The sequence below is a fragment of the Chiloscyllium plagiosum genome, unplaced genomic scaffold (assembly GCF_037043375.1).
Source record: "Chiloscyllium plagiosum isolate Xiang-an unplaced genomic scaffold, Cpla_swu_hap1 HiC_scaffold_39, whole genome shotgun sequence".
Lineage (NCBI taxonomy): Eukaryota > Metazoa > Chordata > Chondrichthyes > Orectolobiformes > Hemiscylliidae > Chiloscyllium > Chiloscyllium plagiosum.
In genome coordinates, this window is record NW_028270177.1 from 69,396,155 (window position 1) to 69,468,243 (window position 72,089).

The following is a 72,089-nucleotide window of genomic DNA, read 5'->3' on the forward strand; positions in this document are numbered from 1 at the left end:
ATAAAAAGAAGGCCTGATCAAATCCTCCCTGTTGGAATCTGAAGTGCTCTTTATCCAGTAAGTGTTTCTCCTGTAAGAGAACTATATCAACCCTTTCATTTTTGAGGTTTGATAGTATTTTCTACCTTTTGATTGGTGAATTATTCCCCTTGACGTTCCAGGTGCACCAGCTAATCGAAGGACTAACCATGATCGTCCTGGCAAGACCGAGACCCCCGGGAGGAAGAACCCCACCCAAAACACCCCGAGCTCAGATCGTAGAAAATTCACACAAGTAAAAATTCTTTAACATCAAAACGACAATATAGTTAAAATCTATTTCTAAATAAGAAATATATAAAACACATTTAAAAGGATATTTTACACCTTGTTCCCGGGGGCATCACTACCTGTCAATAAACTCACCATATCCTCTCCCAACCAGCGCACTAACCCACGACCCGGGCACCACATAATAGAGTAAATAAATTCACGTGTAACATAAAACCAAAGTTAAAAGTGAGTTCCCCACCCCCAACCCCCACCAACACTTTAATACGTTTAGTAAATATAATACAAATTATAAACATAAAAAACTATGAAGTTACAATCCCGGCAAGTAATAAATAACTAAGTATAATTATAGAAGGATAAAAAAAAATCCCGCTCTAAAAAGATATGAGGAAGGACTCAGCAAACCCCTCCCCCACACACGAATCAACCAAGCGACCCAGCCTGTAAAAAATAAGAAAATCACGTAGTGGATAACAAATAAGCCCCCCTCCCTACTCCCTGGAGGGGGATGAAACAATAAGGGGGATGAAAAGTTAAAGAAAACTTAAACCCGGATGGGGGTGGGGGTGGTAAATAGCATAATTAGCCATACAGTTTAATTCTTACAGTCTATTTAAGAAAGTCCAGAAATTCTTTACACTTTAGATTAGATTAGATTACTTACAGTGTGGAAACAGGCCCTTCGGCCCAACAAGTCCACACCGACCCGCTGAAGCGTAACCCACCCATACCCCTACATTTACCCCTTACCTAACACTACGGGCAATTTAGCACGGCCAATTCACCTGACCTGCACATCTTTGGACTGTGGGAGGAAACCGGAGCACCCGGAGGAAACCCACGCAGACACGGGGAGAACGTGCAAACTCCACACAGTCAGTCGCCTGAGGCAGGAATTGAACCCGGGTCTCTGGCGCTGTGAGGCAGCAGTGCTAACCACTGTGCCACCGTGCCGCCCACAAAAGTCTGATGCTCTACCGACTGAGCTACCCGGGCTCGTCTCCGGTGATCCAAAGTTATAAACGGATACTTCACAGCTGTAGCGCAGTGTTGCTGTGTAACACAAGGAATATTGGATGTTTAAGTCTCTCAGACGCTTCTTCACCTCATCAAATGTCTTTCTTTTGTGGACCACAGCTGGAGAAAAATCCTGAAATAGCACAATCCTAGAGGCCTTGTACACCATGGCCTGGGGATCCTTCCCCACTATTCTAGAGAATTCCAGGAGCATCTGCTTATCTCTATAGCACTGGAGCCAGAACAGGGCCGGGTGTTGGTGTTGGTCCAACCCGGGCCTGCGTATAGCAAACCGGTGAGCCTAATTAATCCACGTCTGGCCTGGTCCAGACTCTGGCTTTAATATTTCAGGGACTCACTGCTCCAATAAAAAAAACTGCCAGCTGGTCTTCCTCTTCCCGTTCAGGAAGGCCCAGCAACAGGATATATTTTCGATGACCCCGATTGTCGAACTCGTCGATGTGCTCCTCCAAGGTCCAAACACACTGTTCCAGAGCCCGGACCCGGCTCACGGCCGATTCAGCCGCAGTCTCCGAGGTCTCGGCCTTTAGCTCCGCCCCTCCAACACGATGTTCGAGCTTTTCAATTTCTCGATCGTACTGTGAACGACTCCCACCTGCTCCTGGATTCGTCGATAAAGGCGACGATTCTCTCTTGCAGCTTGTTACCAGCCTCTGCCAGTAAGTCCCCCGAGGCGGCCGCGGACGTCTGGCCGCTGCTGGAGAGTGTGGGGGAGGGGTCCCCGCCTGTTGCGAGCTGCGGACATTTTTTTTCCTTTCGTCATTTTAAGCACAGCAACAAACTGTTCAAGCTTGTTGCAAAATGACTAAATATGCTGGGTAAAAGTTATTTTAAATGGTTTAGAGGATGTGGTGGAGGCGGGTACCCAAGTTTGCCTGAGTCTTGGTCAGAATACTACACTTGCTGCGTCGCCGCCATTTTGAATCTCAGTTCATGACTTTGAATGAACAACATTATTGTACAGTGTTCTAGACCAGGCCCGACCCCATAAAACATTTATAAGCACGTAGCCTAGATCGTAATGTTGCAATTTGCTGAAGTTAAGTGTATAGTAGATATTTCCAGAGTGAATTAGCTGGTCCGACTGCCACCTTTTTAACAAACAGAATTTATTTACAAAAGTAAGGAATGAAACACAACGAACAGAAAATCCAATATCTGAATAATTCATCCTATCCGGACCTGACAGGTTACCACAACTTAATGATGTTGTTCCAAATTACTTGCTACGATCGCAATAAACAAAACCCTGAGCAGGAAGAGTAAAACTTACACACAATGAACTTCCAGGTTATGAAATTAGAGGGCTGAAGGAGAGAGAGGTCGTCCAGTTTCAACAATGACCCTGATTCAACTAACCCACGACTGAATTGACCTGTGCAGCTGGAGAGATGGCCAGGCCCCCTTGATTATGCCAGTTGTTTTTAGAGACTTGAAAGCATTCTTCCCGATGCATTATCTGTTAGGTAAAAACCAAAGGACCCCAATGAAGCATTCAAACTTAAGACATGTTTGAACCTTGGGTCGTTTAGAAAATCTCTGAAAACAATTCAAGGACAACAAAACTTTTTAAGGGACCAGCTTTGTGACAACTCTCTTGATATAAAACTGAATCATCAATATCCAAAGATAGCTTCAGTTTTCTAACCACCCAAAAAATAGTGGTTAGTACACTAAAATACGCATGCATGTTCATTTACTATAAACATGCAAAATGCACAACATCAGGACTCAGTGTGTGGTACTTCCATCACTGAGTGTCTTGATCTGTCATTCATGTCTGGAAAATGCATTGGCAATCATGTTTTCAAGACCTGCCACGTGCACAATTTTCAAATTGAATGGCTGTAACTACAGGCTCCAGATAAACACTCACATTTTTGTCCATAGGTTTCTCCAAAAATTTCAATGGGTTATGGTCAGTGTACATGGTTACCTCAGATGTGTTGTTGGTAATATAAACACCGAAATGTTGTAGTGCCAACACAAAGCTCACAATCTCTTTCTCAACTGTTGCATAATGAACGTTCAACTTCTTGGAGAAATATCCAATAGGCCTTTCTGTCTTCTTGCAACCTTGCTGCAGTAGGCCAGCACCGAGACGCAGATCACTCACATTTAAAGCCACCTTGAGTGGTTTTGTATAATCAGGTGTGTCTGATAATGGGCCAATGGTTAACACATATTTCATGTTGTCAAATGCCTTCTAACTGTCCTCTGTACATTGAAGTTTCTTGCCTTTCTTTAACAAGTGAAGCAGTAATGTTGCGAAAATGAGGCACAAACCTTCGATAAAATCCACACAATTCCAGGAAGCATAATGCTGCTCATTTTGTCAACGGTATGGGAAATTCTCCAATTACCTTCACTTTTACATCCCGTCTCACCGTTTACCTATGTCTAATAGCATGGCCCAGGAAGGTGACTTTTGCTCTGGCTAATTCACTTTTCGCTAGGTTTACCACCAAGCCTGCCTTCTGAAGTCGATAGAGAAAGTCTGATAAATGCTGTAAGTGTTCTTTCCAAGAATGACTAAATACCACTAGGTCATCAAAACACCACACGTTGGATATCTGGCAACTTATTGGTTAGTCCCTGAAACGTGGCCGGCACATGTTTCACACCAAATGTAAGCTGCTTGTCCCAAAATTTCAACACAGTCTTCCAAACGTGGAACTGGGTATATATCAATCTTTTTAACTGCATTGACTTTATGATAATCCACACATAACCGTTGGGTGCCATTTGGTTTTGGTACAATGAGTATGGGTGAGCTCCAATCACTGTAACGCATGTTGATTATGCCATCCCAGAGCATGCATTCAATCTCTTTCTACGCCTGTGCCAACATTAGATGATTATGTCTGGAAGGATGTTGTTTAATCATAACAGCAACTCCTATAGCTTCATTATACACAGTTCGGTTAGTACTTCCAAGTTAATTACTGCATATCTCCCCATGTGATAATAATAACTCTTTCTGGTCATTTCAATTTTTGTCAGGAAGGTAAGTCAATAATATATCTCAATTTTAGACAACTACCTCATTGTTCACTTTAATTTGAGGAATGTCCGATTCAGAAGCCTCTGAACTTGGTTCTTCTTTCTGTGACACAAACATTAAAAGTTTCTCCTCTTGCTTTCTTCCCTATCAAAATATCTTTTGAGCGTATTCACATGACAAACGCTGTAAGAGTTTTTTTTCTGTCCGGAGTTCTTATCAAGTAATTAACCTCACTCAATATCCTTTGTATTTCATAAGGTCCACTTGCTTTTCAAGATGCACCTATCGCTGGAAGTAACAGTAATGCCCTATCCCCGTTAGTAAAAATGCAATTGTTTGATTTCCTGCCAGCTTTCTGTTTTATTACATGCTGCAATACTTTTGAGTGCTGTCTAGCCAATTCCCCAGCGCTATTAATCATTCCTTAAAGTGTGACCTTTAAATGCTGATTTACTATTTTCTCCTTAATCGGTTTTAATGGTACTCCCACTTAATGCCCAAAGACTAATACAAATTGATAGAATTTGCTCTGTTAATTTGGTGCACCCCTGATCACAAAAAGCACAAATGGAATTCCCTTACGCTAATCATCTGGATAATCCTGAGCATAAGTCCTCAACATGGTCTTTAATATTTAATGTCACCTTACTAGCGCTCCCTGCAATTTTGCATGGTACGAAGTAGATTTGAATTGCTTCATTCCAAAGACATTATAGTGAATAATTTGGATGTGAAGTTTGAACCTTGATCTCACTACATCTCTATTGGTAATCCTTATCTATTTTTTAAAACAGAGTAATTCCTCTGCAATTCTTTTAGCTGTGATATTGCATCTTGGGATAGATTCTGGAAATCTAGTCGATGCATCCAGTATTATTGTAAAATGCTGTTGCCCATTTGTTTGGTTTGAGGTGGGGCAGCTGGCCAATCAATTAAAACTTTGCAAAAGGCTCCTCAAATGCAGTGATTGTTCAGAAAAGTGCAGGTTTTATTATCACTTGTGTTTTTCCAATTGCCTGACATGTATGACACGTCCGCCAAAATTCAACTGCTTCCTTTTGCAGTCCAGGCCAATAAAAATGTCCCTGTATTTAAGCCTGTGTTTTCCTGCCTCCTAAATGCGTCCTAACTGGTAGCTCATGCACTATTCGCATCACCTCCTTTCTGTATCCCATGGGCAATACGATTTCATGAACTTCTGCCCAACTATCATCTCTTTGAATATGTGATAGTCTCCATTCCCTCCTGAGGACATCATTTTAAGGGTAATAACACTCAGGGATGCATTCAAAATTCCGAACGCATATGCTTTTTGATATAATTGCTTTAACCTTTTATCTTTCTGCTGTAACTCAATTACTTTAGCTGAGCTACAAATGTTTGAACTCCTCCAAATTAATTGTCTCTCGAAGAGCATCGGAGGTTTGCTCTCTTTTTACAGCTCTTATCCATCCATCAAAATTACTTTTTTTTCATCCTTTCAAACTCAATATGGGTTTTACCAGGACCCCTCCGTCGATTCCTGAAACGTTGTTTGCAGGATTCTGGCACAAGGTCATATGCACTTTCCTTACCTCCTCATACTCCCCAGATCTCTCGTCTGATAGTGTTGTGAATACCTCATGAGCTCTACCGATAATGTTTGGTTTGGATCAACAATACTCACATGGCCATTGGCCACTACAATCGTTTAGCCATTTTTTCAAATTAAATGAGAAAGATTTCCTTATCCTATTCAGCACTTTGGACAAGGCGTGAATATACTTAAAATGTTTCTCACCAACTCCAGCTCGTCTATTAATTTCCGCAGCTTGAATTTATGTGCATTTTGTAAAACACCCCAAGGTCTATTCTTCCACCTCCAAAACATCCTTGGTGACTGGAAGAGCCATTGCTATTCAAGTTCTGTTTCCCCACCAAATCAACACACGAAATAAAACACAATAATACATGCCACTCACCGCCAAAATCCCACAAAGGGCCCCCAATCTGTTATGGAGCCGTCCCGACCCCTCAAAACATTTTAAAGGAGGTGTCCATAACCATAACCTCGCTATCTGTTGAAGGTTATTATAGAGTGGATATTCTCAGAGTGAATTAACTGGTCTGAATGCCGAGTTGGGAACAAACAGGCTTTATTTAACAAATTATAGAATGAAACACAAGGAAATGAAAATAGAAAACCTGAATATGTTATCTTATCCAAACCTGACACGTTATCCTGTCTTAAGGATGCTGTTCCAAAAAACAATCCCAGTAAACGAATAGCTTTGCACAAAGAATAAAACTGACAAAAAGGCTAACCGATTATAAAGTCAGAAGGGCAGAAGGAGTTGGAGAGCATCCAGTGACAACGGTGACCCTGACTCAACAAACCCCAGAACTGCTCCGATCTGTCCAGCTAGAGAGCTGGCCATGTCCTCTTGATTATACATGTTTCTGTTTAAAAACTTGAAGTCTTCTGGCTGAGGCAGTATCTGTTATGTATAAACAAAAGGACCCTAATGAATCTATCAAACCTCTGGCGCGTTGGAACCTTGAGTTGTTTGGGTCCTCTTTAAGGAAAAAAGAATAAAAACAATGTAACCTTGTAAAAGGAGCAACTTTGTGACTACATGCCACGTTTGGTTTTGGACTGCAATCACAAAATTTAAGTCCTACTGATTTGCATTGAGTGACTCGCATTGAGTGTTGAAAATACCAAACTGTCTCATTAGTGAAGGCAGAGGAATGCCCAGGCAGATCCACACTTCCTGTGTATTGGATTGCAAATAAGCCCGTTCTGAATTTGTTAGTTGGTACCTGTTCTAGTCGAGGAGATATTAGCACAATAACAACATTTAGATTGTGTTTTCTGTGGGTGGTCGTGGTGGGACGTTCAGGCGGATATAGCATTGCAAATGGACAACACTGCTGAATCATCTAGCCTGCTGTAAGAAAACATCCATCATTCTCCCTTACAAAGAACTTCAGGACAACAATCGGTAATGGGAGATATGACCAATAGCCAGCGATGTCAACATTCAATTCAATCCAGTTGTTATTGTGAACTGAAGGCACCATACTGAAAGGAGTTAACTGGATCTGTTTGTTTATTGACTGTGATTGATGTCAGTCCCCATGGATCCTAATTGTGTCATTGGACGGTTTCCCTCTTCTATTAGTTAGGGGCTTCTTGCATTGAATGATCCCATTATAGCTTCAGATGCCTCACCTCCAACACTAACAAATATCAAACAACTGCAGAGACAGGAAGACGAGAGATCAGAATTTGAGGATAGACGGCAAGTTCCAGCAATGTATCAGAATCTGAGAACAGCAGACTGGAATGTTCCACCAATGGACCAGAATCTGAGAACAGTAGAGTGGAATGCGCTAACAACGGACAGGAGTTTATCCTGGGCTAATTTCTATCTTACCTGGTTTGGGCACGTGTTATCATTTCGGATATACGGTGTACTGCTGATTATTCAGTTGGGCTACTATCCCATTCTCGCTCTTGTTGGTGTTCCTGGTAAGTTTCGCCATCTCTATCTATATATTAATCCCATAAGCCATGGTGAACTCATTTTATTTCTGTTATCTATATTTGGCAAGAATGGAAACTATTGTCGTCAGTTTCACATGCAAATCCATTCATTACCGCAAATTTCAGGACTGGCTGCATCCCTGCCCTCACAAACATTTGAGAACAAGACTGATCACAATCCCGAAGTGCCAATTTGCCCTGAATTGATTTATATCTTGATATTCTCTCCATCACCAAACCTACCCACTACCAGCTCCATCATATCCCCAGTCCCTAGCTTGACATTAGTGTGGTTGCTAAATAAACCATTATTATGCCGCAGTAAAACTGAGACTCCATATTTCCAGCTCTCTCTTAATCACTCTTTCTGTTACAAATGTTTCCACCACAACCTTGTTATTGTCTCTAAAGTAAATCCATGATAGGGACAGTGTGTCAGAGAAGTAATGTTGCTAGACATGTAATTCAGTGGCCCAAGTTACTACACTAAAGAAACTGCTTAACTCCTACCTCAGAGGATGTCAGAAATGAAATTCAAATGACAGGAATTAAAAATAAAAGTGAATTTCACCAATATCAACCATAACACCACCAGCACCATGTCGCTAAGTTAATCTATTCTATTGTTTTCCTTTGGTAAAGAAATCTAACATTATTATCTAGTCGGGCTTAAGACTTAATTCAGACTCACAGCAATCTGTTTGGCTCCATACTGCATGAAAGAATGACCTCACAGGAAAGGGTATTTAGTGAGGTCAACAAATGCTGCCCCTGTCAGCGATGCCGACATCCCATCTAATAACAAAATTAAAGGTTAAATACAACAAATAATGATGCAAGAGATCAGAATGAAATAGAAAGTGAACGTGCCAGAGAAACTGAGCAGATTTGTCAGCCTCGGATAGAGAGGAAAACAGAATTGGCATTTCGAGTCCACTGACCATACATCAGAACTGAACATGACTGGGGAATAGTGTAATTGCTGCTGTTTGCAGGGATGTCTGTTGTGAAGAGGAGAAGGACTGAGTTGAACAGATAGAGAAAGAGAGAGATAAAAAACAAACAAACAAGGGGATAGTTTCTTATCAACTGAGATGGAAGTAAAAATAAAGATTAATCTTGTTTATTTTTCTCCTGACCCCATATTAACGAAAATCATGCCATCTAAGATGTACATCAAAGCCCAGGTTTAAAGTGAGTAATGTCCCTTTGTCACTTCCCTGAGTATGCTCATCTTCTTTTATCCATTAATAGAATGATGGGACAACATTTAATTTCCTTTCCTCATTGAACTTGAGAAGGCATTGGAAGCTGCCTTCCTGACCACTTCAGTCGGTGGGCTGTAAGTAGTCAGTGCTTACTTCTGTCCGGTTTAATTACTTTGAGACATTATGGTCTTTGATACAACTGAGCGGCTGGCCTGGCCATTTCAAATGGCACCTGAGACTTAAAAAAACATTGCAATGGATCTAGAGTTACCTATAAACCTGGTGAAGATGATAGATTACCTTCCTTGGAGGACATTGCGGTACCAGGTAGGGTTTTTTTTCTGACAATTGACAATGGTTTCATTGGACACTTAATTCCGAATATTTTGAGGAATTCAAATTCCACCATTTGCTGTGGTGGAATTCAAATTTAGGCTGTCGGTCATTACCTGGGTCCCTGGATTAATATTCCAGAGATAATACAGCTAGACCATCAGTCCTCAGCATCTTCAACCATCTCCAATGATAATAGTGGTGTTGCTGTTGGCGCGGCTGTGCTTGAAGCATCGCGGTTTGCAAAGCAAAGAAATTATTTGGCAAAACATACCATCCTTCTTATTTTGTATTTATGAGGAGGCGAGATGATGGGAAGTGCTCTTGATGAAAAGGACCTGAATGTCCTTGGTCATGAGTCACTAACCGAATTCATACGGAGCAGTAAGTAGTCAGCACAGTAAATGTGTGCTGTCCTTCATTGCAAACTGATTAGAGCATGTGAACGTTGAGACCTTCCTGCAGTTGTAGAGTGATGTTGAGAAAGTACTTGGGGCGCTGTGAACGATTTTCTCTCCTTTATAAGGAATGATCTCCTTTCACAATGAGACAATGTAAAGGAGTTTCACCAGCCTAATCCCTGCAGGGATGGTACCATGAGGAGGGTGTGAAGAAAATGAGTATTTAATCTGTAATGCTACAAAAGAATAAAAAGTGATTCCGATAAAACTTGAACGTTACGGACCAAAACAAAACATTGATGGCATGACATATAACGCGTTTTCCTGCAATGGATGTTTTCATATTTAGGCAAATACATGAATATGAAATGTTGAGAAGGATATGGGCCAAGTGTAAGGAAATGGGTTTCGCATGGATGGACATATTGGTCGGTATAGACCAGTTCGGATCAATGGCCTGTCTCCGTGCTGAAGTATTCTATGAATCTATGATAGGTTACTTATCTCTGTGGAACCACTATTTGGTTGCGAGAGTGCTCCAGATTCTGAATAAACTCCCACCATCTCAATGTACAGTTAGGGTTAAACCCTGCACTGAACATCACATTGCTCTCAAACCTGCCAGTCGCCACACTCTGACAGAATTGGCCATTCCCAAAAGTGTTTGATCTTCATGCAGAACACTAGCCTATCTTCTTGGAGATGGAACATGCCTCCTTGAGACTTGGTACATACCATCAGCTGTGCCTCGTTACCATCTTCAAAGCACGTTAATGTAACACTTGTGTACCATTAGCAATGGAGCCATTAGGGACAACATGCAGTAGTCTGTCTGTGCAGTCTCCGCTTCATTGAATTTTCGTGTTGCAGTATTAATATCCTCCTCCTATTGCAGTCTAACAGTTTGGAGGGGCTGAATGTTTTCTTCTGTTCATGTGTCAGTGTTTCGAGGGTCTGAATGTCCTCCTTCTGGTCCCAGGGAAGAGGGTCATTATTGAGCAACCCATTGTCCAGCTTACCAGCGTGTTGTGCTGACTGGACTCCATATCGTGCTGTGTAATAATAGACAAACAGGAGGATGGAAGAACACGGCAAACTAGGCAGCATCAGAAGGTAGAGAAGTCAACATTTCAGGTATAACCGATCTTCAGGACTGTGGGTGGAGGTCGGGGGAGCTGCAGATAAAGAGGGATGGGAGAGGTTGGGCTGGGGAGAGCAACGGGATGATGAGGTATGGATTGTTGGACACAAGTAGTGAATGCAAACTGCTTGGTCGATGGGAGGGATGAATCCGATTGGTATCTGGAAGGCAGGGACTTTAGGCGGAATAGAAGAGTGGTGAGGGGCTGGAAAGGGAGCAGGGGCATGGCTGGGAAGTTTAATAAAAATTGGAGAACTCAATGTTGAGTCCTCCAGGCAGTAGGCTGCCCAGGCAGAAGATAAGATGTTGGCCCTCCAATTTGCGGTCTGACTCACGGTGGCAACAGAGGAAGTCAAGGATTGTCATGTTGGAAAGGGATTGAGAAGGGGAACTGAAATGGATGGTGACTGGGATGTCAGGTCGGCCCCTTTGTGCCCAGCTGTTACTCAGAGAAATTTACCTTAGTTTACGTTTGGTCTCCCTAATGTAGAGAAGACCACATTGGGATTACCTGATACAGTAAACTAGGTTGGAGGAAAGGCAGATGAAACTCCGTTTCACCCGGAAGGACTGTTTGGGGCGCTGGATGGATGTTAAGGAGGTGGTGTGCAAGCGGGTAAAGCAACGTTTCCTATTGTAGCGGCAGTGCCAGTTGGGATTGGAGGATTTGGTAAAGAGTGTGGCACGAACCAAAGATTAGTGAAGGGAATGGTCCTTGTGGAAGATGTGGCAAGTGGTGAGATCCAGCCCAGGTTATTGTATCTGGTGCTCCCGATGTAGTCTTCTCCACATCGGGGAGGCCAAATGTAAACTAAGGGAATATTTTGCTGAGCATCTCAGTTGGGCCTGTAAGGGCTGCCATGACCTACCTGTCACTGCCTATTTCAATTCCCCCTCCCACGCCCTTTCCAAAATGGCCATCCTTAACTTCCTCCATTGCAACCATGTAACAAACCACAAATTGGACGAACAATAATTCATCTTTCGCCTGGGCAGCCTACAGCCCGGGAGACTCAACACTGATCTCCCCAGTCTCAAATTACCGCCTTTCTAATCCCCCAAATAGATTTCCAGCCCCTCCTCCTCCCTCCCATTCCTTGATCAGCCCTTCTCCCAACTCCGAACTAGGTTAATTCCTCCTATCGACCAACCAGGTCATACCCTCTACCTGTGTTCACCTATCCTCACCTTACCACCCTGCCTCCTCCTCCTCCCTCACCCCGCCTATTTAAATGTGCACCACCTTACCCCTCACCCACAGTCCGGAAGAAGGCTTTTACCAAAGACGTTGACTTCTAACCTCCTGAAGCTCTCGCTCCTGTTTTGTTGTTCCGGCTTCCTGCCTGTCTACTTTGAATTCTATCCTTTGAAGATTTTTAAAAATATCTCTTCTTGTGTACGAAGCAACAGAGAGTGAACGGGCTGTTTCGATGGGCTGAATGGCTTTCTCACATTCCAGTGAAACTAGCTGAACGACCTCATTTTTCTTTACTGTGGAAATGTGCAGTGTCCAGCAATGCGATCACACGAATGTTACCTGCACGTTAACAGCATGAACTTGACTATTGTATAGGTTTTGATGCTTTAGGTGATCTTCACTGAACATCTTCACATCTGGTCGAATGACGGAAGGTAAGACATCCATGAATCAGCTGAAAATGTTCATGCGGATGAAGCGATCCTGTTGATCGCCCACAGAGACATCCAGCCACAGAGAGGATTGATGTCCAACAGCCACATTGTTTCTGAATGATCCAAATTGTGGAGAGATTACTACAGATTCCCATTAAGTATGAACCTTGCTCAAACCCTTTGATACATTGCTCAGTCAAATCTTTCAGTAATGTCAGGGCCAGTCACTCTGACGCTGTGTTAATATCTTTTTTTCATATCAATAGGCCAAGGTATATGTGTGGGAGTGTTTCCTTCTCTGAGAGGATAGTGTCTGTTGGGGTCTCTCTATCCCAGACAGCTGCATCACTGAAATGTTTGGGAGGGGGTGAGGAGCGTGTCAATGGATTTTGGGAGAGTCGAGTCCTACAAAGAATTTGCATGAAAGAGAAATGTCCGCAGACAGCAGATCATCACTGACCTGACTGAAGGGAAGGGCACGCTTGAGGAGCTAAATAGCCTCCTGTTATTCCAGTATATCCCAGAGTCCAGTCAGTTTGTGGTGTTACATTTCCTGTGTTCCTGCCCTTAAGTAGCTGAATAGATTGATCGTGTTGCTGCATAACAGGATACTGATGCCGTATGATCTATTCTGGGTCCAGTGTTATAAGCTCGAGGGGCTGATTGGCCTCCTCCTGCAACGGTATGTCAGGCTTCAGGGGCTGAAAAGCCTTATTTTGTCCTGGTGCAACTGAAATCCATATAGACTAAATCTACTACCCGAGGAGAAAGTGAGCATTGCAAATTCTGGAGATCAGAGTCGACAAGCGTGGCTCTGCAAAAGCATGGCAGGTCATGCAACATCCGAGGAACAGGACAATCGCTGTTTTGGACATTCGTAATAAAGGGCTTATGCCTGAAATATCGATTTTCTTGTTCCTGCCTGACCTGCTGTGCTTTTCCAGCTCCACACTTTTTCACGTCTAGCGCCTAGTCAACCTTCCTGGTCATGTCATCAAATAACTTGAGAAATTTGTCAAGCATGATCTCCCACGCACAAAGCCATGCTCAATATTTCTAATCAAATCTTGTATTTTGAAATTAATGTACATCTTATCATTCAGAATTTTCTCAAGTGACTTACCTACCACTTACTGGTCCACAGTTCGAAGGCTTTTGCTCCCAGTCCTTCTTAAGTACGGTCACAATATTTGCTAACCTCCAGTCTTCGTGGATCTCAACTGTGGTTAATGATGATCAAACTTATCAGCCAGGTCCCCCATAAATACTTCTCTAGCCTCCGACACTGTTCTTGGACATATCTGGTAAGGAACGTGAGATTTATCCAAACTCAAGCATTCTAGTACGTCCAGTACCTCCTTTACTGTGATAAGGACTGTCCCGAAGAAATCACCACGAACTTGGTCAAATTCCTAAGTATTCACTTCTTTCTCCATGTTAAACACAGAAGAGAAATATTCGTTGAGGACATCTCCAATCTCTTATGGTTCCACACATACATGTCCACTTTGGTCTTTCAGGGATCCTATTTTCTTACTATTTATTGTTTTTCCTATAATATACTTAAGATACCTTTTTGTATTCATTATAATCTTCTCAGCCAAGGTTCTTTCATGCCCCCCCCCCCGCCTTTTCCCTTACTGATTTCCTTCTTCAGTAAATTCCTGTATCGATTATATACCTCCAGGGATTCATTTGATCCCAGCTGCCTGTAACGGAGCTGCCTTTTATTCCGGTCAAAGCCTAAATACCTCTTGTCATTCAGGGTTCCCCATTCCTGCCAATTTTCGTTTCATCCCCACAGTAACAAGTACACCTTGAACTCTAGTATCTCATGTTCAAAGGCCCCCCACCTGCCAGCGGTCCCTTTGCAGGCAAACAAATTATTCCGACAAAGATCTCCCAACTCCTATGTAATTCCATCTAAATTCATCTTGTCCCAGTTTAGAACTTGAAGCTATGGACCAGTTTTGTCGCTGTACCAAACTGCGTGCAAATTACTAAGACTAATGTCATTGGTTCCAAAGTGCTCCCCCACTATCACCTTCATCACCTGTTCTATCATATTTCCTACGAGGAGGTGGAATTTTGTTCCTTCACGAATAGGCCCCTCTATATACTGTGTCTCACTCCAAACTTTGGAGTGAGACACAATCCAAACTGTGTCTCACTCCAAAGGGAGGGAGGTTGATGTTCGAATACCGGGCTATTGCAAAAAGAAAAAAAAAAGACGTAGGAGCAATATTATGCCGCTCACTGAGTCTGCTTTCCTGTTCAATTCGGTTATATTTATTCTGGTAATGCCCCATTCTACTTTCATGCATTTTCCCCATAACTAACCCTTGTTTAAAAATCAGTCCGACTCAGCCCCTCAAGATATTTAATGATCTAGCCTCAACAGCCCTCAGGAATTTCTCCAATTGTTTCTCTCACTGTTGGGAGACTTGGTGGTTTTTAATCTCGTGCATTATTTCTGGTACTCTTTGTGAATTCTGACGACATTAGATGTTATCGTGTCCTATCACACTTCTCTGTGGCCAGAGGCAACACAAAGAAAATGTCAAAGCCTGTAATCTTCTCCCTCATCTTCCACATCAGCCTAAGATGCAGCTTATTCGGATCTGGGGATTTGCCCAATGTTTACCATGATTAAACTTCCAAATATTCCTTGGCTATTTTATCAATTCGTTCAAGGGTCACACAGTCATTCTCCTTGAATCCAGGAACGGCTTCTTCAAACTGAAGACCGATATGAAGGCCGTGTTTAACATATTCTGTGGGTGCGTACACAGGCTGCCCCAATTGGTCTCTAATACTACCCCTTCTTTCTGTTGTTATCCTCTTCTTCTTAATAAACTGATAAAACGTCTTTGGATTCATGTTAATCTTACCCACTAATGTTTTATGCCGATCCCCCTTCTGCTCTTCTACTGACTTTTTAAGTTTAGCCCTACACTTACTATATTATTTTAGTGCATCAATTGACATGCTCACTTTGTACCTGCTTTAAGTCTCTCTTTCGTTTAGAATTCTGTTCTGAATGTTTGTTCTTATCCGAGGTTCTCTGGGCTTGTTTTCCAAATTTCCATCTTCTGTGTAACATGTCGGACGGAGACTCTCATTAATTCCATTTTGATCAAGTTATCTCCCATGCCCCCGCCACACGCTGTTCTGCTACAGTTTCACCCAGAAACCACTGCACTTTGGCCAGCTCCTGTCATTTTTTTTTTCATAGATTGGGTCTCCCCAATCCATTAAACTTTTATTTTCCAGATGGTGTTTTTTTTTATCTTTTCCTTTACAAAAATAAATATATGATGTCACGGTCACTGGCCGTATAATGCTCTTCCAATTCTGCTTACGATATCCTGACTGGCTTCGTTCCCCACAGTGAGGCCCAGCATCGACCCACCCGTTGTTGTATCTGCTACATGTTGATATAAGAAGCTCTCTGGAATAAATGTCAAGGCATTTGTCCCCTCTTGAAAAGTTATCACTGCCCAAATGAATGTTTGGAAATTAAATGCCAATATGTAACAATCCTATTACTGTTTTTACACATCTCATTAAATTGGTTATATATTTGCTCCTGTATTTTCTTTTATCCCAGGGTCTATAATATAGCCCCAGCAAAGCCTCTGCAATGGTTTTGATCCTGAGCTCTATCCACAAAGCCTCATTAGATAATTCCAAGATATTGTCCCTCCTGACTGTTTAACTGACTCCATAACTAATAATGCAATACCACCTCCTCTTTTACCCCTCTCGTGTCCTGCCTATAGGTCTTGTACCATAGCATATTGAGTTGTCAGCCCTGACCTCCCTCAAATATATCTCTTTAATGGCAAAAATGTCACATTTCCACATATCACCTTGTTCCCTTATCACACCTGTCTATCCGATAATATCCTCAGCATAAAGGTAAAGCACATTCACCCTGGAGTATAGCACCTGGAATCCTCTGTACATCGGAGTTCTTCAATCAATCAGTGTTCGGTAAGAAGTTGCCCAATTCATGAACCAAAACTGTAATTCTGGGATTGAATTCGTATTTGTTGAAATGCAACTTAGTTTTTAATAAATGCATAAATCAAATGCAATTTTCCAGAACGGAGCCGTTTGCTCCACATACAATGAGTTTCTGCTAATCCCTGCAAAGTGTACAGGTGGGATAGCCGTCAGTATTAGGGAATATGAGGATGGCAGATGCTGGATATCAGAGTCGAAACGTGTGGCACTGAAAACGAACAGTCCGTCAGGCAACATCTGAGGAGCAGGAGAGTCAAAGATTTGCGCTTCACCCCTTCATCACGAGCGCATTCGTGCCTTCCCATATTTTTCATGCCATGGGGCAGGTATCAGATCTTGTGATGGGAAAGCATTTTGGTGATAGTGACCATAACTGCCTCACATTCTACATAGGTATGGAGAAGGAGAGGATTAGGCAAAATGGGAGTATATTTAATTGGGGAAGATGAAACTATGATGCGATTAGACATGAGTTAGGAAGCATGGATTGGGAGCAATTGTTCCATGGTAAAGGCACTATAGACATGTGGAGACTGTTTAAGGAACAGTTGTTGCAAGTGATGAATAAATATGTCCCTCTGAGACAGGCAAGAAGTGGTAAGAGAAAGGAACCTTGGATGACGAGAGCGGTGGAGCTTCTTGTCAAAAGGAAAAAGGTAGCTTACATAAGGTGGAGCAAGCTAGGGTCAAACTCAGCTCTAGAGTATTACAGGCAGGCGAGGAAGGAGCTCACAAATGGTCTGAGGAGAGCCAGGAGGGGGCACAAGAAAGTCTTGGCAGAACGGATTAGGAAGAACACAAAGGCATTTTATACTTACGTGAGGAATAAGAGAATGGTCAAAGAAAGTGTAGGGCCGTTCAGGGATAGCGTTGGGAATTTGTGTGTGAAGTCTGAGGAGGTAGAGGAAGCCCTAAATAAGTATTTTGCTTCTGTCTTTACGAAAGAAACGAATTTTGTAGCGAATGAAACCTTTGAAGAGCAGGTGTGCATGCTGGAATGGTTAGAGATCGAGGAAGCTGATAGCTGATGTGCTGAAAATGTTGGCAAACATTAAGATTGACAAGTCGCCAGGCCCGGACCAGCTTTGGGAAACGAGAAATCCAATTGCTTCGCCACTTGCAAAGATCTTTGCATCATCACTCTCCACAGGAGTCATACCTGAGGACTGGAGAGAGGCAAATGTAATTCCTCTCTTCAAGAAAGGAAATAGGGAAATCCCCGGCAATTACAGACCAGTATGTCTCACGTCTATCGTCTTCAAGGTGTAAGAAAGGATTCTGAGGGATAGGATTTACGATCATCTCGAAGAGCATGGCTTGATTAAATGCAGTCAACACGGCTTTGTGAGGGGCTGGTCATGCCTCACAAACCTTACCGAGTTCTTTGAGGATGTGATCAGAAAAGTTGATGCGAGTCGAGCAGCGGATGTGGTGTATATGGACTTCAGCAAGGCATTTGATAAGGTTCCCCATGGTAGACTCATTCAGAAGATCAGGAGGAATGGGACATAGGGAACTTAGTTGTCTGGGTACAGAATTGGCTGGCCAACAGAAGACAGTGAATGGTATTAGAAGAAAAATATTCTGCCTGGAAGTCTGTGGTGAGTGGTGTTCCACAGGGCTCTGTCCTTGGGCCTCTACTGCTTGTAAATTTTATTCATAACTTGGATGAGGGGATTGAAGGATGGGTCAGCAAGTTTTCAGACCACACAAAGTTTGGAGGTGTGACAGAATAGAGGGCTGTTGTAGGCTGCAGCAGGACATTGACAAGATTAAGGATAGGTTCTTGGCAGCGTGGAGGAACAGAGCGATCTTGTTGTGCAGGCACATCGACCCTTACAGTGGCCACCCAAGTGGTCAGGGTTGTTAAGAAAGCATATGGTGTTTTGGTTTTCTTTAACAGGGGGGTTGAGTTTAAGAGTTGTGAGATCTTGTTGCAGCTCTATAAAACTTTGCTTAGACTGCACTTGGAATACTGCGTCCAGTTCAGGTCTCCCTATTTTCAGAAAGATGTGGTTGCTTTGGAAAAGGTTCAGTAGAGGTTTACCAGGATGCTGCCTGGACTAGAGGGCTTATCTTATGAAGAGAGGTTGACTGAGCTTGGACCTTTTTCATTGAAGAAAAGGAACAGGAGAGGGGACCTAATTGAGGTACACAAGATAATGAGAGGCATATATCGAGCCGATAGCCAGAAACTATTTCCCAGGGCAGAAATGACTAACACGAGGGGTCATAGTTAAGCTGGTTGGAGGAAAGTATAGAGGGGATGTCAGAGGTGGGTTCCTTACACAGAGAGTTGTGAGAGCGTGGAATGCGTTGCCAGTAGCAGTTGTGGAAGCAAGGTAATTGGGGACATTTAGGAGACTACTGGACATGCATATTGCCACAGAAATTTGAGGGTGCATACATGAGGATCAGTGGTCGGCACAACATCGTGGGCTGAAGGGCCTGGTGTGTGCTGTACTGTTCTATGTTGTATGTTCTATGGTTTGCAGGATATTGCGAAACATACATGCTCAGTGAAGCAGCACGATATATAGCCCTGAAATGGAAAGCAGTCAATCAGTTGGTTCGACAGTGGTAGACAATTTCAGGTGAAGTACAGACTGATTGAAGTACAAACATGAGGAGAGGTAAATCCCCTGTGCCAGAGGGGAAACATCTGAGGTTGCTACAGGAAGAGGAGAAAGATATTTCTGACCCTTTGGCGATGATCTTTGCGTCTTCACTCTCCATTGGAGTAGTGCCAAATGATTGAGGGTGACAAATGTTACTCACTTGTTCAGGCAAGGGAATAAGGATAATCGTGAGAATTACAGTCCAGTCAGTTTTACATCAGTATTGCGCAAAGTAGTGGAGAAGATTCTGAGAGATAGACTTTATGATTACTTGGAAAATCATAGTTTGTATGATTTGTAGTTTGTATAGAAATAGTCAGCATAGCTTTGTGAGGGGCAAGTCATGCCTCACAAACCTTATGGGATCTTTGAGAATGGGATCAAGCACATTGAAGAAGGTAAAGCAGTGGATGCGGTGTGTGTGGATTTTAACAAAGCATTTGATCACGTTCCCCGTCGTACGTACATTCAGAAAGTAAGGAGGCATAGGATACAGGGAAACCGATCTGTCTGGATACAGAATTGGCTGGCCCATAGAGACACATAGTGGTGGTAATGGGAAGTGTGAGAAGTGGGCGGCACGGTGGCACAGTGGTTAGCACTGCTGCCTCATAATGCCAGAGACCCAGGTTAAATTTCCGCCTCAGGCGACTGACTGTGTGGAGTTTCCACGTTCTCCCCGTGTCTGCGTGGATTTTCACTTGGTGCTCCGGTTTCCTCCAACAGTCCAAATATGTGCAGGTTAGATGAATTGGCTATGATAAATTGCCTGTTGTGTTAGATGGAGGGGAATGGGTCTGGATGGGTTGCAGGTCCGTGTGGACTTGGGCTGAAGGTCCTGTTTCCTCACTGTAAGCAATTTAATCTATTCACTCTGGAGCTCGGTGAAAAGTGGTGTTCTGTTGAGCTCGGTTCTGGGAACTCTGTTGTTTGTGTTTTCTATAAATGATTTGGATGAGGGACTGCAACGGTGGGTTATTACATTTGTCGTTGGAAAGGAAATGCTGGTGGAAATTGTGGATAGTGTGGGGGCTGTAGTAGTTTGCACTGGAATATTGACAGGATGAAGAACTGGGCTGATAAGTGAAAGTTGGATTTAAACCTGGAAAAGTGTGAAGCGATTTATTCTGGATGATTGACTTTGAATGCAGAATACAGGATACAAGGTAGGTATGTGCTCGTCAGGTCCCCAACAAATAACCCTCCTCTCCAGGCACCTTCCCTGCCACCAAAGGAATTGCACGATCTGTGCACACACCTCCTCCCCCCCAAAGCCTCAAAGATCCTTCCCCATCCATCAAGGTTTCAACTATACTTCCACACATGTCAGCTACTGTATCTGTTGCTCCAAATGTGGTATTCTCTACGTTGGTGAGATAGGACATCTACTCGCAGAGCACTGCAGAAAACATCTCAGGGACACCCGCACCAACCAGCCCCACTGCCCTGTGGCCGATCGATTCAACTCCCCTCCGACTCTGCTGAGGACATGCAGGTCCAGGGCTTCATCCATCGCCACTCCCTTACTACCACATCTTTAACCCCGGGACCCTCCAATCCCATGGTATCAATGTGGATTTCACCAGTTTCCTCATTTCCCCTCCTCCGGCCTTTTCACAGTTCCAATCTTCCAGCTTAGCACCGCCCTCACGACCTGTCCCATCTTTTTATTCAAAGTGGGAAAGGGTACTTCTTTTATATTCCCTCCAGAGTGGAAGCAGGCCCTTTGGCCCAACAAGTCCATACCAAACCTCCGAAGAGTAACCCATTTCCCTCTGACTAATGCACCTATAACTATGGGCAATTTTGAATGACCAATTCACCTGCTTACACATCTTTGGAAGTTGGGAGAAAACCAGAACACGCGGAGGAAACCCACGCAGATACGTGGGAGAACGTGCAAACTCCACACGGAGAGTCGCCTGGGGCTGGAATCGTAACTGGTCACAGGCACTGTGAGGCAGTAGTGTTAACCACTGAGCCACCGTGCCCACCAGTCCATCTTCCTTCCCACCTATCCACTCCACCCTCCCCTGCGATGTATTACCAATACCCACACCTCCATCCAACTATCGCACTGCCAGTTACCTTTACCGAGCCCCACTCCCTCCCATTTAAATCTCCACACTCAAGGCTCCCTTTCTTATTGCTGATGAAGGGTTTTTGCCCGAAAATTTGCTTTTCCTGCTCCTTGGATACTGCCTGAGCTGCTGTGCTTTTCCAGCTCTACCGTCACGTCTCTAACCTCCAGCATCTGCTGTATTCTCTTTCATCTTGTTCACATCTCCACTCAGTGCCTGTCCAGGTTGCAGATGTATGGAGTCTGGGAGGTAGGCCAGATGTCATCCCCCTAAGTAATTTGTGTGTTATATTTCTGACACTCCATATCCACACATCTGCTCCCTGGGCCAGGGTCTGACTGAAAATGAATTTGTCAAACATGGTTGCTAGCCAGTTATTGATGTCTAATTTGGACAGCACGTGTACTTACATAGAGCCCAGTGATAGCCTGTTGGCTAGTTTCCACATGGCCCAACATGGATTCCAAATGATCTGCTGTGAAATATCGCTTGAATGACTGCCCAGAACCACGTGGTAATGTTCTGGATACATTTAGTGCAGGCCAGTATCTCACTAAGCGCCACAAGCAGCTATGATTTCAGTAACACTCGGCCTGAATTCAGATCCTTCTTAATCTTTTTTCAACGAAGGCTATGATTGCAAGGTGATGAGTTCAGTGATCCGAAAAACAATCAGATATTTGTCATGTTTCATGAATTGCGCAAAAGTGAGATGTGAATTATGATCTTTCAACCGAACAGTAATTGCATCCTCTCTTAAAGCAATTAGTTTGATGTCATATTTATGGAACTAACGCCTATCAACATTTTATGATTCAAAAATAAAGAATGTACATTTTGTTTTATATTGAACAAAGAATATGTTATCTGACATAGACGTGATCACAATTACATGTTCATTGTCGGTATTCAAACAAATACATTGTCGCATCAACGTTTAGAAAGTGGTTGGTGTCTGACCGATTATAGAGTCAGATTGAGAAAATGATTGAACAATCATATAGAAATAGCATTCTTATATATTTAAGTAGCAATCAGTTTAATTTCTCACTTAAGTGTAAGTGTTTCAGCTATTTACCAACAATTGAGAAATGACAATAATTCAACATGCACTGTAAATGTTAACGTAAATGAATGATTTATGATATTACATTGTAGAGAACAATAATTTGAAATCTCGCAATTTTTAAAGAATGAATGGCGTTTAATGCAAAATTTGTTTAGTGAATAAAAACGATGAACGTATTTCCATATGAGTGAAAAGTCAAACATTTTCAAAGTGTTTTGTGCCAAAGCAAAGAATAATTTGTTTTAATAATTGGATTACAAGATTTAAAATATTCATGTGCTGAGTACTAATTATTCTTCATCATCAAGCTGACTTTGCAATACTTGCATTTTAATTGGTTATGTTGCAGCAAATGTGATCAGTTATTTGCCAACATTTGCAACAGGAAATAATCAGATACTAATGTTGACTTGCATCTGTATATGACAGAGTACAAAACTTTAATGGACAGAAGGAAGCTACTGGGGCACTGTGTATGCATCAGCTCCGGAAATGTCTTCCAAACTCCTCCCATTTGCCACCTGGTCTCTGCAGCCCTTTACATTCGTAACTTACAAATATATATCCAGTTTCCTTTTGAATCTTCATTCACAACTCTCCCAGACAGACCATTCTAAATGCTAATAACTCTCTCACTAAAGACGTTTTTCCTTATCTCACTTCTAGCTCTTGTGCTGACAATCTTGAAACTCCGACTCCTAGACGCTGTAATGCCAATGAACAGAGTATTCGTATTTTAACCCGTAATTTTTTCCATAATTTTGAACACTGCAATAGGTTCACAACTTTGTCCGTTCTGCTTAATGAAGAGTAACCCTAATTGTTCACAACCTACCTTTAACTAAATCGTTCGTTCCAGTTGTCATTCCGATTATTTATAAGGTTACTGGTATTCTTGTACAAAGTAATGTGGCGTGTGTTTGTTTGTTTGTGTGTGTGTGTGTGTGTGAGTGAGAGAGAGAGAGAGAGAGAGAGAGATGTTGTTAAAGAGCTCGTACAGGGTGAGGGTTACAATGTTTGGATCATTGGGATATATTCCAGGACAGGTGAGAGCTTTCAAAAATAGACAGGTTGCATCTAAACTGGAGGAGCACCTATAGTGAGGTTTGCAAGTGGAAATTGGATAGATTTAAACTAATAAACCAGGAGGTTGGCAACCAAAGCAGCAGGTCAGAAACTGAGCAGAAGCTAGACGTGAATAAGACATCAGGCATGGCCACTCTTATGACCACGAGGAAGGATGGATCATGTCAATACAAAATGTGAGTTGTAGATTGGAATAAATGATAGGATGAGGCGCCAAATTATCAGGGATTAACAAATAAGGTTGGACAGTGTGGGGAATGCGAGGTAGTGACGTGTGTGAGATCAGGAAGCTAGTGTCCAAAAAACTATTACAAGGGAAAGACAAACCAAGAAAACGTATTTAAAATCTTTGTACCTAAAATAACACATGTAACATGTCCGAGGGCACTCACTATTCCAGAAGGATAGACAAGAAGGAGCAGGAGATGGAATTGATGTATTGGTTAAGGATGATATCAACACTACATTAGGAAATGATATTGCACGAGGGAACGGCATATTCATCAGTCCAGGCGTAAATAAAAAGCAAGAGAAGAAACCTCTTCAGAAGAGTAATGTTTTGCTACTGTCCCCCCTAAGTATTTCTGAGGTCGGAAATAATGACGGCCGGTGACAAGGGCTCAACAGTGGGATGAACATGCATATTGACTCAATTAATCAACTTGGCAAAGGTAGCCTCGAAGAACAATTCATAGACGGTATGAAGGAATGTTTCTGAGAGCAACATTTCATGGATTCAACCAGAGAACGGGTTACTTCAGATTTGATTCTTTGTGACAAGGAAGGATTGATAGATCTTGCAGTTTAGGATCCTCTTGTAAGCAGTAACTGCAACATGCTGTAATTTAAACCTCAGATTGAATGAATGAGGACAGAGTCACATATGACGGTTGTAGTTTTGAGCAATGATAATTATATTGGGCAATGATAATCATATTGGGCAATGATAACGATATTGAGCGAAGGAAGGAGTTGGCTTGTGTAGACTGGCCAGGAAAAAAAAAATGAAGGGCAAGACAGATAAAAAAAAAGGCAAAGACGCAAGGAGATATTAAATAACCTCTCAATTAAAATATATTGGTGAGAGGAAGAGGAATTGCGTAATGGAAAAAGTCATCCATGATTTGACAAGTAAATCAATAAGAGCATGATGGAAAAGTCTCGGGAAAATCATATTACACAGGTTAGTCACACTCTGGAGGACAAGGCAAGGCACAGACTTGGTGGTGTTATCGCTGAATTGTTAAGCGAGAGACCCAGATAATGTTCTGATGACCTGGATTTGAATTCTGCCATGGTACATTATGGAACTTGAGACCAAATGTGGAATTAAGAGACTGATAGTGATCATGAATCGATTGTAAGATAAAACTCATGTGGTTCACTAATGTCCTTTAAGGAAGGAAACTTCCATCCTTACCATAGGTTCATCACTCTCTGGCTGAAGGCGTTTCTACTTATCTCCCGTATAAAATATCTTCCCTTAACTTTAAGACTATGTCATTGGGTCCTTTCCCTCCTAATAATGGAAGCATCTTTCTGACATACACTCTGACCAGGCATTTAGTATTTTGTATGATTCAATTAGAACCCCCCTGATCCTACGCAACTTCAGCGAGTTTAATCCCAGAGACCTCAGACGTTAGGCTTTTCATTTCTGAGGCCATTCCTGTGTCATGGAAATTAAATCGACTTGACTCAATTATTAGCAAGAGCAAGGAAAGGGTTTGTATTAAAAATCCTGCAGGATTTTGACTCATTACACTAAGTCAGATGCCTCAATGCAAGGAGTACTGAAACATTATACAGACGCCGGCCTTATAGCGTTCCTTATCACACTCTCAAGGGCAAAGACTGGGGAAACTCAAGTTGTTATCCTCTCATCCCCTGGTCCTCGATATAACCGTTTTCACAGATTTCGACTATTGCAAGACCAAGTTGAATGTTTTCAGAATCCAAACAGGGATCAGCTAACTGCAAACCTTCATCTAAACATCGTTTACAAAGCTCAGTACAGCATTGATTTAAAGAAAAGCATTCTCTGTCAAATTTCTCAGTAAGTGGATAATTTTCCATTACATTTTCCCATTTTTGTCATTTTATGGCAACAAGGACATCTACAGCAACATTTTAATAAAAGAGCCAGAATAACTATACATCAGAAAATGTTTAGGAAACACCAGGCCTTTCCTCAGACACTATCTACCCGAAACACACCTTTGTGGTGCTTTCAATACTTGCTCTGGTATGCCCCGTACACAGCCCATGTTCACACGTCACATTCGTTAAAGCCATGGTAGGGTTGGGTCCACGCAAAGCCCTTACGAATAGTCCTACCAGGGTGTTTGCTAAAAGTATGAGCTGGAGCAGGCCCATATTCATATGAGGCTTCGAATCACTACTTGCACTTAATTGGTTCCGGTGGTGTCTGATGTCTCCTCAGGCCCAGCTACACGCTCGCAATGGCGGGTGAGTATCCATGTGTCTCTATCTGTGATCCTAACTGCTGTCTTTGTTGTGAGGAGCACTTGAAACGGTCCCAGCTATCTCTTCTCCTTCCAGTTTGTTTTTCCTCCTGAAGTCTTTCACCACTATCCAGTCTTCAAGTTCTAGATCATGCAGCTTCCCTCCTGCTGGTTGGGGTAGTGCTGCTTTAACTTGATTCTGTATTTCAGACAAACGTGCAGAGAGTTTTATACAGTAACATAACATCTCGTCCTCACAGTGGCCTGTTTTCTGTCTTACCTTTCGTCTTGTGCCAATTCCTGTGTTGGGCGGCCTGCCGAACACAATCTCAAACGAGCTCAGATTAGCTCTTCCTCTCCTCCTCGATCTCATATACATTAGCACAATTGGAAGTGCCTTTCTCCATGTCACCTCTAGTTCCTCAACAATTTGTCATTTTTTTCAAGGCAGAATTTTCTTTTTACACTGCCCCACTGCTCGCTGACTGGTCCGCACAGTGTTGTCCCATGTTTGTTCTCAAATAATCACTGATCTGCTGTAAGGCATTATTGACAAATTGTGTCCCATTTTCACAACTAAGCCTTTCAGGAATGTCCCATCTCGGAATTGTCTCAGTTAGCTACGCATTGGCAACTGCACTGGCATCCTGTTTAGACGTGGGGAACGCTTCCACCCATTTGGAAAACATATCAACTATTATCAGGCTATACATTTTCCCTTCACTGAGTTTTTGTTTAATAAAATTCATCTGTAAATGTTCAGAAGGTTTTTGGGGTTGGGGGTGTGCTGCCTGTTTACCATGACGCTTCACGAAGGCCCCTGCGGGGGGAAGAGACGGGATACGGCCTGCACAACGGAACAGGATTGAACTGTCCTGGGGGTGGCGCTTCTGTCAGTCCCAAAGATACTCGCAAACCGATCGCCTCAACCCGGAATCGTAAACAATGACCGATAAACAACGAAACAAAACAAGACACACAAAGACAAAGCACTGTACAGTACAACTAGCAATGCCGCAACTACTCCACAAGGTCCTCACAGAAGCAGTGCTCTGGGCCATAGGCTGTCTTCCTTCTTGCCCCGAGGGATCAGCCTGCAGAGCTCAACGCATTTGCGATATCCACATCAAAGAACCATTTACTGTCCGGTTGAATTTGAGCCAATATTGTATCGGATTTGGGAACATGTGGGGCACGCGGAACAACAGCGTTATTGACAGCCTGCAGGTCTTGAACAAATCTGCATTCCTCCGGTTCACCGGGAATGTTTGTCTTTTTGACGGGAAAAATGGGGGTTCTCACCGGTGAGATTTTAACAGGGAACTATCACTCCAGGCTTTAGGAGGGATTCAAAGTCTGGAGTAATTCCTTCTATGGCTTCAGGTTTTAACAGGTATTGTGCTCTGCAAGGACGATACTCAGACTTCGGGCTTATCCTTATGGGCTCACAGACCGGTATTCGCCCCACATCATGTTTGCACTTTGCCCACAACTCTGTAGGGGCCATTTTTAATCTTGGTTCTGAGATTTCCATCGGAGGAAAACGCCAGGTGATCTCCCTAGGCTTTTCAGGGTTAGTGGGGTTTTCCTGGACTGTCCGATCTGCCTGGGTTAGCCAATTTAGTTTCTTCTTATATGTCCGCATATCTGCATTAAACCAAACACCCAAATCGTCCCTGGAGACCCAATCTTTCATTATTTGTGCCTTTGGCATCCATGCTGCCAAATCCTGCCACATGTCACCAGACGCCTTAGCCAGTGAGGAGCGGAGCCTTCCACATCAAAAAGGTAGGGTCTACTTGCTTTTACAGATACCTTAGATAAGTTCACACTGACTGCACATTTGTGATCACTCCAATAAAAATCGCAAAGTAACAACTCTAACCAATCTCCTGAACAAATCCTTCTCATATGGTTCGTCAGGGCCAGCACGGTATATGTGTGCTGTGCAGTGCAGCATTTCTCCAGCAAGAAAATCGGTGTTAATAGGATTAACATGAATGTTTTCTTCCAGAGTGAATGAACTGCTCACTGTACTTATTGCTCGCTGGCTAAATCGCACTCATAGACATAAATCAGGGGTTGTGGGTCATATTTTACAGCCTGCACTGGTAAATGTTTCCATTGAATTACCTGCAAGCCTGTCTGAGTACTGGTCAAGTTCAACCCCAGTTTCCCTACGAGTCACTAGCTATCAGATTTAAAGGATAAAATTCCAATAACAAGAAGGAGAATTGGCAAGTTTCCCCGTTAGTGGGCTGCCCACCTCCACCTCAGCCTTCCCCTGTCAATCACCCTGCTGTCCAGCTTCCAGGGCCAATTGAGGCTGTCTGTGTGGGCACTGGCTCGCCCAATGGTCCATTGCTCTGCAAACAAATTACCCACCAGGTCTACCTCTGCCCGCGCTTCTTCCGTGAACTCTTTGTCTTCTATGACCTCCACCTCTGCCTCTCTCTCTTCCTGTAGCACATGCCTCCAACGGTTGGGCGACCATTTGCATCATAGTAAGCTGAGCTTTATGTGCTTGCTGTTTCATCTTTAGTTACCGCTTATCCTCCTCTGGGGTAAATAACTTTTCAGCATGTATCGCATGTTGTTCTATAAAATTCAGCTTTCCTGTGTCCCAGGTAATACATGTGTCTTTTACGTTTTTCGCTATTTCTTCCTTTATTCCATTGATAAAACTGTTCCTCAGGTGTGCCTCATGCAGCGTGATTTCCGCTGCCATTATCTTGTCAGGTGGTCTCCGTCCACTATGGGAACTATGGGCTTCAGTGAGGTGCGTAAGTTACTGGGACACGGTCTCACATTCCCATTGTTTACACATTGTTAATTTGGTCAAGTCCATTCACACTAGGAATGCCTTCCTACATGCAGTTGCCAGCGCTGCATCAAAAGCATGAACGTCTTTGTTCTGCTCCGTTTGCGGGTTGGCTACTCTGGTATTGACATTTGCAGCTGGCCAATTATACTTGATTTTGGTGACATCGGCAACTAGATTCCGTCCCAGGAAACGGCTGACGTGGAACTTCGACCAGGCTGATCTGGTAGAGGTCTGCAGGTCTCTGAGAGCAGTCATCAAGGTCAGGAACTGAAACAGACTTAAGACAATGTATAGCTTCGTTAGGTTGTTTGCCGCACGCGTCAGCATGTGTGCTGGTGTTTGTACGTGTATTTGGTCTATCCTTTACGAGAGATTTCCTTTAGCTGATATCAGCCTCAACTTTCCACATGTTATAAGCACTCCATTTCATAAGTTCTATTTTTCCCTTCCTTTTCTCCTTCTCTCTCTCTTCCTATCTCGAGCTCAACATTTCCAGCTGTCTTTTCCTAAAACCTCCTCCCTCCGGAAAACCACATTCCTTGATCCACAATTCTAACTGCTTTACACATTCTGGGCCGTACTTATTTAGCATGTATTGTATTTTTGGTTGACTATTCAGTTCTCTCTCTCTCCCTCTCTCTCTCCCAAGTCTAAAACCACCCTTAAACTTGCTGTCTCCTCAACCCTATAGAGACGGCAATCCCCTTCCCTTGGGGTTTTACTCTAATACCACGCAAGAGTTCACGGAACCCTTTTTTGGCTGTATTTATTCTCTTATAATGAGTCTCTATGTCTGATTACTTAAGCCACGACTCTTACTCCGAGCCTATTCAATTCGAACCCCCAGCCCTGGGGTGATCCACCAATTCCCAGTCTTCGCACGCAAAGTGAACGACCTTCACGGCGCTGGCGCCTACACCTCCTGGGAATCTTCAGAATTTCACCCAGTCATGGGATCCCGGACGAGCCCCTAAGTTTACTGTCGTGGAAATTAAATCGACTTGACTCAATTGTTCGCAACAGCATAGAAAGGGTCATTATTTTAAAAAAAACTCCTGCAGGATTGTGTTTCATTACACTAAGTCAGATGCTTTAGTGTACTGAAACATTATACAGACGCCTGCCTTATAGTGTTCGTTATCCCACTCTCAAGGGCAAATACTGGGATAATTCAAGTTGTTATCCTCTCAGCCCCTGGTCCTAGACATAACAGTTCTTCAGCTTTCCCAGAGTTGACTATTGAAAGGTCGAGTTGAATGTTTACAGAATTGAAACAGAGATAAGCTAACTGCAAACCTTCATCAAAGCATTGTTTACAAATGTCAGTACGGCATTGATTTAAAGAAATAACTTTCTCTATCAAACTTCTCAGTAAATGGATAATTTTCCATTATACTTGTGACCTGCCTCTGAACACGCTCCAGGTGTGGTATATCCTTCTTGAGATGTGGGGCCCAATACATCAAACAATAATCCGAATGTGGTCTGATTAGAACCTTATAGAATCTCAGAAGCACATTCATGCCTTTCTATTCAAGTCCTCTCAAAATAAACGTCATCATGGTATTTACCTTTGTGACCAGTCGGACCACCTGAAATAATGAACTTATGATGGATAATAAAAAATTATCATGGAGTTACAAAAATGAACAATGATTAAAGCAGGCTGGGAAATGGATCCCAGCCTTGACGAAAGTATCTGTGCTAATCCACATGCTGCAGTATCCAGACAGGCTGCAGCTCCCCACAGATGGTTTGCAAACAAACTTGAGAGTTACAGACCCTGAAATACAAACCTGGAGTTGAACTTGAATGGGATAACGGAATGTCGCCCTTGGGCAATCAATGTGCCACCCCTGGTTGGGTCTGTTTGCTCAGGGTAATCCAACCCTCCCAAAAGGGGGTGGAGAATCGGAAGAATGAGAATCACTGCAAAACCCCACTTAGCGCAGTAAATCGAAAATAACCACCAAAAGAGAAGATACCTCCAAGTCCATCGTAAGAAGAAGAAATCAGCACTTGGAGCCCGGCACCGTTCTATAGGGGTGGTATACGATCATACAGAGTTAATTTAAAGCATAAGATAGCTTGCAGTGTATTTCGTTACATTATAGTAAAATTTATGGTTCTATAATTAATTGTGTTGAATAAACAAATATTGTTGTTTAGAAGTCGACTCAAAGTTCTTTTGGTGAATATAAGATTTTAAAACATACTGTCTCGTGGTACAAAACTTTCCTAATCTTGGTTCACCTGCAAGTTTACCTTGAGACAATCTTGGTCTAGAACTCCCAAGTCTCTTTGCACTTCAGACTGAAGAATTTTCCCGCATTTAGAAAATAGTCCATGCCTGTATTCTTCTTACCGAAGTGCAAGACCGCACACTCGCCCCCATTGTACTCCATCTGCAACTTCTTTGCCCACTCTCCGAACGTGTCCTAACCCTTCTGCAGCCTCTCCCCTTCCGCAGTGCTACCTGTCTCCCCACCTACCTTTATATCATCTGAAAAGTTAACCAGAATGCCCTTAGAACAATCCTCTAGATCATTAATTTACGAAGTAAAGAGCCGTGATCCCAACACTGAGCCTTGTGTAACATCACATGTCACTAGCTACCATGCTGACAAGACCACTTTTTATCCTCACTCGCTGTTTTCTGCATTTTTAACCTTTGTTGTTTCTCAATTCCACCCAGACAGATCCTTCACCATCTGTCCATATTTCAGAAGTGATGCGAACTGAGTGAAGGGACTGCAAAACACTTTCGCATTGTCGCTAATTTATAGTTTAGACATGGGCTAAGATATGACATTGCCCATTCCATTGAATTGTGGCGACAACCTATGTATTATGGAAGAATACAAACATGTGAACCTTCTTGAGCGGACACAGACAATTTCAAGCGTTTGTATTCTTCCATAATACAGACAGAATATTTGGTCAAAGACAAAAACTGTCGCCAAATTCCAGTGGAATTGACAATGTAATATTTTTACTTTTTTTGTTTTTATTTGTAGATGAAGAAGACAAGAGTTTATAAACAGATATAATTGGGTCAAATTAACCATAAATATTGGTATATGGAGCACAGAATGGAATATGTATCTGTGTTCAAATATGTTGGCAATTTAATGGAAACGCAGGAGTAATTTCAATGGAGAGATTGGATTGAGGCACAGAGGAATCAGGCACCTGGATCACACAAAAAAATTGCGTAAATCAAAGTTGTAGAGAGGCCAGACAAATGTTGAAACCTTTTTGAAACAGAATTCATTCAGAAGTAGGAAATATATTCTACAGTTTTAACAGGGTACTGGTGAGACCACATTGAAACAGCTATGGCAATAATCATATGCAAAGCAGTCCAGAGAAGATACACACAGTGATTCCTCATGGTGCAGGAACAGTAACATTTTTGTTTCAGAGAGAGTTACCGGATTCTGAACAAGTGACAGTGAAGCTACAATGCTTTCGATTAAAGTCAGAATGCAATGTGATCTTGGAGATTATATTCTTCACCAATTGATGCTCACAAGCTATGGAAATGGTGAGACTATTTTCTGTTTTCAAGAATTAAAGTCTTATGGCACACAAACAGGCCATTCAGCGCAACATGGCTACACCAACCTGAAAACACCAAACTGCATTAATGAGAATTACCTCAAGGTGCATGGCCGACTCTGCTCTGGCATTTTGTGCTCGTTCAGCTGCTGATTAAATGCTGCATTAACTTATGTTATTCGTGACCTGGGCTGTCAGTTGGACTTTTATTTCAATGTATTCACGAAATGGTTTCTGCAAATGCATCACACTACTTCAAAGGCCGTAACAAGCTCATCAGATCAATAAACATGGTTATATTGTTCAATTATTATGAGGAAATCGGATTTTTCAAAAATTCATTTGGGTTTTAATGGAGCTAGTCCAACATTAATTGCCGCTGGGAAGTTCCAGTCCAGTTGGTGTTGGTCCATCCAAGTGGCTGTTGGGAGGAAGTGCCAGCAGTGCGTCTCATGTGCCAGTATGGCTGGGAGTGAGTATTACTGGTGGTGGACGTAGTGTTAAATTAGCCACCATGCTGTGATGAACAGTTGACAGAAAAACGCAGGAAATCTGACTCTTTGTCAAACTGAATGTGTGGCAAGAAATTTATTATTCTGCCGATAAATAACGACCTTAAAACAAGAAGTCAATATATTAATGAAAGAAAGTTGGTTTCTATGTTTTGGGTGTCCTTAAAATAATGTTGTCAAACAGCCGTAATAATGTTGGTGGGCTTATTGAACGAAACTTACACTGAGCATATGAATTATCTTGGATATTTTCAGAGATGTCCGGACTGTCCTGGTTTAGTGAGTGCTGATGCTCCATGGGATGATGCTGATTTGTAATCTCCCCACTAACTGAGCACAGTTCGATGGATCAAACCAACAATTACCATTGGGTGGTGCTTCACAATATATCATGGAATCGTGTCATAAAGAGGAAGCCTTTCAAATCTGGCACCATCAAGTGCTGACACAAGTGCTTTGCAAAGTTTGTACGGTTTCCTTCCTCAACCACCCTCACAGGCAATGCATTTCAGAAGCATATCATCCTCTGGGTTCAAAACAGATTTCATAAATGCTCACTCAATCTCTTGTCTTTTACTTTTAACGTGTATCCCCTTGTACTTAACCGTTTGACTAAGGGGAACAGCTGCTGTCTGTTCACTCTGTCTATACTTCTCATGCTGTTATACACCTCTGTCAGGTTCAACCCACAACCTTCTCTGCCCCAAATTAAAGCAAAAATAAATCTAGCCTATCTTCATGGTTTGAGAACTCTTGTGCTGCTATTCTTTCAAAGTGCAGCATCTCACATATTGCAGTGTTAAGTTTTTTGGTCATTGTTCTGGCCATCTGAACAATCCGGTTACACGCCTCTGTAACCTAACGCTTTCGTCCTCATTTTGAACCACCGAAATAATCATTGCGTCATCCACAACATTGTTTATCATGCTCTAACACCCACCCCCATTCTAGTCTATAGTTTTTCCTCTTTTGGTGAATTTGCAGCATGATGCAGGAGAGGGCTTTTATTAGGGAGCCACAAACACTATTTTGGACATGGAACTGAATTCTGCTTTTATACTCCGGCCGTCTGTATGTATTATTCATATTATACATCATTATACATATTATGCATCATTATACATCATTATTCTTGGACTTGCTTTTGGCACTGTGCACTGCAACATTTCCATTTTATATGGGCCTGCAGCTCATTCTTCATAATATTCGCTGCAATCCCATCAGAGCACAGGGAACCTTTTTTAAAATCTACAGGATGGACGCAGGCTCATTCCTGAAGTTTGTTTGAAAGAACTAAGGTGATGAGGATAAAAATTCAATTAAATTCAGCATTATAAACATGCAGTAGAAGATCAAATCACATTCTCATTTCTACATTGAATTGAAAGCAAATTCAAAGAAAAAAACGCCCACCGTTCTGCATTTGGTTAAGTGACATAAAGTGACATAATGTTGAGATAATGAATTGGAGAAAAAAGAAAATGTCTGCCCTTGATGAAGATACAGAAATGTAGAGTGGATGTACAATATGAACAAGAATCCTGTTCATAAAAGAAGTATGAGAAACATTTTCCTAATACTCAAAGGAAACCAGATCCCAATATTCCTTAACAGTGATGTTTGACTCTCCATCAATCTCAGTTTTCCAACTGCATGGTATTGCCTGCCACAGATGGTCCTTCTAACAGACTACCTCCTCCCCTTCCTCCTCTTTCCTTATCCACCTATTTCCCTTGCATTGCCCCTTCTGCTGTGACATACCCTTCCACTGAATATCTCCCTTCACACTTCTCGCACTGTGTATCACACCAGTTCCCTATCACTCCCACTTTCCCCGACTCTCCCTTTCGCTTTTTGCTCTCATACTAAATGCTGGAAATTGCTGACTTCTGTGCTATTACATGTCATCAGTGAATGGTGCGTTTGAAATGATCACAGTTCAACAGCAACACAAAACAGTGTGTTTGCCACTGTCTGATGCGCCGTGAACAGAATGGCTTTGTTAACTATTGATATAGAGTGGAGTTTCTTCTTGTCCCTCTATCACAACACTTAACCAAACAGCCTCATTACCAACAGGGCAAACATCTTGGAACAGAATTGGAAGTCCATGTATCAATTTTCTTTTGTATATTGTGAAGATATTGTTCAAACAAAAGGTATTCTTGTCTTTTGCTCCTTGTTCTTTTAACTGATCTTCCAATATAATTTGAGGTGAGATCAGAGAGACTTCCCTTTCAATCGAAGCAGAACTTGACTGAGTGTGGAATCCACGACATTGAGTAAAACTGTGATTAATGGGCATTAGAGAACATTCTGCACTGGTAATGGGAAGAACGTGAAAACGATCTCCACAAAATATATTCCAAGTTACATGCCATCCTGACGAGGAACTAACCAGTTGTTAAGACATCTTGGAATGTGCCTACAAGCAGCTCTGTGTGTATGTGCATCACTTGGACACAAGAAATTCATGTAGGCTGCACTATTTCACCTTTTCCAAAGTGATGGTGTTTGACACGTAAAATCTGCCATGCTACGTCCTTCCAAAACCCGTGGATGACTATGCGCTGTACCAATGTATCTTATGTTTCCACAGTTTCATCTAAAGTTTCAGAAATTTAAGACCTTGCTGAATGAGTATGACCCTCGTGACACCTGGAGCATGATATGACATTGAGGTAATGATTGGGATCCTTAATTCAATTGGTTACTTCTCAGGGATTGATCATGTGATTCATGGCCACTGAATTCAACATTTTCATGGTAATTTATGACACTGAAAATGTTCTTAATATATAGGGCTCTATCAAATAAAAAACTTTTAATTTTTCATTCAAGGACCATAACCAAATTCATGAGAGTTAACTGAAATGTCAGCTTCACTGTTCCCTTTCATATCAGAAAAAATATCCACACTCCAAATGAAAAGGGAAGTTGGAAGTGATGGAAAACTTTAACAAGTCCAACAGCATCTGAGTAGAAAGAGAATTAACGTTCTGAGACCAATATGACTTTTCAGAACAGACTCATGTTCGTCTCAATATGTTAACTCTCTTTCACTCTCAAGACACTGAATCATCAGCTGTGTTTCACCAACATTTTCAACTTGTATTTGAGATTTGCAAGTTCCCTCGTATACGCTAGCACAGTGACATATTTGGGTGGGTGGGTGGGTGGCACGGTGGCTCAGTGGTTAGCACGGCTGTCTCGAATGACCTGGGAACAGGCGCTCAATTCCACTCTTGGGTCACGGTCGGTAATAAGCTTTCATATTCTTCCCGTGTCTGCAAGTGTTTCGTCCAGTTGTTTCTGATTCCTCCCAATTGACCATGAAAAATTGTTCATCTGTAACTGCTTGCTTTAACTGTGGGAGATCGAGGAATCGTGTAGGAGGTGTATCTGTGCCCAATATTCTTCAGAGGATTAGTGTCAGCTCGATGGGCCGAATTTTTATTTTAACACTTTAGAATTATACATCATTATTATAACAAAGGAGGTGGTTACTGGGGCAAACATCTCTGTAACAGGACGTAATGAGCTATATTTCTACTGATGTTGTTCTGTATTCTTTCCATGGCCCTGCACATTGTGTTATCCATGTCGTGGTTTTTAATTCTGTGCATCGAAGAGCCAAGAGCGGACATGAGAAGTCGTTGGTAGATTGTGTCAAGGAAAGCCCGAAGGCTTTCGATAACTATATCAGGAATAAAACAATGACTAAGTAAGATCTGGGCCTATCAAGTGTAGTAGTGGAAAGTTGTGCTTGGAGTCAGAGGAGATAGGGAAAGCGCTAAGTGAATTTTCTCATCAGTATTCACACTAGAAAAGAGCTAATATTATCGAGGAGAATCCTGAGATACAGGTCAGTAGATTAGATAGGATAAAGGTTCGCAAGGAAGAGGTTTCAGCAATTCTGGAAAGTGTAAAAATAGATAACTCCCCTGTGCCGGATGGGACTTACCAGAGGATTCTCTGGGAAGCCAGGGAGGTGATTGCAGAGACTTTGGCTTTGATCTTTAGGTTGTCATTGTCTACAGGAATAGTGCAGAAAGCTGGACGATAGCAAATGTTGTTACCTTATTCAAGAAGGGTATTAGAGTCTAATTATAGACCAGTGAGGGTTACTTTGGTTGTGAATAAAATGTTGAAATTTTTAAAGAGATCGGGTTTAAACTCATTTCGAAAGGAATAATTGGATTAGGTATAGTCAACACGGTTTGGTGAAGGGTAGGTCATGCCTCACAAACCTTATTGAATTTTTTGAGAAGGTGAACAAACAGGTGGATGGGGGGAAAACGGTTGATGTAGTATATATGACATTCAGTAAAGCGTTTGTTACGGATCCCCACAGTAGACTATTGCGAGAAAAAAAAATACGGAGGCATGGGATTGAGGGTAATTTAGCGGTTTGGATCAGGAATTGGCTAGCTGAAAGAAGACAGAGGGTGGTAGCTGATGGGAAATGTTCATCCTGGAGTTCAGTTACTAGTGGTGTATCACAAGGATCTGTTTTGGGCCCACTGCTGTTTGTCATTTTTATAAACGATCTGGATGATGGTGTAGAAGGATGGGTTCGTAAATTTGCAGATGACACTAAGGTCGCTGGAGTTGTGGATAGTGCCAAAGGATGTTGTGGATTACAGCAGGACACAGATAATTTGGAGGCTGGGCTGTGAGGTGGCAAATGGAATGCAATGCGGAACAATGTCAGGTGATTCACTTTGGATGGAGCAAGAGGAATGCAGAGTATTCGGCTCTAGGTAAGACTCACGGTAGTGTCAATGAGTAGAGATTCCTCAGTGCCCATGTACATAGATCGCTGAAAGTTGCTACCCAGTTTGATAGTATTGATCAGGGGCATATGGTGTGCTTGCTTTTATTACAAGAGGGATTTTGTTTCAGAACCCTGAGGTAATGCTGCAGTTTTACAAAACCCTGGTGCAACCGCACTTGGCTATTGAATACAGTTCTGGTCATCTCATTCGTGGAAGAATGTGGAATCATTGGAAAGGGTTCAGAGGAGCTTTACTAGGTTGTTGCCTGGTGTGGAGGTAAGATCTTACAAGGAAAGGTTGAGGGACTTGAGGCTGCCTTCGTTTGAGAGAATGTTGAGAGGTGACTTAATTCAGACATTTAATATAATCAGAGATCAGATAGGTTGGATTGCGAGAGCCTGTGTGTTTGAATGATAATTGCTCGCACGAGGATACGTAGCTTTAGCTTGAGTTTTAATGGATATAGGACAGATGTCGGAGGTGGTAGCTTTATGCAGAGAGTAGCAGGGATGTGGAAAGCACAGTCTGCAACAGTAGTAGACTCACCAACTTTAAGGCCATTTGAGTGATCATTGGATAGGCATGTGGATGTAAGATGGAGTAGTGTAGTTTAGATGGGCTTCAGATTGGTTTCATAGGTTGGCGTAACATCCAGGGTCGAACGGTCTGTACTGTACTATAGTGTTCTATGTTCTATATGTGCACAACCCTGTCAAACTGTGCATCCAGTAATTAAAACACTTATGTAGCATGCTATTCTTTCCATCTGAAATTGCCCTGTTCACATTCATCGAATGCATGTAGTGTGGAAACAGGTCCTTGGAAGAGTAACCTGACCAGGTCCATTCTTCTACCCCCCCGATATTGACCCCTCACTTTTGTGCCTAACCTTCACATCTGTGAATACAATGAGAAGATTAGCTTGGTCAATTCACCTAATCTGCATATCTTTGAATTGTGGGATGAAACACATACAGACGTGGGGAGAATATGCAAACTCCACACAGAGATTCGCCTGAGGTTGGAATTGAACCAGGCTCTAGCACTGTGAAAATGTAGTGCTAAACCCCTGACCCACAGAGCCACACCAGCAATCAGCATTATGTTGCCCAAATGTAATAAGTTTCGTTGCTTTTTGTTGAATTTGATTCTGTCTGCCAGAAAGCGTGATGGTGACTGGGGAAATATCGTTGTATTCCCCGCAAATCTCCACAACCACTGCTGACATTGCTTTCTGTCTCCTAACTAATGTTATTTTCATTCTGTCCCTGGCTAATTAATCCAAGGGTTTTAATGAACAATGTGTTTATACATTCCATATTTTTGTGCCCTCTGTCTCTCTTCCCTGAGTGTGGTCATGTTCTTTAATTCATTAATGCGACATTGGCGTAACAGTATATATTTCCCTTTCCGGGTTGCCCATGAAAAGGTGTTGGTAAGCTGCCTTCTTGAACCATAGCAGTCCACATGCTGAAGGCTACGAGTGCTTAGATCTGTCTCGTTTCATTTCTTTGAGACCTTGTAGTGATATAACTGAATGGCTGGCTTCGCCATTTCATGAGGGCAGTTGAGAGTCAATCACATTGCTTTGGGTCTGGTGTCACATGTAGGCCTCACCACGTGAAGATAACAGATTTCCTTCCATGGAGGACACAAGTGTTTGTTTTTATTTAACAATTGACAGTCTTTCATTAGATTGTTAACCCAAATACTCCATTGAATTCAAATTCCACAATCTGATGAGGCGGGATTCAAGTCCAGGTTTGAGTCATTAGCTGGGCCCCTGGATTAATAGTCTGGAGAAAATAACACGAGACCATTGCATTCCCAGCATCTACACTGGCAATGGTAGTGTTGCTGTTATTGTGACTGAGATACAGAAATGTTTTCGGTTACATTGTCAACTACTTCTATGGAGAACAGAACCAGTAGTATTTCAGCTCACGGGAACTGTGCAGAGCTGCATTTTTTTCAGCCAGGAATAGAAACTGTGGAGAGAAAGCCATCTCTTATCTCTGAGTGGGTGTGACGTGTATACAGAGATTTGACTTGGACATGTCAGTGGAAAGTGAGAGGAGGTTCTCTGGATTGTTTTCTTGGGTTTGTGTTATCAGCTACTACAATGACTTAGGGAAATCTGAGAGTCTGGTGTCCCCACTCTGGACAAGGTTTGGAAACTGCATTTTGGAGAGAGTCTGGGTCTGCAGAGACTGCATAGGAAGGAGCAGGACACTACACTATCCTTTCTGAGATTTCCACAAATATTTCCAAATGTTGAACGGTTTGCATTTGCAAAGTGTGAAGCCAGTTAATTTCAACAATGAGGAGGTCATAGAACTGTGAAACCTCTTCCAGCATACCCTGTAGTCTCACACCAGGGAGAGGACTGTACTCAAAATGCCCACCAACTGTTTTGATTCTGGAAATTTCCAGGCAGGAGTGGGTGAAGCATCCATTTTGCCAGATTGCGATCGTCTCTTGTACTCACAAGGTGACACAGGCCATCTCCGTCCGGTGAGGTGAATATGTTGGTTCTGACTCCACAGAGGAAGGAAGAGAAAATCTTCCCGAAATGTTAGGGAACATGGTGACAGGCGAAAATGTGGAACGGCAAGAAGTTAGAGTAATTAAAGAGGAAGTACTGGGAAAAAAAGAAAGTTCATTTTCTTGAATGCTGGTACGTTGCTGGATTAAATGAGTTATGAATTGAGAGGGTAACAGAGTTAGGGCTGGAGAGTTGTGCTTGCCGGGTAGCTCTTTCGGGAGCAGGTACAGAATGGCCTGATTCTGTACAGCTAGTTCCTTAACTCTTTGGATGAGGCCAAAGCTTCTCAAAGTGTTTTGTGTTATGGAAAGGATACTGCAGACTTGGAAGTAGCTACTGCGACCAAAAATATTTAAAACAGGAGAAAGAGGGAAATTAGAATGCCAACTGATGAATAAATCGATCTCAGATGTGTGAGAAAATATTAGATTTTTTTTAGTAATTCATAATAATCAGATCTTTCGAGAATAATGATATGATTTCTGGAGTCGGCCAAGATTTTTATAAAGGGAAATCGTTTTTGGTAAATCACTTGGAGTTTGTGGAGGATGTTGATTGTGACATCGACAAATGAGAACCAATGGGAATTTTCAGGGGGCTTTTGACAGATAAGTGAAGAACGTTAAAGTCCTTTTGTAAGGGGTGAATATACTACATGGATTGAGAATTGGATAATGGGGAGAAGACAGAGAGTAAGATTCTGCTCTAGAGTAAAGGTCATTGCTCATCGGGTAGCCCATGTATCAGTGATAGGAGCACAGCTGCTCATAATGCAAAGAGATGAATTGAATCTGAGCAACAAATTCAGTCATTTTCATTTTGAATTTATTAGAAGATGAGAGATTGGGAACTGCAGTTATCACTTACATAATTCACATGAGCCAGCAAGTAATCAGGACAGTAAATGGTATGTTGTCCTTCATTCCAAAATGATTCAAGTGTTGAAGTAAATTCATGTTCCTGCAGTTGAAGCGTGTTGATTGGATAGTAGTTAGGCCACTGAGTACAGATTCTCTCTCCCTTATAAGGAATTATTTCATTGCGACTGAGATAGTGCAAAATAGTTTCACCAGACATATTGCTGGGATGATGGTACCGTGAGGCAAGTGTGAGGAAAATGAGTGTTTAATCCGTGGCGCTGAGCGCGAATAACAGGCTTTTACATTTAAACTTGAAGATTAGGTACTAACACACATATTGTCAAGAAAAAGACAGTGATCAGGTGAAACATTGCGTTTTTCCATGATATTTGATTCCCAATTGTTCACATACCTGCCCGGAGCTCCCATGTTGGTTGAGAGGCAGCTCCAGGCTTGGAATGAACTCTCACTGTCTCATAATGCAGTTGGTGGATGAATTGTCTCAATATGCAGTTGGTTCACAAATCTGTCAGCAGCCACAATACATTATTCTTGAAAGAGTTAGGCATTCCCACCAGTTTCTAATCTTCTTCGAAACACCAGTCTGCCTTCTCGGAGACAGAAGCTATTTCATTGAGACTTGGCACGAACCATCCATTTTCCCTTCTCACATTGTGTAAAGCAAGTTAAAGTAACACCTGTACCACTCACAATGGATCCAGGAGGAACAACATAGAACAGTTTATCTGTGTAGTTTCTGCTTCACTGCTTGTCATGTTGGGGCATCAATGACATCTTACTATTTCTGTATAATTGACTTGACAGGCTGAGTACCCTCTTCCTGGTCACAAGGAAGAGACTCAAACACCTGACTTGGCAACTCCTGGTTCCTGTTTAACACCTCGATGTGCTGACTACACTCCTTCCCTCCTTTTGTAATAGGCAGGAGGGACTGAATTGGCTGTTCTTGCCAAATAGCTTCAGTGGGTTGAATACATTACTTTGCAACCAGCTTGAGATGCTGAATGAGATGCTCTTATTTAACTGTGGGAAAGAGAAATTGCTAGTTGGACTGTTACAAGAATGTTATCTTCAATTTAGCAACACAGTTTAGATGCTATCCAGGTCTTGCTGCACATGGACACGGATTGCTTCAGCAGTGGACAGGTGACAAATTATTCTTAAAAATCTTCAGTGAACATCTCCCACTTCTGACCGTATGATGTGGGAAAGACGTTGAAGCAGCTGAAGAAAGCTACCTTGAGGATGCGCCCTGAGATGTCCTGTGACAGAGATGATTGATCCTCACCAACCACGAATACCTTCCCCTATCCTCTGAATGCATCTAATCACGATTTATTCCTATTGCATTCAATTTTGTTCGGGTTCCTTGAAATCCTGCCTTGATATCGGGGCCAGTCACTCTTACCGAGTGTACATATTTTTATTCATGTGAATATGTCACTGTATCTTTGTGAGCAGCGTTTCCTTCTCACAGAGGGTAGTGACTGTTGAGACTTCTGGATTCCAGAGAGATAGGGGAGGTAGATCACTAAGATGTTTAGAAGGGGGCACACTGGATATATGAGGCATCAGAATGTTGAGGGCTGCAGTGATTAAGCATAAAAGAAGAGTTGAGGCTTTTGCAGATTAGCTATGATCATATTGAAGGGAAAGACAAGCCAGAAGGGCTGAATGATCTATTCGTGTATCTGACGTTCTCTCATTTTGTTATTGGGAAGGTATTTTCCTGAAAATTCTGTTATTGGATGTTGCAGTCAGGGAGAACAGAGGGCTTTGTGGGCCATCTCTGGTTGAGGTATGGGCGCTGTATTTACAGTGAATTTGAATCGGCAACATGACCAAGAAATGAAGGCAGTTCTGGAAAGACAGAGGGGTGAGATGTTTCACACCGTCACCTACCCTTTCTTTTCCCAAGAATATTTTACAACGCCATGTCAAACAGTGTGTGACAGTCTTCATCTGCTGAATGGTTTCTGCTCTTTCTGTGCACCAGGTTACTGGGGTAAATGGCCTCCGACTGTTCCTGTCCAGCAAGTTTGAGAGGTTCAATCGAACATAGGAACGAGGGACTGAGGCGAAGGGCTGGTCATTAGATACTTGGAGCCTTCTCCACCAGGCAATAAGATTGTGGCTGATCAGGTTGTGGTTTCCTTTCTGTAGTTCATTGTCCTTTAGCATCCAATATCGAAGTAGCATGGCTTTCAATAAATGCAAACACACAAGCACCACAAACTTCTGGGGAAGACCATTTCCACTCAAACAGCCCTTTTTGAATTTCTCCTCATCCCTGTTCAGACTGGGCCTGGAGAGGTCACTGTTTCATTTTCTAGTCCCTCTCCTCCATTGGTTATGACACATTTTAAATGTGGCTAGGTTGGTGGTATAATCAATGATGTAGTTGTCAGATTAGGTCTGGTTCTTTGTTCGGGACAAGTCAGGTAGATAGCTTAAATTTGGAAAAGTAATTTACCAAACTAAACTTACTTAACCAAATGGAAAGATACATGATAAGCAGTGTAGACGAATATGTACGTTAATACTTATCTTTCAATGTATACTGAGACACAGTTTGTATGCACAGAAACATACACATTCACAGACACATACACTGAGACACTCACAGTGTCACACACACAAATGCACACAGACACACACGTACACATGCATGAAGACAAAACGAAAAAATCTCTGCAGAATATCAGCTTGAAAGAGATTTTCAGAGCAAACGTTAAATTCAAGACAAAAGGAAATATTAAATTGTATTCTGCATCTCAGGTCATTCTGTTCACACAAGCTGCTGTCAATCGAATTCCTTCCTGGAACCTTTGGATTTGGCTGAATTCCCTTTGCTTCTGAAAGTATGGAAATTTCAATGAGTCCTCAACAAGAATCCTTCACGAGTGCTAAAAATGCCTGATGAGTTTCCCCCTCTCATACCTTGCTGTGAGAAGGAACAAGGAAACAAAAGAAACAATAAGCCATGACGTCTCTAGCAGGTTGCATCTTCTCCAACTTTTAAATGAAATATACAATAATTTTATCTGACTACCTAATTGGACCAGATGAAGCCTCCTTGAATATGCTCTGGATTGTGTGACTCCGTGCCTGTTCCCTGATCCATCTAGGAGCAATTTATAAGCTATTATTTGAAGCTGTGTTTGTATGTGTCCTCATAATTTTGTCCAATACATTCATGTCTTTGGGCTTTTTTTGTGTTAAAATGAATACATTTTTCTCTTAAATTTGTATCTTTAGTTCTAGTTTCCCACACCAGAGGAAATGTCCATCAGCCAAGCACCTAATGCACTCTCCTCAAGATCTTATATGGTTCAATATGAAAATCTCTCATTCTCAAACCTTAATTGGCCTGGCCTTGTAGAGGTTTATAAAATTATGAGGGGCATGGAAATGGTGAATACCCAAGGACATTTTCTGAGGTTGACGGAGTCCAAAACTCGAGCTCATAGTTTGAAGGTGAGGGAGAAAGATTTAAAAGAAATAAAAGTGGTAATCTTTTCTCGGAGTGTATGGAATGGCTGGGAAAATTACAACATTTAAAAGACATTTGAATGGGTACTTGAATAGGAAGGGTTATGGGCCAAGTGCTGGCAAATGGGACGAGATTAATTGAGGGCATCAGGTCGTCATGGACAAGGTGAAGCGAAAGGTCTGTTTCTGTGCTGTATGACAGAATAAGGTCTTCTTTCCAGGAACACGTACATATTTACAAAACTTCAGAATCAATTTAGTATATTTACTTTTCAGTTTAAGGAATCATCACTACACGCAATACATCAGATGTGGCCTCAGAAATCCCCTGTACAGATGCAGTAAAATATCCTGATAGCCTTTGCATGAAACAGAATAATTCCATATACTTTCTTAACCACTTACCACATCTGCATAATACCTTTGTGTGATGCATGTACCAGGATGCACAAATCCCTTTGTACCACTGAGTTTTGTGATCTCTCTCCTTTTATGTAGTTTACTATTGTTTTACCCTTTTGTCACAGCATAAACTTCATTCGTGCAAGTTATACTGTTTCTGCTAAAAGTTTACACACTAACCTCCCCTGTCTCTACACCATTACAAACTCTCTACCTCCACTTGACATCTTATTGAATTCATATCTTGGTGGATGAGCTAATTGAGGTCCAATCCAATCAGTCCCCACATCCGAATCATTGACAGGTTCGAAATAGTTGTTGATCTCTCCCTGATCTCAAAGGAACTCCACCACGTTAAAGCTTTCCAAATTGAAAACAAACATCAATCCCTACTGTCGATTTCCTGATAGTTACTCAGGGTTCCCTGTTTCTGTGTAGCAGCTTAGAAAGGTTGGATGGCCTCCTCATGTGCTGTGTAATATACTCAAATGGCTGAATGACTTTATCATCTTCCTTTGTAAATCCTTAGAGGGCAAGAAAGTCTCCTCGTGTCTCATTGCTGACAGGCTGAATTGGACCTTCCTCTCCCTCTGTAAAAGAATAGAGGGTTTGAGTGAGAGAACAAGGCATGGGTTAGGAACCACAGCCGTTCGCGCCTGCTGCTCCATACAGAATGTGCATTGTTGATGAGATTGTAACTAAACATCCCTTTCCTGCCTATTCCCCAATAAGCATAGATTTTTTTGTTCATCAATGATCTATGGAACTCAATTTTGAATGTTTTTATTAACCCAGTCTTCACTGCTGTTTGGGCGTGGGAACACGACAGATCACACAACCCTAAAGAGAAAGGAACATCCCTGTCTCAGTCAGAAATGGAAATGCCCTTATTCTTAAAATGTGTCCCCCTCAAGCCAATCACCAATCTTTTAACACAGCGACACAACAATTAGAAACTGATATAGGCCATTTAAAACTCGAACCTGTCCATATTTCCTTTAAATACTGACAATCAAATACTTACCAAATTTAGCCTCAACTGAGTTTAGATGAACTCCAGATACCATAAGCTCAGAAGAGAGTAGGAAATTGGAACATAGAACAGTGCAGCACAGCACAGTCCTTCAGCCTTCGATGTTGTGTCAACCTTTTATCCTAGTCTAAGACTAAACTAAATTTATTTCATTTTATTATCATCCATGTGTCTATCCAAGAGTTGCTTGAATGTCCCAAATGTATCTGATTCTACTAGCACCGCTGGCTGTGCATTCCATGCACCTACCACTATCTGTAGAAAGAAAATACTGTCTCTGGCATCTCCTCTCAGCCTTCCTCCAATCACTTTAAAATTATGCTCCCTGCGTGATAGCCATTTCCACACCGATAAAAAGTCTCCAGGTGTCCACTCCATCTATGCCTCATCATCTTGCACACCTACATTATGTAGCTCTCAGCCTTCCTCACACCAATGAGAAAACCCTAGCTCCCATAGAAATTCTGCACAAGACATGCCTTCCTGCACAGGCAACATCCTGGTAAATCTTGTTTGCACCCTCTGGAAAGCTTCCAATTTCTTTCCGTAATGGTGCGACCAGAACTCAATACAATACTTCATGTGTGATCTAACGAGGGCTTTATAGAGCTATAGCATAATCTCGCGGCTCTTAAACTCAATTTCTCTGTTAACGAAAACCAACTCACCATACTTCTCTTAACACCCCTATCAACGTGAATGGCAACTTGTAGGTACCTAAGGACGTGGAGCCTAAGATCCGTCTGTTCCTCCACACGGCCAAGAATGCTACCTTTGACCCTGTAATCTGCATTTGAACTCGATCTTCCAAAATGAATCACTTCAGAAAATGGGAAATTGAAGCAGAATTAAGCCATTCAGCCAATTGGTCCTGCTGTGCCGTTTGAATACGGGTGAAACGTTTCTCAGCCGCATTCTTCTGCCTTCGCCAATTGATCAAATGGTTCCCTTATTAATGAATAACGTATTAATCTCTATCTTAAATAAATTATTTTTTTTTCTGTGTGCAGGAGTGTGCATGTGTTAGTGTGTTAGTGTTGATACCTGTATCTATATGTGCTGTGTGTTTAATGTGTGTATGTCCGTTTGTGTGTATCTCTGTCTGCATCTCTGTCTTTGAATATGTTGGGGTAAATCCACTGAAATTGACACCAACACACTCCCCCTTCCTCCATCTCTACTGTCTGTCAATGTCAAGTGTAGAGCCGTATAATGCCATCATCTGCTGTCCCTGGCTAAATGTCAGATTTTATTCTCTCTCAGATGACATCAAATTCTGTAAATTTCTCAGATTGCACGGCTGCTTGGGTTTTCAAATAACGCCTTTTTAAGCACAGAGCACTTTCGTCTGATACCTAGTGATATTGTCCTTGAGATATTACTAACATCACTGGGTCAATTTCAGGAATTTTCAATCATTTCTCACTTCTAATTTGTAAGAGTTCATTACAAAATGTTTCAAGTTAAAGAACGTGTCATAAATGCATTACATCAATTTACACATGTTTCAGTCGACCTTCATTGGATGCAGTTGCAGTGGAAATACCCTTTATTGTGTCCACTCCGTGTCACGAATAATCTTCAAAAACATATCACTTCCAAGTTGTAGAAGGAGCGCAGACATTACTCTACATGAGCATTCTCCACTCTTAGGGTCCTCAGTACAATTACGATACTCCCTATACCTGTCTATATGTGTGCGTGCGTGTGTGTGTGGTGATGGTGCTGTCAGTTTGGATGGTGCTGTGAGCTGGATCCCGCCCAGACTGAAACTCTGATGTGAAAAAGTGAGGTCTGCAGATGCTGGAAATCACAGTGCTGGAAAAGCACAGCAGGTCAGGCATCTTTCAAGGAGCAGGAAAATTAACGTTTTGGGCTAGAACAATTCACCAGGAATGCCGTCGATGTAGTAGAGTGTGAAGGCCAACCGAGGGGGGCATTGCTTCACTTTGAACACCACAGGGGCTGAGATATTCGCTATGCACATGGATACACACAGGTACACACAGAGACGAATACAGACAAGCAAAGACACGCATAATTGATTATAGATACACACACGAAAAAAACTGACGCAGTAACACAGATACTAATACAGACATACAGAGACACATACCGATACCGACACATACTGATACGCATGCACACACAGATACACAGTCATCAATACAGACATACTATACACACGCTGACACACTGATGTTGATACAGACATCTAGAGTCTGCCAGTATTTACTTTTCATGTGGTGACATTCCCAATATTTCACTTGCTCTGTGTGGTGTGTGTTAATATTTCTGTTGCACTGCAGGAAATCCTCTGCACCCTCTCATTAGCTTCCACAGTTTTCTATCACAAGGCGACCAGAACTGAACACAATGTTCCAAGTGTAGTGTTACGTCACGGCGATGAACCCTTCCGCTAATTAAAGCAAACAGCGAGAAAAGCTCAACTCGCAACGTAAGCTGTTAAAGTACGAGTGACAAATCTCAAATTTCACTCTTTAAGTATAAATAATTTCAATTTATTCCTTAACTCTAAAAGTGAACATTGAACAACAGCTATTCACAACTCGAAGCCCCTCTTTCTCTGAACTGGTTGTTATTTGCCTCCTTTATAACAACATAATGTTCCAATAAGAAAAACCCATATTAAAATTGCATCAACTTAATTTCGAAACCACACGGCATCTGTCATCTCCAGTGCCATCTTTCTTTCAGACGAAGATCTTCCTGGGTTGTCTTCTGAATTTTAGTGCAAGGATGTTTCATACAAAAACGGTATCTTTGTCAGAGAGAGTTTGGCATGACCGTCTCTCTCTAGGTGGCAGTTACTCTCAGCCCAACTTGCGAACTGCCTGCCTCTTATATGCCACTCAATATTTGATCATCTCATTAGTTATATGTTGGCAAAACAATAAATTCAAAATCGATTGACTTTTGTATCCTCCTGCAGAATTTAAACTGAATGGTTAAATTCGAATTGTTGTCATTCAGCAACCAAAACTCAAGGTATCTGTTTCACAGCCAAACGTTGCATGCTTTATATTTTCCAGTATACTTTGGGATCTGCTAGCTGGTCAAACGAAGGTGCTTGCAAGCTCTCAGTGCAGAACAACATTCACTCTCTCTTAAAAGGTACTATAATCACCTTCAACTTCATAACACTGGTTTATTCCGAGCTTTATAGAGCTGTAACATAATCTCACAACTCTGAAACTCAGTTCCGTAATTTATGAAAGCCAACACAATATACACTTTCTTAACAACCACATCAAATTGGGTCAAGATTTGGCTAATGTTGGAAAAGCACAGCAGGTCAGGCAGCATCCGAGGAGCGGGGAAATTGATGTTTTGGGCAGAAGCCGTTCATCAGATAATGAAGAGCGTCTGCTTGGAAGGTCGATTTTCCTGCTCCTCGGATGCTTCGGGACCTGCTGTGCTTTTCCAAATTACTCCAATATTTTCCAGCACCACTCTAATATTGACTCTGATATCCAGTATCTGCAGTCCTCGCTTTTGCCGATTTACCATCAACCTGGGTAACTGTGAGGGATCTCTGGATATGGACCCCAAGATCCCTCTGTTCCTCCGCACTGCCAAGAATACTGCCTTTAGCCCAATATTCTACATTCAAATTCGACCTCCAAAGTGAATGTTTCCAGGTTTCACTTGATCTGCTTCTCATCAGCTCAGTTCTGAATCCTGTCAATGTTCCATTGCAACTTACAACATATCTCAACATTATCCAGAACTCCATCAACCTTTGTGTTATTGGCAGACGTACTAATCCGCTCTTCCACTTCCTCTTCCAAGCCATTAGTAAAACTCCCAAAGAGCAGAAGTCCTAAAACTGATTCTGCGGGACACCATTAATCACAGAGCTCCAGACTGAATGCTTTCTATCTACTACCAACCTCAGTCTTCTATGGGCCAGGAATTGTGTATCCAGACTTTCAAATTTCCCTGCATCCCATGCCTACGTATTTTCTGAATGAGCCTACTGTGGGTAACTTTATCAAACGTCTTGCTTAAATCTATATACACCGCATCCATTGATCTACCTTCATAAATGTGTTTTGTCACATCCTCAAATGATTCAAAAAGATTCGTGAGGCATGACCTGCCCCTCACAAAGGCATACCGACTATCTCTATCAAACGATGTTTGTTTTCCACGTAATCATAAGTCATGTCTCTCAGAATCCTCTCCAATACTTTGCCCACCACTGTCGTAAGTCTGATTCGTCTATAATTCCCAAGATTATCCCCATTCCATTGCTTGAACAAGAGAATAACATTTCCCAACCTCTTTTCATCTGGCCTGACTCCAGTAGACAGTGAGGATGCAAAGATCATTGCCAAACGTGCAGCAATGTCTTCTCTCGTTTCCTGTAGCATCCTTGCTTATATTCTGTTTGGCCAAGGAGAATTATCTATTCTTGTGTTTCTCAAATGTTTCGTCACATCCTCCTGTTTTAGCATATCAGCCTGTTTCACGCTCTCCCCATAAACATCAATGCCCCTCTAAGTAGTGAATACTGAAGCAAAGCTTTCATTAAGGACCTCTCCTACCTCTTCCAACCCATGACGCAAATTGCCACCACAGCCCTTTGACTGGAAGAGCCCAGAAAAGAACTTCATGAATGCTGCATTAATCTTTCTGGGATCGCAGGTGATTTTAACAGCACAAGCACTAATGGATGTGATAGACTGGGGGCAATCCTCTTTCTGGCCAAGTATGCCAGATATCTACCCGGGTTATCACATTAATCGAATACCCTCTGTTTCGGAAATGAGATCGCTCTTTTTGCTGTCTGGGTGACAGCAACGTTCAGAGCAGCCCGGAGCATTGTAATCTGCTGCAACTTAGTTACAGACGGTCTGTCAAAATACGCTCTGTCTACTGCTGCTCTCCCTTCTACCACTTCCGAATCGCCGAGTAAGAAATAATCAAACCCTTTGCATAGGCCTTCGCAGCCTCCTAAAGCACCGTCGGATTACTGGCCGTCCAAATTGATGTACAAAAACCTTTACATCCCATGAAAAATATTCAATAACAAAGCAAATCTTAGCAGGACTTATACACTTAATGGCAAGGTGCAAGGGAGTGTTGCTGGACAAAGAGACCTTGGAGTGCAGGTTCATAGTTCCTTGAAAGTGGAGTCGCAGGTAGATGCGATAGTGAGAAAGGCGTTTGGTATGCCTTCCTTTATTGGTCAGAGTATTGAGTACAGCAGTTGGGAGGTCATGTTGCGGCTGTACAGGACATTGGTTCGGCCACTGTTGGAATATTACGTGTAATTCTGGTCTCCTTCCTATCGGAAAGATGTTGTGAAGCTTGAAAGGGTTCAGAAAAGATTTACAAGGATATTGCCAGGGTTGGAGGATTTCAACTACAGGGAGAGAGTGAAAAAGCTGGGGCTGTGTTCCCTGCAGCGTCATAGCCTGAGGGATGACCTTATAGAGTTTACAAAATTATGAGGTGCATGGATAGGAGAAATAGATAAAGTCATTTCCCTGGGGCCGGGGAGTCCAGAACTAGAGGGCATAGGTTTATGGTGAGAGGGGAAAGATATGAAAGAGACACAAGGGTCAACTGTTTCACGCAGAGGGTGGGACGCATATGGAATGATCTGCCAGACGATGTGGTGGGGGCTGGTACAATTACAACTTTTAAGAGGCATTTGAATGGGAAGCGTTTGGAGGAATATGTGCTGGGTGCTGGGGGTGGGACTAGATTGGGTTGGGATATCTGGTCGGCAATTTATGGGTTTTACCGAAGGGTCTGTTTCCATGCTGTACATCTCTTCGACTCTATGACTAGCTATCCTTCAGGAGGAAGGTATCCATGCACCACTGCTGCGAACCTGTCCCATCACCACCCTCCCAAATCTCCATGTACACTGTCGCATGATCAGAAATGGCTATGGTCCCAATTCTACAGGACAGCGCTGAATTCAAAAAGGCCACTGGGGCAAAAACATGTCAATCCTGGTTTGGCACTTATGTGGGTTAGGTAAAAAGGTGAAGTCCCTTCCCTAAAGGTGAACAATCTCCACACATCCACCAAGCCCAGCTCCCTGTTTAGATCCACCATCTGCCTAGATTGCAGGGAAATATCGTCAAGAACCCGTAAGACCCTATCCACCTTGGGATCCATATATCGGTTAAAGTCTCCCCCTAAAATTGTATGACGTCCCCCAAGGGCCATCAACCTGGAGAGTGCATCCGTTAATTTGAAGGGTGTACCAGGGGCAGGATGGAGGACGGGAAAACATTCTGGCTGAACAGCTGCTCCTTTTTTTGAGGTAGTTCAGATGCTGGAGGTGATTTCCTCGAATTCCAGGAGCAGCAATTACTGTTTTATATGCTGTTGCATTGTTTTTGAACTTTGGGGGAAAAAAACAATGTCAAAAGAACAGCAGTTTCAAAAGCGGGAAGAACGGACAAAAAAAGCACACGGTTAAGTCAGCGGAGGGGAGAGAGAGACAGAGAGAGAGAGAGAGAGAGAGAACCTGCACAGTTACTGCCTTTGCTGTTTTTGAATTCATGTATCGTTGGACATCGGAGTGCGCCTGCAAAAACTAACAAACAGTGAATTTCACGACTAATCTTGGAGAAACCTGTTTGGGCGAAATTCACAACACAGAATCAGATAGGTTAATCGTTGATTTAGTTCTGTACAATAGAAAGGCTGCAGTAGTGAGTATAGTGGGATCTTTCTTGATTATATGTTTTTTGTAGATAAGTCTCTTGATTAAACTTAAAATAAAAGCCATAGCTATTAATTTAACCGGGTGCAGTGTTTTGTAGAGGAATAAGACGGTGTTATTTCCTGGGTCTGTAAATTGTGAAAGTGCAAAACTGGCCTTTGCAATGATATGCACTTCTTGTCAGATGTGGGAGTTTAAAGAGAGTTTAAGGGTTACTTCGGATTATATCTGCCATAAATGTTGTTGGATGCGAGTCTTACCAGATCAAATGGATCGGTTGGATAGACATTTAGAAGCGATGAGGAATTTGCAACAGCAACAGTATGTGATGGATGGCAGTTATAGGAAGGGGGAAAGTCTCAGATACAGTCACATAGATGGGTTAACTCCAAGAAGGGTAAGAGAGGTCGGCACCTAGGGCAGAAGTCTTTTGTGGATGTACCCATTTCAAACAGGTATGCTGTTTTGGAAAATGTAGGGGGTGATGGATTCTCAGGGGAACGTAGCACGAACAGTCAAGTTTCTGGTATTGAGACTGGCTCTAACGCAACGAGTGGTACATCGGCTTCCAAGAGATCAATTGTGTTAGGGGGTTCTGTAGTCCGAGGGACAGACAGACGTTTCTGTGGCCATTAGAGAAAAAGCAGAATGGAGTGTTGTTTCCCTGGTGCCAGAATCAAGGATGTCTCGGAGAGAGTACAGAATATTCTCACGGGGGGAAGAGGGTTCAGCGAGAGGTCATTGTCAAGATTGGACCAACGATATAGGAAGGGAAAAGGTTGAGACTCTGAAGTGAGATTGGAGAGAGTTGGGCAAAAATTTAAAATGAAGTCCTCAAGGGTAGTAATATCTGGATTACTCCCAGCGCTACGAGCTAGGGAGGGCAGGAATAGGAGGATAGAGCAGATGAATGCATGGCTGAGGAGCTGATGCATGAGAGAAGGACTCAAATTTTTGAATCATTGGAATCTCTTTTGGGGTAGAAGTGACCTGTACAAGAAGGACAGATTGCACCTAAATTGGAAGGGGAGTAATATACTGACAGGGAAATTTGCTGGAACTGCTCGGGAGGATTTAAACTAGTAAGGTGTGGGGGGTGGGGGGATCCACGGAGATACTCAGAAAAGAGATTAATCTGAGACTGTTGAGAACAGAAATCAATCAAACAGTCAGCGCAGGCAGGGACAATGTAGGACTGATAAATTAAACTGCATGTATTCAATGCAAGGTGCCTAACAGGGAAGGCAGATGAACTCAGGGCATAGTTAGGAACATGGGACTGGGATATCATGGCAATTACAGAAACATGGCTTAGGGATGGGCAGGACTGGCAGCTTAATGTTCCAGGAAGTATAGAAAGGGACGCAAGAGAGGAGGGCGAGTGGCATTTTTGATAAGGGATCGCATTACAGCTGTGCTGAGGGAGGATATTCCAGGAAATATATCCAGGGACGTTATTTGGGTGGAACTGAGAAATAAGGAAGAAATTATCACCTTTTTGGGATTGTATTATAGAACACCAATAGTCAAATGGAAATTGAAAAACAAACTTGTCGGGATATCTCAGCTATCCGTAAGAATAATAGGGTAGGTATAGTAGAGGATTTTTAACTTTCCAAACATAGACTGGGACTTCCAATTTGTTAAAGTATTCGATGGAGAGGCATTTCTTAAGAGCGTACAAGATAATTTTCAGATTCAATACGTGGATATACCTACTACAGAAGGTGCAAAACCTGACCTACTCTTGGATATACCTACTCGAGAAGGTACAAAACTACCTACAGAGATTAGGTGACTGAGGTGTCAGTGGGGGAGAAATGTGGGGCCAGCGAACACAATTCTATTCGGTTTAAAATAGAGATAGAAAAGGATAGACCAGATCTAAAGGTTGAAGTTCTAAATTGGAGAAAGGCCAATTTTGACGGTATTAGGCAAGTACTTTCGAAAGCTGATTGCAGGCAGATTTTGGCAGGTAAAGGGATGGCTGGAAAATGGGAAGCCTTCAGAAATGAGATAACAAGAATCCAGAGAAAGTATATTCCTGTCAGGGTGAAATGAAAGGCTGGTAGGTATAGGGAATGCTGGATAACTAAAGAAATTGAGGGTTTGGTTAAGAAAAAGAAGGAAGCATATGTCAGGTATAGACAGGATAGATCGAGTGAATCCTTAGATGAGTAGAAGGGAAGTAGGAGCATACTTCAGAGGGAAATCAAGAGGGCAAAAAGGGGATATGAGATAGCTTTTGCAAATATAATTAAGCAGAATGCAAAGGGTTTTTACAAATGTATTAAGGACAAAAATGTAACTAGGGAGAGAATAGGGCCTCTCAAATATCAGCAAGGCGGCCTTTGTGTGGAGCCACGGAAAAGGGGGAGATACTAAATGAATATGTTGCATCAGTATTTACTGTGGAAAAGGATTTGGAAGATATAGACTGGAGGGAAATAGATGGTGACATCTTGCAAAATGTCCAGATTACAGAGGAAGAAGTACTGGATGTCTTGAAACGGGTAAAGGTGGATAAATCCCCAGGTCCTGATCAGGTGTACCCGAGACCTCTGTGGGAAGCTCGAGAAGAGATTGCTGGGCCCGTTACTGAGGTATTTTTATCATTGATAGTCGCACGTGAGGTGCCGGAAGACTGGAGGTTGGCAATCGTGGTGCCACTGTTTAAGAAGGGCCATATAGACAAACCAGGGAACTCTAGACCGGTGAGCCTGATCTTGGTGATGGGCAACTTGCTGGAGGGACTCCTGAGGGATATGATGTACATGTATTTGGAAAAGCAAGGACTGATTAGGGATAGGGATTAGGGATTAGTAACATGAAGGATTGATGAGGGCAGAGCAGTGGATGTCATCTATTTGGACTTCAGTAAGGCGTTCGACAAGGTTCCCCATGGGAGACTCATTAGCACGGTTAGATCTCATGGAATGCAGGGCAACTAGCCATTTGGACACAGAACTGGCACAACGGTAGAAGAGAGAGAGGGTGGTGGTGAAGGGTTGTTTTTCAGAATGGAGGCCTGTGACCAGTGGAGTGCCGCAAGGATCTGTGCTGGGTCCACTACTTTTTGGCATTTACATAAATGATGTGGTTGCGAGCATAAGAGGTACAGTAAGTAAGTTTGCAGATGACACCAAAATTGAGGGTGTAGTGGACAGCGAAGAGGGTCACCTCAGGTTACAACAGGATCTGGACCAATTGAGCCAATGGGCTGAGAAGTGGCAGATGGAGTGTAATGCAGATAAGTGCGAGGTGCTGCATTTTGTGAAAGCAAATCTTAGCAGAACTTATACACTTAATGGAAAGGTCCTAGGGAGAGTTGCTGAACAAAGAGACCTTGGAGTGCAGGTTCATTGCGCCTTGAAAGTGGAGTCGCAGGTAGATAAGATAGTGAATAAGGCGATTGGTATGCTTTCTTATATTGTTCAGAGTATTGAATACAGGAGTTGGGAGGTTATGTTGCAGCTGTACAGGGCATTGTTTAGACCACTGTTGGAATATTGCGTGTAATTCTGGTCTCCTTCCTATCGGATTGATATTGTGAATCCTGAAAGGGTTCAGAAATGTTTTACAAGTATGTTGCCAGGGTTGGAGGATTTCAGCTATAGGGAGACGCTGAACAGGCTGGGGCTGTTTTCTCTGGAGTGTCGGAGGCTGAGAGGAGACCTTATAGAGTTGCACAAAATTAAGAGGGGCATGGATACAGTAAATAGGCAAAGTCATTTAAATGGGGTTGGGGAGTTCAGAACTAGAGGGCATAGGTTTAGGGTGAGAAGTGAAAGATATAAAAGAGACCTGAAAGGCAACTTTTCAAGGGTGGTACGTGTATGGAATGAGCTACTAGAGGAAATGGTGGAGGTTGGTACAATTGCAACATATAAGAGACATTTCGATGGGTATATAAATAAGAAGGGTTTCCAGGGATATGGGCCGGGTGCTGGCAGGTGGGACTAGATTGGGTTGGGATATGTAGTCGGCATGGATGGGTTGGACCGAAGGGTGTGTTTCCATGCTGTGTATCTCTATGACTCTATGACTCTCTCCCATGTTCCTCGCTATGTATTAAAGCTTCATGGATCAGAAAAAGTTGACAGTCGTCCTGAATTTGGACAAACAACTGATATAGAACGTTCTTCTGAATGGGAAAAGCTACCCCTCTACATTTTCAATTAAAGGATGAAAAGAACACCCAGCCAAACACTCTCTTCTGTTACTTTAAATGTTCCTTATCGGTTAGATGTCTTTTCTCTGGCACCAATGCTACATTGACCCTTTCCTTTCTAAGGTCTGAACGCATCATTTGGTGAATGACTCCTGCCTAATGTTCCAGGTGCACTATTTAAATGAGCTGTTAGCCATACCATCCGAAATAGCCCGTGATCCCCCTGTGAGGAAGGATCATTTGTACTGTGCACTGTGAGAGAGTGGTAAACAGTTCATATAAACTTGAAACTACAACTGCAAAAACTACCAACTCAAAACACCTAACTACTCCTTGTACAATGAACCAACATATTACACAAATAAGAGGTGATTCTCCCTCCTTCCCCACAGGGAGCGCTCATACTACCCACTAATCCCTCTTGGCTCCTACTAGCTGAAGCTGCTCGCCAAACCCAGACAAAACAAACTTTTTAAAAGTTACATGTGTCTTACAACAAGAAAATTAGAAGTGGGTACTCAACCCGTCCCATCCATGTCCAAGGCATTGCTGGTGAAAAAAAAATGTAACCCTCCACCACCCCACCACCCCACCCCCTGAACACTGCCCCCATTCCGTACTAAGAGAATCGAAAAGGAAATTAGAGATAAAAAGATTAATGGGAGGGGAGGAAGAAACAAGAAAAGAGAGAAAGAGAAATGAATGGGACCCCCATATATTAAAAAAAAACAAAACCAGGTAAACGAGGCAAACCACAGAGGAAACAAAGAGAACATGATTGCCCATACTATTTGAGGCAGCCAATCTATCTTAAGGTGTCCAGGAAGTCATTTGCATTTTCTAGTGAGTCAAAATTAAACACGGACACTCCGTGGTTGAAACGTAATATTGTCGGGTATCTGACAGTATACTGAATATTTAATTCCCTCAGCCGCTTTGTTGCCCTATCAAAGGCCTGCCTCGTGTGAACCAAGGGCCATAGAAAGGTCCTGGAAAAACGAAATTCGTGATCCTTTGGATATAAAAGCCTGTGGATCCTTCCCCAGTGCTGAAGAACCATTTGTTTCTCTCCATAGTGCTGGAGTTGTACAAGGACTGGGCGGGGATGCTGGTCTCACCCGTGCTTGTGCACTGTGACCTGGTGGGCCTGCTCGACATGCACGCGGCCCGTCTCGAATTCTAGCTTCAAAAAACTACCAAAGCCATTGCTCCAAAAACTGATGGCTGGCCTTCTTCTTCCCGTCCCACCAGCCCGATCATGCAGATATTCTTATGATGGCCTCGATTTTCAAAGTCGACCTGCTCCTCCACGCCCGGTACCAGCCAACCCAAAGTCTGGACCCGACGTGCTGTGGATTCCACTGCAGTTTCAGAGGACACAGTCCGCTGCTCATCCTCCATGACATGTGTCTGAAACTCTGGATCTCCGAGTCATGCTTATGCAGCATGGCCTCGATCAGTTCCAGCCTGGCCTGGGTCTCCTCCATCTCTGAATCAATCTTCTCTCGGAGTTTTACATACTCCATGACCAAGCTCTGCTCTAATGTTAAGTCCCCTGGCGGGTTCGCAGAGGCCGACGCCACTGCCGCGGGTATATCCGTGGCTGCAGGGCAGTGCCTGCTAGTTGCGATCCACTTGGTCCTTTACCCTTAGTCATTTTCTTTACCCACTTCAACTGACATACAGCAATACAGGGGGGCAGTATTTTTTTACCACAATGGGTGAGAAAGAAAATGTGAATGCACCACTTTGTCTGGGTTCTGCTGTAGAGCTGAGCAGGGCAAACCTACTGGGTCGCCAATATCTTGGATCTCCCCCGAAAATAAATCACCTTTAATGACTTTTTAAAAATGTTGCCGTGGGTCACCTCATAACCGTTAAGAATTACATGGACCAGCATCAGACACTCATAACATTCCCGGCTACAGGCTGCATGTAGGAATGTGGGAATAATGTATTTCGTGCTGTATTTCTGATGGTGCAGAATATCTCCTTCTCTGATTGTATGATTGTGGAAGGGTAGTCATTGAGCAGCCTCAGGCAGAAATTGCTGGGTTCTGAAAACACGTATTAATAAAGGTTATACGACTCAACTGCAATAGCATCCAAAAGTATGTTATTGTGAAAGTAATCGAAAAATAGCAGTTTATTACAATCTGAAACCAGAGAATGGAGAATGGAAAAGAGGGAAATTGCGGAACTGTGAAGCAAGTACTTCAATTCTGTCTTCACAGAAGAAAATATCAAGAAAACAAAAAAAAACTTTCCAGCTCGACTAGGAAACCAAAGTCAGGTGAAAAAAAGAATAGAATGAAATTAGTCAATACATTGTTTTGTAGAAAATATTGGGACTGTAAGTAATGAACATAGACGACGTCAGCATAAATTTATGAAATGGGATCATATTTGAGATACTGGCTGGTTAGTTAATTATGGTGAAGCAATGGATGTAATATATTTGAATTTTTGAAAAGTTTTTCGGTAAATTCCCAAAACTAATGTGCAGCATCACATCTTATGGAACTGGGGCTAACGTATGGACATGGCCTTAGCACGACATAGCTGGCAGGAAACAATGAGTGGTATATTTTGATATCGATTTTGTGTTTACTCTCAGATGTATTTCACGGGGTAAATACAAGACATTTGTGCATCAAACTGACACCGTTTTAAATAATTTGAATACTGAATATTGAAAAAAGTTAAATGTATAGGTAGAAGAAATTCCATGGGTCCTGAGTCAGCGCCTTACTATCGGTGACACCTGCATCCCCCATCACTGGACATCAGCGTCATCACCATCTACACCAGAGGCTACTAACATCGAAGTTGCTGATCCTCAGGTGCCAACTTGGCCGCTGGGCCAATATTCTTCCATCACCACCTCGTCGCCCCAATTGCCAGACCCTCCAATGTCAGAGACATGTCTCTTACGGTTGTGCACACCTCATCGACGTTGCCATGATGCCCTTTCATCGTCTACTTCATTAGCACCAACGCACCATCCAACCAACAACGAAGTTCCTGATCCTCTGGCATCACATTTTGCTACTGGGCCTACCTCACACATGTTGCCTCTGCTGATGTAGCAGTCGCAAATTCCAGGTCCTGTGCATGCTCCGGAAAAGCAAGCAGGGACACACTCTCCGCTGCACTGGGCCCAGCTCAAGGTCCATACACTGTGCTCCACTTGAGACCTCTCGACGGCCATGCCCTGAGTTCATTGAAAGTCTGCATATTTGCGCTGTCGTTGCTGCTGATGCTGTCCAAGCTACAAAGTCAGTAAGTTACAGAGAGAAAAGAGAGGGGGAGAAAATAAGGGAAAAAAGCAAGTCAGAATGTACAAGCCCTAGCAAAGGAGCCATTAAACCAGAACGACCTGAATAAAAGGACCCTTTCATTGAAGACGAAGGCTCATGGTGTATCACAGGAATCGAGGATTGGATCCCAACTATTCCTAACACATCCAATATTTGGTTGAGGGAACCAAATGCAGTATTTCCCAGCCTGCTGACAGCACTAAACCATGTTGGATTGTCAGTGGGTGAGGAGGGTGTAGAAAAGCTCGAAATTTATTGAGATAAGTGGAGCGAATGTTTGGCAGATGTAGAGCAGTATGGGTAGATGTGACGTTGTGCAATTCGCTGGATAAATAGAACAGCAGCCGACCATTTGAAAATGGATTCGTTCTAAAATGTTGATATATAAACGGACTTATGCTCCTTTATTTATTTCTGCCTGCGCAGCCTCCGAGGTCCATGTCGGGCAGTGAGTTCTGAATCCAGAATTCAATACTGGAATGGCATTGGCAGGCTGACCAGTGTATATAGGCACAGCAAGTGGGAGCTGTAACATTGAAAATGATCTGGATCTCCCTGTACTCCAGTCACCGAAAGCAATATTGCAGGAACAGAAAGCAATTAGCAACATAAATAATGTGTTGACCTTCATTTCAGGGGGATTTGAGTCCAGGAGTAAGGTTGTCTTACTGCAGCTGTACAGGGCCTTGGTGAGACCCCATCTCGAACATTGTATAGTATTGTGTGCAGTTTTGGTCTTCTTACCTAATAAAGGACAAAGCTGACATTGAGGAAGAGCAGTGAAGGATGACCAGACTGATCTCTGGGATGACAGGCTTGTTGTTTGAGAAGGGAATGACGCGACTGGGCCTGTATTCCATGGTGTTTAAGAAGATGAGTGGTGATCACAGTGAGATATATAAAACTCTGACAGAGTGAGACAGATTGGAAGCATGGATTATAATTCCCCTGGCTGAGATGTCTAACACCACGGGCCACAGTATTAGGTGCAGACTAGCCACACTGCATTGAGATGAGAATAAATGTCTACACTCAGAGACTGGTGAACCTAGAGAATTCGCTCCCAGGTCAGGGTGTGGAAACCAAGACACTGGTTATACACAAGGATTTCTAGGCAGTAAATGGGTGGCGATAATAGGCTTATGGTGTGGAGATAAACGATCAGCTGTCATTGTATTGAATGGGGTAGAACATTCTACTACTGTAGTTCCTATTTTATATATTTCCGTTGTTTAATCACGTTACGGGATGTGAATATTGTTTGGGAAAACTGCATTGAGATTGCCTCCATGCGCTGGAATGGGGGAAAGCTCAGTGTGTTGATTGGCCTACTCATTTCCCGATGTTTCTGTGCAGTCTGTGGAAAAGCTCTGTGAATGTAGTCAGAAGCTCTCAGATATTAAGAAGGAGGTCTCTGCAGGGACAACAGGACTGTGTTTCCCATTCACTTTTCGAATACTAATGCTGGTGCCGAGTGTTCTGTCCGGGTTTATCCTTTAAGACGTCAGAGCAGTTTGATGCTATTGAGTGTCTTCCTTGGCCAATTTAGAGACTATTGAAGAGTGTATCACATGTTTGTGTGTTCGGAGTCAGTTTTAGGCCAGACAAGGAAAGCACGGGAGATTCACTTTCTCAAAGTACATTGGGGAAGGCAATTGGTGTTTGCAAATTGGCTTCAAGGTCACTACTACTGACTAGATTTTACAACTCGATGTTTTATTAATTCTTTTTAACTTCCACCAGCTGCCAGAGCATTGGCCTGGCCTGCATTAGCAATCCAGTAACATTTCCACAGCGGCACCATCTCCACATGGGGACCTATCAGAAACCACACTGAGCAGGGTATTTCGTGCTGCTTGATAGATCTGTCGGAAATGACAGATCTTTTGTTTGAATATCGTGATGGGACAGACGGGGTGGTAATTGGTGAGATTGTAATTATTGTCCTTTTAGGAGTCTGGACATAGCTGACTAATGTTCCACATTTCCAGGGAGATGTCAGAGTTGTAGCTGAAATGAAACAGCTTTCCAGGGACACGGCATGTTGTGCAGCACAAGTCTTCAGTCCTATTGCAGGAATGGTGTCAGGGCCCATTGCCTTTGTCTTATCTACTGTGTTCAGCTGTTTCTCCATGTCACGGGCAACAAATCGAATTGGTTAAAGAATGGCATCTGTGATTCTGTGGGAATCATGGCGAGGTTGTGGTGGATCATCAACACCACACTTCTGGCTGAAGATGGTGTAGATACCACATCCTGGTCTTTTACACAGACGTACACGGCTGTTCCGTTATTTTGGATGGGGATATTTCAGGGGTCCTCTCCGCCAGTAAGTTGTTTAAAATTCCATCGACCTTTATCCATGGATGTTGCAGTACTGCAGAGCTTAGATCTGATCTGTTTGAATTGGGATCAATTATCCCTCTCCATCAGATGTTAGTCCCGTTGTTTGGAGTGTAACTAATTCAGTGCGATAGCTTTAACGAGTTTTCATCAAGTTTAGGTACAAATGGTTCGGACTCAGGCATGTTCACACACACTCATACTTAACTATGGATTGGCTTTATGGTAATAGTAGACTGAGGGATTATCCTGGGGAAAATGTTACAGACTATGATTGAAAAGAAATCTGCTTTTGCTGCTGCTGTGGTTTTTCAGCATCACATGATAACCCAGTTTTATCTGTAATATCTGTGATTTAATTCTTCCAGTGACCCTTCTACAAAGCTCTCAGTCTGTCCAGCGTTTTTTTTGCATTTTTATGTCCAGTAATCATAATTATTTGCTGACTTGAATATTTGTGCTGTTCCTATTCATTTCTGAAGAAATTCCGCAGGTCTGGCAGCATCTGCAGAGACAAAGAAACAGAGTTAGCGTTTCAAGTCTAGTGCGATGCTTCTTCCGAACTGAAAATGATTGGAAAGTGGGTTTTTGATCCCTTGCCAGAGGTGGGGCATGGATGACAGGGAAAAGAGGGTGTGGCAACAGATAAACGGACATTTAGCAGTGGAGAACGAGAAGATGACGTAAAACGGGATTAAATTAGGATATGAATGGGGGAAAGGGGTTCCTTCTCTTGAGTGCAAGATAAAGAAGACACAAAAAGACAAGGTCATAGGGAGTTCAGGAGGGAGAATGCTAACTATGTGGTGTTATGTAGATCTGGCCAAAAGTAAATTTTCACTGTGGAGATCATCAACCCCTTTAGAAAAAGGAATTCGGGTGTTTGACTACTGAATGACACTAGTAAAATGTTCATGCTGCCTTCGTATTGTAACATAGAGAAAAGCAAATGACAATATGAAGTTTGGACTGTGTGTTGTTTACCAGTCTCTTTTAGTATTGTTTCAAATTTGCGATGTTTATTTTTAAATACTTGATCTTGAAGTTAGTATCAGATGGAGTGAAGGAGGTTGTTGGATGATATTATAGAAATTAGAAAATCATGGGAGGAATGGATAGGGTGAATAGCCAAGGTCTTTTCCACAGGATGGGGGAGTTCAACCACAGAAGGCATAGGCTAAAGGCGAAAGGGGAAGATTTAAAAGGGAAGAAGGAGCAATGCTTTTACACAGAGGGTGGTGTGGGTATGGAATGAGCTGCCAGAGGAAGATTGGCAGATGCGTGTACAGCCATAACATTTAAAAGACATTCGGGAAAACATATGAATGGGAAACATGTAGAGGTATATGGGCCCAATGCAAGCACATGGGACTAATTTAGTTTGGAAACGTTGGCCAGCATGGACAATTAGAGAAACCTCACGTAGAGTCAGTGTGGTTTTGTGAACTGAAATTTATATTTTGTCCTTTAAAGTCATGCAAAGTATTTCTTGAGATCGCTGAGAACGTAACAAGCGGACTTGATAAAGGGGAACTGGTGGACACGAGGCTTTCCAGAGAGATGCTCCACAAGGTATCACAAAATAAAGGTTCTTACACAAGACAGAAGATCATAGTTTGACGAATAATGTATTAGCATGGGATGACGATTGTTTAACACATAAAAATCGGAGAGTCAAGATTAATGGATAGTTATGATAAAAGTGTATCTGCTGGATTACCACAGATATCAGTCAGTGGCATCAGTTATTGAAAATCTATACTAATAGCCTGAAAGAGGGAGCTGAGTGCAATATACATCTGAGATTGAGGATAACACTGAGAATCAAAAGGCAGGCTGTTATTGAATGGAGAGGACTTCCAGAAAAGGAACAGTTCAGAAGATTGGATATTCCTGTGAATGAAACATAACGTCAACATGCTGATACAGCAAGTAACGAGGTTGGTACTTTAGGCGGGTTCCTGGGATGAAAGGGGTGTGTAATCGTGAACCTCTAAAATGGGGAGGCAATTACTCATTGTGATTGAAATGAATGAGGAGTAATACTGCTGAAATATACAAGATCACAAGGGGCTTGACAAGTTAGATGTTGAGAACGTGTTTCCACGGCTGGGTGTGGTATTGAACTCAGGGACAGAAATACCGAATATGGAATACCGATTTCAAACTGAGATGCAGTTTGTTCTCTCAGAAGGTAGTGAATGTCTGGAATTCTCAAACCCAGAGAGGTGTGCAGGGGTACAAGGAGTCGGCAAGAAAGCGGAGTTGAGCTCTGGAGTAGGTCAGCTGTGCTCATATTAAATGACAGGGCGAGCTTGAGGGGCTGAATGGCCTGCTCTTGTTCCTATTTCTTATGTTCTCATGTTATGCTTTTGGAAAGTAACTGGATATTTTACTGGAAATCATGCAGTATAATGTTGCATTCAGGAGGAGAAGAGGACTTGTTTGAGTTAACCCCGGGGGTGGGGGTCGGAGGCTGGATTCACAGTGAATCTGGGTCTGTAACATGACCCATATCTGGAGCAGAAGTTACAGAGAGGGGAAGCCTGTGCGTGTGGGTGGGGGGAGGTATCACTTCCTGATCCAGCCTGGATTTTCCAAATACATTGACGAAACTGCATCTAACAATCGGAGTGGCTTCGGTCTGCCCCTGTGCAGCAGGTCTGAAGGGCTGAATGGAACATTGGACATAGGGCTGAGGGACACGAGTGAGCCATTCGACCCAGTAAATAAGGTCGGCGCTCATCTTATTGTGGTCCCAGCTGCACTTTTCTCTCCATGCAACATTATCCCTGATTCTCCTGTATATGGACAATCAGACGAACAAGCATTGATAATATACAGATTTAGCCATCACAAACTTCAAGGAAAGAGACTTCCCACTGGAATGAAATCCCATTTTGTGAATTTCTCTTCATTCATGTTCTGACTGAGGTTGGAGAGTGTCACTGTTTCCTTTCCTAGTTCCACTCCTCCACTGCTCACAACAAATTTTAAATGTAACCAGGTTGGTGATATAACCAATGATAAAGGTCTCAGACTGAGTCAGGTTCAGTGATAGGAACAAGTCAGACAGATTTCTTTAGCCAGCCACAATTAACTAATAGATCTAACGGAGGAGCATGTTGGATCTGTGATTATCACTGCTGCCTCACATCACCAAGGAGCTGAGTTCAATTCCAACCTCGGGCGACCCCCTAGGTGGCGTTTGAACATTCTCTCCATGTCCATGTTGCTTTCCTGCCATTGCTCCAGTTTCCCCCAAAGTCCTAGGATGTGCAGCTGAGAGTGGGTTGGCCATGCGCCATTGCCTATAGTGCCCATATATATGTGGATTTCTCATGGGAATCGCGCGGTTACATGCATAGGGTTGGGGACAGTGCTATGTGGGATGCTGTTCGGTGGGTCAGTGTGGACTCGATGGACAGAATGTCCTGCTTCCAATCTAGAGAGTTTCTATGACAATGACAGCAAGTTGAGATTATACAAACACCCAGTGGGTATCTATCTGATCCACTGTCCTCGAGGTCTTGTATGTTTCAACAAAAACCTCTCATTCCAAGAGTAACCTGTTAAAGCCTCCATAATATAAACCCTTCATCCATGGAATACATGAAGTGAAACATCTCTGAACTGCTTCCAATGGAATTATGGTAAAGAGACAAAAATGCCTCACACCCCGATGAGATTTGTTTTTTTTTTGTTTTCTCGAATTATTTTTGAGTCTTTGGAACTCTCTTCCACGCAGAGCATTTGAGGCAAAAATATTGAATGATTTTGGAGCACAGACAGAAGGTTCATAAATAGCAACAGAGTCAAAGATTATTGTGAAATGGGCAGGAATGTGCAGTGTGGAGAAAATGCTGGCAGCGATACAAATGAAATGGCTGCAGAACATCCAGGAATATAATGCAAAACTAAATTATAACATAGATGACATTTTAAAATGTTAACAGTGATATCATACAGTTCCAAATGACCATGGGACTGCTCTGTCATGAGAGAGAGAAAACACTCGTGGTGGTTTGCCCTGAGAGTTGCCACATCTCGGGTGATGGGGTGAGGAATGAGAGAGCGTTCCTTTCATGGTAACCTCTGTCAGTGTGAGGAACTGAACCTGCGCTGTTGGCCTCGTGCTACATCATAAACCAGCAGTCCAGCCATCTGAGTGGGAGACAGTATAACTGTTACAGACAGAAACAGTCACAGACAAAGGGCAAGGGAAACTTTCATAACAAGGACAAAAGATGCAATTCAGAAAACGGTCAAGATAACGGCTGAGGACAAAAACTTTCTCTGCCAGAAATTGTATTTTATAAGGAGACAAGTGATTTAAAACTGTCTTTGGCTGAATATAATGAGGTGAGAGAAGTGAAGTAATCAGAGTGACTAATTGCGATTCGATATCAACAACCATTAAATAAGAGCATATTTTTGATGGGTCTGTGTAAATGTGCTTAACATTACGTAGAAGTACAAAGCTGATGGAATGTATTGTTTGGAGTGTCCATCCCGGGGGAAAGGCCCTCGAACAGGCGCTTGAAGAAAACCGGGGTAGAAGTGCCTGAGTGTCGTCTGGTTCGCGACAGGAACCCAGAGGGTTGAATGGCTTAACATTCCTGTAGCACGGAGCTGAGAAAACCATCACATCAGCCGCGATCTTATTAAATGCTAGAGCACGTTTGAAGGGCTGAATAGTCTCATGATGGATTTGAATAATGTGGGATTTGAAAAACGTACATGTCTACTCCTCCGCTTTATGTGTCACATACGGGAACATCGATATTTTTCTGAAAATGGGAATTTTTTCGAACATTATCTGGACATTCTATAAATGGCATGATCCAGAATATTCTGTCACCTTGTGGGGGTATTGCAAAGATAAGAGAGAGAGAGAGCGAAAGAGAAACAGAGTCAGAGAAAAAGGGAAGTTGCTGCATTCAGTAGTGAGAGTGGTAGGTGTTGTAACAATGAGTGTGAGGGAACAAGAGAATGCGGTGATCCTTATCCTGACAGAGTGGGCAAGTTTGTTAATGCTTGTCCCTGTATTGCTGCACATTTCTTCATACTGCAGATACAGCACTGAGCTGGGTTGGTGAATGCAGACCATGTTCCGAGTGGTGTGCCCCACTCTGGGAAGAGAATGGTCCCCGTCTGTAGTAGCCCATCCATCTGCCCCCAGCCGATAAAACATGGTGCAATTGCCTCTTATCTGCCAAGCAGGGCAGATCCAAACTGAGAAAGCGTAAACATGTGCCCGTTGGTGTTTAAAGATGGCAGCAGTGCAAGGATCACAGAATATCGAGGGGCATCCATGCGATGGCGAGTACCTCCGGCCATAATGGGTGGGAGAATCTGGATGGTATTGAATGATAGGGACACCATGGGGTGGGGTTGGAAGTTAATGAGGTGAGTCCGATAAGATATCACCAGGAAACGAGCTCAGCCTCGTGCAAATAATCCCTCTGTCACACTCAAAGAAAATGTCACTGAGACAAATTATTGTCAGATTCAATCCAATAAGTCGAAGACTCTGCTGAGGCCACTCCAGTTATAAAGCTGCAAAATAAATGCTCATCAAAATCTCCAACATCAGAATTCATGCTGATGTCCCGTGCACCCATTATTCCTGAGCATAATGGCTCATGTTGCAGGATGCTGCCGAAATGTCTTTATTTCAGCATTCTGAAATTTCTGACCTTCCATGAAATTGTCTCTTTATCTCCTTTTCACTTTTTCACAAAATTCTTTTGCTTATTGGTACTTAAACTCGTCTAACCCACCCCCACCCAACCCCCCCCCCCCCCCAACCATCTCTCTGTGTCAGTGATGTTTATACCCACAGCACCGTTTGCCATGGCACAATCGAGATATGGAGCTGGAAATGGATGGGAGCTGCACATCTTGTCACTTCCAGCATGGGCTGCAAGTTTCCCCACGCTGGGTATTGATCTAACACAATGTTATGGAGCAATGCACTGGGGTGGTGTACACAGCACTACATGCTGGGAGGGTAACTGCTCCTAGTTTACAGATCAATTCACTGCTCTCCACTGTACAGCTCTCATACTGAACAGGTACCTTGTCCACGTTTGTAGAGCAAGACACAGGTGTGGGCTGCATACTGCATGTCCATGCTGGACAGACCATTTCGTCCGGGTTTCTGAATCAATGCCCCGGTGTGGTCTGTACTGCTCCTCAAGTTGGAGGGATAGATTGGTGAGATTTGCACAGTATTCCATCCTGAACAGATTGCTGATTTGTACTGAGCCTGGTCAGCACAGTGTTCCATGCTAGCAGATATCTTATCTGGGCTTATACGTGTCTGGGCTGGGTCTGTGAGGTGGATTGAGTGTCCGGTCTAATTCCTGATAGAGCTATCACTCCTCCAGCACGGCGCATTCTGCTGTCAAACCCCATATTTTTGCAACATGTTGCCCATGAAGTAATTACCCAAGCAAAGCGTAAATATCTGTCCGACTTGTTATGGACCCGAGCAGATCCCCTAAAAATACATGGAAAAGGTAGTCGCGACCCGAACATTTTCTTATTTTAAAGGTAAATGCGAGGTGCTGTGTTTCAGATACAATTCGCTTGGTAGAAATATTCAGCAAAACACAATCTATTCAAACACTGTCGATGAAATACAGCAAGAAGAGAAACTTGGAATAATTATTGGAAAACTTACCAGAATAACAGTTTATTTAACTGCTAAACAGTTACTGTTCCAATAATACTTGGTCTGGGTGGGATGTTGACTGTTCCAATATGGTAACATCCCATAAACACACACTTGTTAAAAGCACATTCAGGAAACAGATTGTCTGACAAGCAGTTCGCCAATCCAGGAGGAAAGCACATTAAAATACAATTCTGAGACAAATCTTAGAGAGAATGTATAACATCCTTCCAATCCTGCTGAAACACGAGCAATAACTGGCGAAAGGTAAAACTAAGAATGCTGGTTCTGGGAGAGCTTCACCATCACTCCACAGGACTAGACCGTGGCTGCAAGGACCACAAGGAATGGACTGTATCTACACTATCTATGGCACTGTAGGAGCCTCTCAACAATGCCTAATCCCACCTAAGCCATTAAGTCATGGCCAGATAAATGTCAAAGTCAAACACAAATAAAACAAAAGGATGCAGCAGGCCTCGCGATCAGACACAGATGTCTTCGGGAGCCCAGCAATTCCAATTCTGCCAAAACACAGGAGAAACATCGAGCTTGTGAAGAGAAAGCATCAGCTCTCTGCATCACTTCTAAATTTACAATTGGAGATGTACCATTCACCCAATAGTCAGCGATGTCAACATCCCACCCAGACCAAGTATTATTGTGGCATATGAGGGTTGTAATGAAAGGAGGTTAATTGGAGCTGTATGTTCAGTGCCTGTGATTGATGTCAGTCTCCATGGACCCTAATTGCATCACTGGAAGGTTTCCTCTTCTCTTAATGCGGGGCGTCCTTCAACCTGTTACCCCATAGTATCAGCAACAGCGTCATCCTTAAGATGATTTGTATCTGCAGAACAGAGAGAGGGAGAGAAAGAGAATCTTCCAACAATAGACTGGAATGCTCCAACAATAGATCAGAATCTGAGAACATTAGACTGGAATGTTCCAACAATGTATCATAATTTGAGAGCATTAGGCTGGAATATTCTAATAATGGACAGGAGTTTATCCTTGTGTCTTTACTGTCTTGTTCGAGATTGGCCATATTAGAGTTGCTGATAGAAGCCGTACGGATGATCATTCAGGCAGGTTACTACACCATCCACACTATGTTTGGTATTCCTGGTCATCCTATACCTGTCAATTATAAAAAAAATGGTGAAAGTTATCGCTATTTCAGTTATTTATATTTAACAAATACATAAACTGTTATTCATAGTTTCAGTCACAAAATCCATTTCCATCAATTTCAGAGTCCTCACTCATAAACATCTAAGAAGGAACAAGGCTGTTCAGACCCTTAAGTCTTCTTTTAGCCCTGAACTGTTATGTGTCTCTGTATTCTCTCAGCGGCAGTACTGTTGCTGAATTAGCTGTCATCTGTCCACTTGTTAACTTCCGACTTTACGGCTCCACATTTCTTCTGACTACTCTTCCAGATAAAAATATCTTGACAATAAGCTTTTCCCAGTTATTTCATAATAAGGACACCATAACAGAGTAATAAAGTCACCGGATGGGTAATTCAGAGGCACAAGTTGTGACTTTAAAGGCATTGTTTCAAATCCTACCGATCCAATGATAGAACTTAAATTCGTATGACAAAAATTGGAAAGAAATCTCATATTACTTACAGCAACCATAAACCATCAGGATTTCTTTTATTATTTCACTGATAGCCTTTGGTAAAGAATCTAAGTGTGATTGCAGACCTACAACAATATGGTTGGCTCTATATTGTCGTGACAAATGGCCTCGCAGTCGAGAGCAATTATTGATGGGCTGAAAATGCTGCCCTTGCCAGTGATGCTGGCATCCCGGTAAACAACAACATTAAAGGTGAAATAAATCAAGGAAAAGTGGATGATGGAGATCTGAAATAAAATCCCCAGCATCTGAAAATGTTGAAGAATCTCAACGAGTATGCCGGCCTCTGCCAGGAGAAAAGCAGGTAACGTTTCGAGTGTAGTGACCCAACATCAGAACTGAAAGCAACTGGCAAATAATATTTTGATATCCGGGGTGGCTTGATGAGTGAGGGTGAGATTAGATGAATGGATGGATAAATGTCCAGTGAGTGAGAGAGAGAGAGAGAGAGAGAGAGAGAGAGAGAGAGAGAGAGACAGAAATGAAAAGCAAACAAAGGGAATGATGATAAAGGAAAATAAAATGGGAGCCTATTCTAACATTTTCCCTTTTTATATATTCCTGAATATCATGCCAATTTAGGTGGGTCCCTATTTACATTGAATTATATTCTCTCTATCTCTGTTCCCTGAGTATGCTGATCAACTGCATCGGAAATGCGGGTGCTGTCGTTATAGTTGCTGAGATGCAGAGAAACGTAATTTTACATTGTCAACTGTTTTTTTGGAGAGAGGAACTGTTACTGTCGGACAGTGCAGTCATGTAACGGCTTTTTTTTCGCTCAGAAGAGAAATATTTTCAACACCGAATGCATGCACCGTGTGTGTGGGGATTTCACTTGCTCCTGTCATTACAAAGTAAGGGGACGCTTTTCTCGCGTTTGTATTGTCTGCTACTGGGTTCATTCAGAGACCTGAGGGTTTTGTGACCCCACTCTGGACGAGATATGAGCACTGCATGGTAAACAAATAGAGCTGAGACTGCATAGAAGGGAAGTTCTGTACACAAGGAGGGGGAGGGCACTGTAATATCCTTCCTAGGATTTCCAGGAATATGTTTCTAAGTTGGACCCATTCCAAGAGTAAAGTGTGAAACCAGTTTGTTTAAAAATAAGGGGGCCACTGAGCTGTGTCCTCTCCTTCAGTATAACCTGTAGCTTCACACCAGGGACAGGAATGTGCTGACACTCACCATGACATGAACTGCATTGATTCTGGAACATTCGAAGCGGGAGTGGGTAACATATGCACCTTCTCTGGAGTGCAGTCCTCCGATATAT